General features: G+C 45.4%; 3 protein-coding genes and 1 pseudogene across 5 annotated transcripts; all 4 read left to right on the forward strand.

Annotated features, from left to right (window-relative positions):
- The first annotated feature begins 4,303 nt into the window (after positions 1-4,303).
- Positions 4,304-4,455, forward strand: LOC123171613 (uncharacterized; annotated as a pseudogene).
- A 999-nt stretch (positions 4,456-5,454) lies between these two features.
- LOC123163870 (probable non-specific lipid-transfer protein 2) lies at positions 5,455-6,105 on the forward strand. The gene has a single exon (XM_044581271.1). It carries the CDS (start codon positions 5,522-5,524, stop codon positions 5,801-5,803), a length of 282 nt encoding a protein of 93 aa, XP_044437206.1. The 5' UTR covers positions 5,455-5,521; the 3' UTR covers positions 5,804-6,105.
- Positions 6,106-45,893: 39,788 nt separating this feature from the next.
- Positions 45,894-48,323, forward strand: LOC123166955 (uncharacterized). Of its 2 annotated transcripts, XR_006483736.1 has the most exons (4): positions 45,894-46,075; positions 46,161-46,391; positions 46,751-47,285; positions 47,658-48,323. XR_006483736.1 is itself a non-coding variant. In XM_044584779.1 (3 exons), exons 1-3 carry the CDS (start codon positions 45,996-45,998, stop codon positions 46,935-46,937), a joined length of 498 nt encoding a protein of 165 aa, XP_044440714.1. In that variant the 5' UTR covers positions 45,894-45,995; the 3' UTR covers positions 46,938-48,323. The 2 variants fall into 2 exon arrangements, 1 of the variants encoding a protein (XP_044440714.1); XM_044584779.1 differs by having other exon boundaries at positions 46,751-48,323.
- A 688-nt stretch (positions 48,324-49,011) lies between these two features.
- On the forward strand, positions 49,012-51,688 carry LOC123166954 (protein NRT1/ PTR FAMILY 8.3). Of its 2 annotated transcripts, none has more exons than XM_044584778.1 (5): positions 49,012-49,282; positions 49,428-49,527; positions 49,636-49,813; positions 50,094-50,656; positions 50,749-51,688. In XM_044584778.1, the coding sequence occupies exons 2-5, from the start codon at positions 49,502-49,504 to the stop codon at positions 51,572-51,574; spliced, it is 1,593 nt and encodes a 530-aa protein (XP_044440713.1). In that variant the 5' UTR covers positions 49,012-49,282; positions 49,428-49,501; the 3' UTR covers positions 51,575-51,688. The 2 variants fall into 2 exon arrangements, with proteins under 2 accessions (XP_044440713.1, XP_044440711.1); XM_044584776.1 differs by having other exon boundaries at positions 49,018-49,282; positions 49,636-49,853.
- The last annotated feature ends 20,401 nt before the right edge of the window (positions 51,689-72,089 follow it).

The following is a 72,089-nucleotide window of genomic DNA, read 5'->3' on the forward strand; positions in this document are numbered from 1 at the left end:
CGTCGACCAAGCACGGAGATAAGAGAGGACACTTCTCTCTATTAATTAGCAAGCTAACACAATATATGAAACACCTAAATTAACCCCCCAAAACCCCTAAACCACCCCCTTTCAAAAAAACCTCAGCTCCTGCCAGCTGCTGACGCGTGGACGCCTATTGGTCGGCCTCCTGCCTGGGCTCGCCGCACCGGCCACGTGGAGGCCCATCTGTCCCGGTTCGTGTAAGAACCGGGACTAAAGGCCAAGGGCTTTAGTAACGACCCTTTAGTTCCGGTTCAGCAACCGAGACAGATGGGCCTTACGAACCGGTACAAATGGCCCTTTTTCTACTAGAAGATGGCTGCATGCATCATTATGATGCAGAGGCCGGGGGTAAGCCTCCATTTCCAAAAAAATCTAAATGCTTTTGGGTCCGAGTCGCTGAGTCGTAAAACAAAGTGGAACAAGGTTGATATAAAGACTTTTGCAGCGATCACACCGCCGCTTCATTTTTGCATGCGCTTGCTATCAGTTTCTTCATCTTCAGAAGGTCTTCCATTGGCTTGGTTATGATTTACATGACATAAGTACTAAGTTGCATTGATGCATACTGTATGTTCTCAATGAATTTGTAACATGAGACATGGTATCGTGTCACCGTCACTCAAACCGACTAGGTTTCCAAGTCAAACTTACCGGTTAAAGAAACAATTAACTTTTCCATCAAGACATCAAAAAATAAAACACCAAAAGGAAATTGTGCTCCTGCAAGGCAACATATCAGATTTCGGCGGACTATTCACGCGCATGTCACACGTACGCGCCACCCGCCTGAGCCCATCCCGGCCAAGCGACGCAAGCACGCGCGCATGTGGTCTTCACTCTCTCTTCTCAACACACCACTTAGAGTGGTGGAGGGAACCCAATATAAAGAGGTCAAACTCTTTCTCAACTAGTTGTATGAGACTAAACTTTAGCACCACCACTTGCCATTTTATTGATGGGCTCATTTGAGATTTTAGATTTTGTTAATGGGCCAGGACCATTATTTCTAACAAAGCTATTGGGTGAGTTTTTTCGAGCGAGTTTTTACCGAAATGTAGAACTTTTGGATATTTTGCTTAATAATATGGCCGCATGCACCATTTTGATACAGAGGCCGGGGGTGATCCTCCTTGTCAGAAAAAAGAACACCTTGGTAAGCAAGGACATTTGACGCATTTCCTGAATTGCCTCCTATAACATAGAGTTTCAGACAATTAACCAATATGCATGTCAAAAAAAACCTTCAATTGTTGACTGTGGTGTAGTGAATGGCCCTGTTGAGTTTATCTCCATAATACTCTCTTGTAAGAGAAGACTTCAGAAAATAGCATCGGGATATGCACAAGCCTGAAGTCGTGTCTGCACTGCCGGAATCAGCAGGTATGCCGACGGCCTTGGACCGTCGGCATAGGCCACAACCCCATCGGCATAGGCCTATGCTGACGGTAGCCGTAGGCATACCCCCGTCGGCATAGAATGCGTCAGCGTACTCTTGTCAGCCGCCGGCATAGTTTCACCGTCGGCAAATAAAAGGAGGAGACGGCAGCTGACGGCGCCGTCACGAAGTCTAGCCAACAAGGAGCTGCCATGTGGCAGGACTATGTCGACGGCTTTGCCGTAGGCATAGTCCTGCCACGTGGCAGCTCCTGATAGCTCCTGGTCGAGGACTATGCCTATGGCAATGTCATAGGGATAGATGCAAAACTATGTCGACCGCTTTGCCGTGGCATAGTCCTTGGTCAGGAGCTACCAGGAGCTGCCATGTGGCATGTACGAGCTAGTAGCACATCTATGCCGACGGCTATCCAAGTATATTCATAAATAAATAATACGAGTGATATTGCAAAAATCGAATACAGAAATTATATTCATAATAAATAAACATTACAATTATTTGGTCTGATAAGAAACAATAGACTTTTATTAATATAAATGTCAATTACAAGCATTTACGAATTACACTTGAGGAAAAAAATAAAAGAAGGAAAAGTCCTAAACTAAACCTATACTAAACTATCTAGTTCTTCATCTTCTGCTTCTTTCTTCCAGTTCATCAGCCTGCAAAACAAGAAACAACAAACAGGAAAAACTTGATTAAGGTTATAAAATGTAGCATTCCCCTAAGGGAAATGCCTTTGTTATAGGAGCTAGCACTTAGGAGTTTGGAAACATTAGTCAAATCCCAATCAGATTAAGTTGATCAAAGAAACAGTAGAAGAGATCCAACACTGCGTAAATGGAGCCAATGGAACAGTAACCAGCAAGGCCAAAAGCAACAAGTTCAATTGGCAGTAAGGAATAATCCAAGATAGAAGTAGAGCCAGCAAAGTATGGATCAAAGCCAAACTCAAAGATCAACTCAAATTAGCACTAACTCCATGATTAGGCGATCCCTCAATTAAGCTTTGGGTTATCATTACATGCAACAATCAGGACTAGACCATATAACTAAACAACCAGTAGATGATGTACTAAACCATATAAGAAATACAAATACATGGTATTTAGATAAAGACTAGTATATACCAAACACGGATACCAGCTTGAAAGAGAAACTATAATTTTATACCACTACAGGAGCAAATCATGAACTACACAGAGTAGTTGCAGTAAAGAGATGAATCAGTATATGTTGATCAATAAGAGAGTTACAACTATATACAAATGAAGGACTATATCCTTTATAAGATAATAAAGAAACAGTAGCACTTATACATATGAACAAATAGAACCAGTAGCCAACTAATAAAGAAACTAGCATGTGCTATATGACAGGAACAATAACATCTATAAGACCAAGATAAATGCAATGATAGACCAACAGTAGGGTCATGCAATCATTCGATCCCATCATTGCACTAGTTGAGCGACAAATCAAATATAACAGTAGTTCCATTGGTTCAACCAACAAGTTAACAAAAGTTCACTTCCCACTACTAATTTTGCAACTCGTGATATAATAAAGAAAACAGAGCTCGACATCACAACAATAAAAGTGGTATAGACTAGGAGCCTGGAACCATGCACATCAAATCGCGGAGCAGAAAAATAGCAGTGCTACCTGGAGCAATAAGAAACTCAATGTAATGGGGCAACATTTGGAAGGAGACAAGCAAGTACTACAACAAATAGCTAGGCTGAAGTGAAGATTAACCAAAATCATATGAAGTATTTGTTGAGCATGATTATACACGGGAAGGGGAAGGGGTTCATGGCAGGGACCTTTAGGTCATGGTGTGGCTTGCATATCTCCTCCTCATGTGCATTGGTTTGCATCCAATCCTTGCAGTCCAATCTATGTGTAGGTCTAGGGAAACCAAAGGAGGTACATGCCCCACCACCGGAGGCGAATGTAGCTCGGCGACATGCCAGATCTAGCCATTAAAATCCACGAAAAATCATACGATGCCGGAAATCCTCGGGACCTGGCACGGTGTCGTCGTATGGCCCTTGTATGGTGTGGTAAAAATTTGAGCGCATTTTGGCAGAAGCCTGACCGGAGGCTCCCTGTAAACTACACCATCTCCGAGGTAGTATGTGGCTATCGAGAGAGAACTTGTCTGGTTTGTGAAGGAAGTGTGTTGTCCGTTGCTCCGTTGACCTCGAAACTTCTCGTGCTCTCAAAGGGAGGCATTGCATGACACGTGCCAAGACATGGCATTTTTCTGGGCGCCTGCAATATTTGAGACATTTATTGCATCCTTAGGGTTTCAATGCAGGAAGTTGCAGATCTGCATGACGACCACCTAAAATGATGTCCAGAAGTGGTTTGTTAAATCATATATGATGTCTTTGCAGTATGTATAGGCTAGTGCAACCAAAGGAGGGGCGCCCCCCCCCCCCCCACCAACGGAGGGCGAATGTACCTCGGTGGCATGCCGGGTCTAGCCGTTAAAATCCATGGAAAATAATACAATACGATGACAGAAATCATCGGGACCTGGCACGGTGTCGTCAGATGGCCCTTGTAGGTTGTGATAAAAGTTTGAACACTTTTCGCAGGAGCCTGACCGGAGGCCGCTTGTAAATCGCAACATCTCCGACGTAGTATCTAGCTATCGAGAGAGAACATGTCCGGTCTTGTGAAGGAAGTGCGCTGCCCGTTGCTCCGTTGGCTATTTCAACCCTCCATCACACTTGTATACACATATTAAGACACAATGCAAGTTTTGGTGGCATTAGTACCGCCGAAGGCCCCCGGCCGGCCTAACCCTAGCCCTGTTGACCCTCAGATCTAGGCCTTTGACTTTCACCGGCCTAACCCTAGCCCCGTTGAAACTTACTTACCTGGACGGGGTCAATGGGTGATCAATAAGGCTCATGGCCTAGATCAATGGCTCACATTGCACATGGTTATCTACCCTCTCCCATTGATGGGAGAGTGAATGTCATAATTTGTGATAGAAGGTTAGGCGTCCGCACGGCTCCTACCAAGTTTAAATTTAAATTTTGCCTTCATTTTTGTGTTACACGACTGTTGTGAACCAATAGCGCAAACATTCTTTCGTTTTTGAGTTCACTTTTTTCTTTTCCTATTGCATACTTTTTTTGCGGGAAATCTTTCGATCTATTCATCTTCAATCATGGCAGTACAACGAATACCAAAAATAATAAAAATTACATCCAGATCCGTCGACCACCTAGCGACGACTACAAGCACTGAAGCGAGCCGAAGGCGCGCTGCCGTCATCGCCCCTCCATCGTCAGAGTCGGGCACAACTTGTTGTAGTAGACAGTCGGGAAGTCGTCGTGCTAAGGCCCCATAGGACCAGCGCACCAGAACAGCAATCGCCGCAGATGAAGAATAACACAATCCGAAGACACACGAATGTAGATGAACACCAACGAGATCCGATCAAATCCATCAAAGATAGATCCGCCGGAGACACACCAACACACCACTGGAACGGGGGCTAGGCGAGGAGACCTTTATTCCATCTTCAGAAAGCCGCCGCCGTTTCGTCTTCCTGAACAGAACACAAACCCTAACAAAATTGAAAAAAACGACTAAAAACGAAGCCCTCCCGCCGGCCCTTGGCAGGATCCGCCACGCCTCCATGGTCCTAGGGCCATCGGAGACGAGGCGGACCTGAGCCGGCGAGAAGCAAAAACCCTAGCTGCTTTTTTTAGGAGGAGGAAGGGGCGGCGGCTGTAGGGAGTCCTCCTATTGCATACTTTCATGCTTTGAGTTTAAAAATCATACCTTCATGCATAGCCAAAGATCCCAATACAAGTGCACATGCATGGCATTCGCTGCTAGTCGTAATACCATGAATCAAACATGGCAGCATCGTTGCCCATGCTTCGCCCCTATCCGCGTCCATCCCGATCGATCTTCTTCCCATGCGTTCTCTTACCATGCATGCACGACACAGCCTATAAATGCGAGTCGAACCCTCACACAAACGTACCAGCGAGCCACCAGCCAACTCACCATCTCGCTCGCCGATCTCTGCTCCAACACTTCGATCGCCAACACCGAGCAAAGCAAGTCACCATGGGCAACAACAAGGCCGCGGTCTGCGTGCTGGCGCTCGTCCTGTGCGGCCTGCTCGCCACGGACACGGCGGCGGCGGGGTGCGACGCGAGCGCGCTGAGCCCGTGCATGGGCGCCATCATGCTGGGCGGGGCGGTGACGCCGGGGTGCTGCGCGCGGCTGCGCGCCCAGCGGGCGTGCCTGTGCCAGTACGCGCGCGACCCATCGTACCGCGGCTACGTCAACAGCCCGAGGGCGCAGAGCGTCGTCGCCGCGTGCGGCCTCCCCAGGCCCAAGTGCTGATCGCTGTCGTCGCCGCACGCGCTATATATATCGACTCCGCACTGTGCCATCGTGCATGATGCCGGGCACCGGTGAACGGCGGTCTACGTAATGTAATGTGTGCTTAATTATACGGTCGACGACGCCATCGAGCTGGCACGTACGTGCGTGTACGGTTGAGTTGTGGACGTCTGTCCAAATAAACGTGGTTTGCTCGAAGCTGCGCAAGCATATATACGTGCTTGCGTTGTGGCAGCTGGTTCTGTACGTTCTCATGTTTTACTACCGCCTATGAATAAAGTTTTTCCCCGGCATTAATTCCATCCTTCGTTTTGGTCTGCTTTTATTTTCTTGACTCACCTTTATTTTTGGACAATTTTCTCTTTTCTTTTACAGTAATTTTAGACAAATGGTATAGATACAGTAAGGATGGACTAAACATAGATATAGTAGGGATGGAGTATATGATTACAACATAATGATTCCTGTCGGCTAACTGTTGGCCGACTGGAACTACTTGGTTACAGTAGGCCGTTTATTTCGATTTGGCATTCTGTAAGTTAATAGGTGCATGCCCCATTTTCTCAGGTGTAGAGAATGATTTGGTGCATCGATAATTGATTGATCGTGCATTAGGCACATATATATAGGTACAAGGGGTGCGACCGGTATCTTGTCTTCTAAAATACACGTACATACAGAGGGAGACAGATACTACAGGTACTGCATACAGAACCCGGACCTACGTACATGTACACATGTTCAACATCAGGCCTAAATTTTCCGCTTCTGAGCACTAAGATGGGTAAGCATTGTAGTCTATTCTCGTCAAGATACGTCCAAATCCTGATATCTCGGAAGTAAGAAACTTAGGCCGAAGAAAATGAGGCATGCACCTATCAGCTTACAGGAAGTCAATTAGAACTAATCAGCCTACTGTAAGTCAATTAGTTCTAGTCGGCCTACTGTAAGCCAATTAGTTCTTGGGCAGGAGCCCAATTAGCCTGCTGTTAGCTGACAGAGTACTAATCAGCCTACTTGATCAAGTCGGCCACCGGATGGCCGACTATATATTATTTTTGGAAAACAATAATTCAGTGTAATATTTCTGAAAATTAATTAAAAAATCGTATTATTTGTTTCTAGCACGTGTAGCATAACTTATTCTTTTAGAAATGTACTTTCTGTCCCAAAATTAGTTTCTCAACTTTGTACCAACTTTTTTCTAGAAAAACGTAAAACTATTTTTTCTTGTAACACAGTACAATCGAAGTCATTTACATACACGAACATACACTCACCCCTATGAATGCACGCACACACATCCTATCCCTGTAAGCACCTCCGAGAAACTGAGCTGGCAAAGCATCTTGAGATTTTACAAAGTCATCACAGGCGCCTCGCAGTTCACGAGAATGTCTCCTTTCACTGAACGAACATCGTCGGAAGCCTGGAATAAATTCAAAAATAATGCAAGCACCACTGTCATCATAACCATCCAACCACAAATTGGTTCGCAAGTCAAAACCAACTAATCAGGGCAAGAATGAGAGGCCTAGTTGCCATTTCCTCGGCCCAATTAACCATAGGTTGCCCAGGTATGCCCACCGGAGCAGTCGCCCAAAAATGTTGGCTTGATCGTAACGCATGGGTTGGATGACGAAGAAAAGGCCAAGCATGCTTAGAGTAGTGGGACGACTGGCAGATCCACGCCATCGGCCGGACGATCGGACGGCTGGGTCGTAAACCACGTTGTGGTAGTTCCTAAGCCGATCCGTCTTACTGTTTTTCCCGCATGCAAATTAGTGCAGCTGCACTAATTAGCTGTCGCGAGCAAACGAGCTAGGCAACAAGCAAAAATATGTCATGAAAAGGGGAAATTTGTGAACTTTTCAGATTCTTGAACTTTTCTTGAAACTGTGAACTTTTTAAATCCTTAAACTCTTTTCAAATTCATGATTTTTTTTCAAATCCACAGACATTCTTTCATTTTGCAAACGTTTCTCAAATTCGCAAACTTTTTGATTATGTGATGTTTTCCCTAGGAGAAGTTAACCGTGCCCAGCCAATCAGGAGTGATGGTGCCATTTCATAATCCACTGCAAAGTTCCCTCCAACAAATCGGGAGTGACTACAACCAGGCGACCGAATGGTACCAACGATCAGCGTGAGGAGTGTCTTAGCTAGGCTGCGTTCCTTTAGAGTCAGCGCGGGCATCGGTTTGACTCCCTACGCTAAAGGTGACGAAACAGGAGCTCTGTGCCTAACCCGATCCATGATAAGGACAACTCCTCGATTAGCTAGCCCAAGATACATGTCTTCAATGATTTTATGTTCTCTACTTCTATTTATCTGTGAAATTCATAGGGTTGAGGCCCATTTCAAGACTTCCTACTCAGCGCTGGCACAAAAGTTCATGAATTTGAAGAAGTTCATAAATTTGAAAAAGATACATGAATTCAAAAAAAATCCTGAATTTGAAAAAACAATCGTACAAACAAAAAATATCTATGAACACAAAAATATTCGTAAATTCAAAACAAATCATGAATTTGAAAAGGTTTTGCAAATTTGAAGAAATTTCACAAATTTGAAAATATGTTCTTGAATAAAAAAACACAAATTTGAAACAAAAAATGAAAAAGAAAAACAAGTAAAAAAGGAATAAAATAAAAACAATGAAAAAGTAAATAAACTGCGTAGAAAACCAGGTTACCTGACCAAAAGAAAGAAACCAAGAAAGGAAAAAAAGCCTAACCGGAAGCTTCACAAACTAGAAAAGAGGGGTTGGAGCTAGATGGGCCGGCCCATTTACATTCATTTGTTGGAGTTCGCTCTCTCTAGTGGGCGCTGGTATGAAAATAAATGTCAAATAGTAGAAAATAACACCAGTTTCACTTGGGACCTCCTAAGTTAGCGCCTTAGGCGCCAACTAGGGAAACCAGCGCTCACGTGCCTCTGCGAGCCTGGGCCGGCACAACAAAAATCAATCGCTCACACGCTCTGCTTCGCGCTCTCGCTCGCTCGGTCAGCTGCATTCGCTACCTTTACTCCGGTATAGACAATTGACTGCTAATACTTGCTCAAAAAACAAAGTTGACTGCTAATCAATTGACCAATAATTGCAAACCTTTGACCAGTTGACTGTTGATCATAACTTTAAAAAAAGCTGATGGACTTGAAAATAATTTGCGGGGTTAATAAAAGGTTCATAAAATAGAAAAAACTTTCATGAATTAGCAAAAACATCTTTGTGTTTCCGGTGATTTATCCGATCACCGTTAAGTTATAAAGCTTTGCTTTATCTCAAAAAATAAAAAACTTGACCCAGTTCATTGTGCTTTGGACTGTGTGTTTATGTCACCTGAATGGGAGGGCTCCTTACCTGCAAAAAAAAATGGGAGGGCACCTTCCCTCGCTGCTCTCTTCCTACATTCATATCAGAATGCTGCTATACGGACGACACTCGGCGCATGATTTTTGGACGAGGCTATCGATCGAATCATGCATGGGTATAGCACAGCCACTGAATCATGTGTAGTGTGAGAGCATCTCTAGGGGCATGTTTGATTGCCGTCGGCTACAGTACCTCTTCACTCAGCCTGGCTCTTGGAAAACAACATCATATGCGACATCTGCAAATTGTTTGGTTGCATGCATATGAACTGCCTGCATTAGGGGATCATCTTTCTTTTTTGCGAAAAACTTCTGATCTATTCATCTTCAATCATAGCAGTACAACGAACACCAGAAATAATAAAAATTACATCTAGGGGCAAAGACCATCTAGCGACGACTACAAGCACTGAAGCGAGCCGAAGGCGCGGCGCTATCATCGCCCCTCCCTCGTCGGAGTCGGACACAACTTGTTGTAGTAGACAGTCGGGAAGTCGTCATGCTAAGGCCCCATAGGACCAGCGCACCAGAACAGCAACCGCCGCCGATGAAGGATAACGTAGATCGAAAGGATCCAATCCGAAGACACACGAACATAGACAAAAAACAACCAGATCCGAGCAAATCCACCGAGGATAGATTCATCGGAGACACACCTCCACACGCCCACCAACGATGCTAGACGCACCACTGGAACGGGGGCTAGGTGGGGAGACCTTTACTCCATCTTCAGGGAGCCGCCGCCGTCTCGTCTTCCTGAGCAGGACACAAACCCTAACAAATTTGAAAGGAACGACTAACAACGGAGCCCTCTCGCCGGCCCTTGCCAGGATCCACCTCACCTCCATGGCCCTAGGGCCACCAGAGACGAGGCAGACCTGCGGTGGAGCCGGCGAGAGGCACAAACCCTAGCTTTTTTGGTGGAGAAGGAGGAGGCGGCTGCATTAGGGGATCATCTTTGGCATGTTGTTTGGTTGCCTGCATTGTCTTGGCGCATACAACTACACGCTATTTGGTTGCCCCGCATGGGGTATGATTAAGAACTAGCACTTGCACTTAGCAGACATGGTTAAGAGCTAGCAGAGGAATGGGGAGAAGAAATGTAGTGTGCGCCGGACAATGGCGACTGCGGTTGACAGTGACCGTGGCGCCGTGTCCGACATGACGAGCACGAAGTCATGGGCGAGCGACCCGTCGGCGAACTAGTTGGAGTGATTGCGTAAAGGCAGTGGACGGAGGAGGAGAAATGCAGTGCTCACGCCATGGCATCGTCAGTGTAGTAGGACGAGAGAGAGGAGCTGAGATGATCGACGCCGGAAATGGCTCCTGTGTAGTAGGACGAGAAAGAGGAGGCCGGGAGGAGGCCAAGATGATCAACCCCGTCGGTGGCAGAGAACAGAGGAGAAGAACCCCGTCAGTGTGCGCGCCATGGTGGCTTAACTACAGTAGGATTTGGAGAAAAGGTCGAGATGAACGATGGCGACAATGATGCTACCACAAAGACACGAGAGAGGAGATCGAGAGAAACCACGCCGGCTAAAGGAATAATTAAGTGGTGTCTTAAATCACAGCACACATATCCATATATACAGCCATGAGAAATATGTAGATCTTCTCGTCTACGATCGTCGAAACAGGAAACTTGCAACACGAATGTTGTGCAGAACTGCGAGATTAGGCTGCTGGTCAAAGGAAATTTCGAACAATCGATCGTGCGCGATGAATCTGACAAAATTCGTCCAAAACAGCTCCAAACGGTAACAAGAAATTAAGCATGTACGGTCGACGAAACTACAAACCGATCGCCTGAATGGAACCGTAGCATCGATGTGCATCTTTTTCGTGTAGAGCTTACCTCGAATCGAAGCACAGTTGTGTAGATCAGAAGAACAATTAAGAGAGGAGATTAGAGAGAAGCTTACTGGAGGTTGAAGAAGACCTCATGCAATCACCTCGCATCCCTCCCGTCTCCACTTGTGCAAGGGCCCGCTCGCTTGCGCTCGCCTTGGCCTGGCTCGCGAGAAACTGCTGATTCGAGCGTTTCCAGCAAGCCAGGCTCTAGGCTGCTTTAAGAAGCGTGCGATGCAGGCTCAACAGTAAAACCAGGCAACCAAACAGGCCTCTCCCTTCCCGCGCGGGTCTGGTTGGGCTGGATGCGGGCAACCAAACACGCCCTAGAAGACCCCGCATCCCGCCGACCCGCAAAACGCGTTTGCAGTTCGCGGAAAGACGGGTTTGCGGGCCGGCGCGGACGGCCGCAGAGGCAGACCCCGCAAAACGGACCCATATAAAAGGATATTCACGGAATATACTCTTTTAGGGTCGGCTTTGCAGGGTCGGCTCTTGCGCCACTGCCGCCGGTCCACAAATATCAATACCACACCACAAAGAAACAACAATCATCCACACTACAAAATATCAATACCAACACAATACAACAATCATCCACATTACAAATAATTATTCAGATCACCGAAACAAATTAAATAATGCAATACAAAACTATTCCTGAATACGAATAACACATGAAATAAATAAAAATGAATAGAAAAATGAGTTTGTTACTGTCGAGCCCTTTGCCAATGGTGCTCAGTAAGATCCACTTGAAGCTGAAAGTGGGTGTTTGCATTTTTCAATCTCCTTGTATGTCTGAAAAAGCTCTAATATAATCAGTGCTACCTAGCATGCCAGGCCAACCTCTCCTCTCATTAGATGCCATCAATTTCTTTGTGCCATCCTCGTTGGGTGCCTGAAGATATTCAGGACCAAAGACACGGATGATCACTTTGGCAAATCTACGCACTAACTCAATTGTGGTATCTTCACCAATGCGAGGTACTCATCGGCATAGTCAGCCGGAACGCTATATGCAATCACCCACATAGCTGCCGAGATTTTTTGATATGCACTAAATCCCTTTAAGCCCGTAGCATTTCTTCCTTGAGTAAAATACCGACAATTTGCCTCACAAGCTTGAACAATTTTCACAAAGAGGGATCGGCGCATTCGGTACCTTCTCCGGAAGAGGTGCGGTGGATATGTTGGATTCTCCGCGAAGTAGTCTTGCATCAACATCTCCTTCCCGAGATGGCGATTCCGAGGAATGCAAAGACGCCCGACGGTCGATCCTCGCCGCCTCTTTCGGTTCTCGTCTTCGTGCTCCTTGACGGCAAGAGCCATCACCAACGTCTGCTGCCGAAAGTTTGCAAGCAGCGTCTCAACATCCGAGTCGTCCGCATCGTCGAGCAAAAACTTCTCGCACGGGTTCAATTTCATCTACATGAACAAAAATCGCACGCCGCGTCAACCAACTATGCGTAGCGGTCGGCACAAAGCACAATCAAGCACTAACCGGCGGCTCGTGGGGCGGGTGATCCCGGGCGGCGACGAGGGGCAGCTCGAGGGCGGTCGATCCCCGGTGACGATAGCGACGAGGGGCGGCTCTTCTCGCCGGATCCGGGGGGAGGGTTGGGCGGTGCAGCGTATCGATGGTGCAGGGTGGGAGACGCACCCGCGACGCGATTCCGTTCGCATATTTGGCCGGAATTGCCAACGGCGGAGGGGCGGAACCAATGATGGGCGGCGGCGGAAAGAGGTAGGGAAAGGGCGCGGGCTGAAATGTCCCTCCCGCCAACCGCTTCACTGCGATACGGGGCACCGTAGGGGCGGGGCGGAAACCTGCGTATTCGCGGGTTGGGGCCGGGATTTTATCGCGCCCCTCAAAATTTTTTACGGATCGGCCGCGTTTGCGGGGTCTGTGCGGGCGGGATTTTCCGTGCCAACCTGTATTTTGACGGTTATTTTACAGGTCGGGCCTTTTTTCGGGGTCTACTAAAGTTGCTCTGAGAATAGAGCGTCGGGCGCCGAGTAGTTCCGTTTTGATCGTATCCCACGCATGCGCATTCCTAAACTAGGCCCCCTTTCCACGTTGAAGCTAATTGCAGTCCGATCCCGAGACCAGCTGCATAAAGAAATGCCTCGAGTTGAATGTCGATCTACGTTATGAGCAGGCAAGACGTGTTTGTTATACACGGATCCATGCATGGAGCTGTTATACATGGAGACATGGAGCTGCCTGCTTTAGAACAAAACATGGTCATTAACACTAGACCCCAGAAGAAACGAATAAAAATGTTCCCTCCCGTGTCGTGCTTCACCAGGCACGTTATAATACTCGTCTCAAATTAGAAAAGACTCGAAAGAGTGAAGAAGCGCACCCCGAGTCAAGCCGTCAGAAAAACCATCGCAAATTATCACAGATCATTAGTGCTAATCATTGGTACCGTCACCCCAAAAAAGAAGAAACCCATTTGCAGAGAGGGATAATTGATATTGATGTTTATTTATCATCCTTGTGAGCGCATATATAAAGAGTACACGACTTTCCTGAAATACAAGACGGAAGAATATATTCTACGCTATCCTATATTTTCTAAACATACTCAACGCCCAGGGACGGAGCCAGGAATTTGGTATAGGGGGGGCAAGTTCCTAACTTGAGCTATTACATACTAATGAGCTTCGACCCAGCCAAAAAATATTAAGACCGTGTAGAAGGCCAAAACTGAAACCATATTTTCATTGATGTAAACACTAGAAGAAGTCTACCAAATTGTTCACCTTCGACAAGAAAACTTCATTTTGTATTAAATGTATACAGCAAAATTTGGTATGTTGTACTTGTTGGAAATATGAGCAATTTACCGAATGATTTTATTAACAAAAATACTAGATAAAGCATGACCAGAATAGTAGTGATAAAACAAGCCATGCGATTTGACAAAGAGAAGGTAAATAACATCTTCATATATGAACTGTAACTAAACATATCTAGAGCAGACAGTATAGCAAGTTGCATATATGAAATAGAATCTAACATATCTAGGGCAAATACTAGAACAAGAAACTGTAGCAGGACCTGTAATAGAAAAGACAAGAACACGTACGGGACAGCAGCAGCAGAAGCGCTGGACTTGGGGTCGGTGTCCTCGCCTGCCATGTCGTCGAGGAGGTCGTGGACGTCGGGGAAGTAGTCGCCGTCGGGGAATTAGTCGTCGGCGACCGGATCGTCCGTGATGAAGCAGCCAGTAGTCGCGCTGAGCGCTCCCCAAAAATCTTATCACCCTTCTCCCATACAGGACTCAAAAGGTGCGGTTTCGGAGGTCTACTGTCCCGACGTGCGGTGCACGCCGCAAGCCGGGATGAGGAAGACAGCAGCAGCTCAGAGATGGAACCGATGGCGAGGGAAGGAGTAGTTCTGGTGCGTCTCTTGTAACACCCCCATAATTTTGACCTTAATTTATTAATTAAAATTTTGCCAGGAAATCAAGATTTTTATTTTTTGGTTTTATCTATTAATTTCAGATAACTCTGTCCCTCTGAATTTTGGAGTTTTTCTTTCTAGATGGAAACCTTTCAAAAATGTTGTTGGACTTGTATATCTTCCCAAGACCATTTCCTTTTATCAGTGGAATTATTTCTACAATTATTTTTCCTGAGCTTTATTTCTTTAAAAATGATTTTTCATAAGTTTCAGAGCTCTATTTGCACTACAATCCTTTCAGAAAATTCTTGAAAATTTCAACCAAAATTTGGGGATGTCATGTGATGTTTCCACATCACTTTTATGCAAAAATATCTTTTGGTCATTGGAGATTTTGAGCTCTACACCAAATTTTCAAATCTGGTCCAGTTGGTAATTTTGCACTACAACCTATTTAAATATTTCTTTAAAAATTCTTTCAAGTGTTTGGAGATGTCAGTAGATGCATATAATTCAACCTTATGCAAAAACCCATGAGTGTTCTTTGAAAAATTTGAGCAAATCATCCTCTTTTGCTCTCTGGTCCAGTTTGGCTTTTTCTACTGCAACCCTAATTTATTTTGCTCTAGTACCCATGAGCTTTCTCCTGCTTATAAACCACCCTACAGTGGAACCACTGGAGTGTTTTTGGTCCATGCAATGATGCCCTTTACTTTCTGTCCAGATTTGGTTTTCTCAAAAACTTGCACTAACAAGTTTCTGGTTTTGCCCAAATAACCTTGCGACCCTCTTTGTCTTCCAAAGAGACTATGATCTGGAGTTTTTGGCAACCCCAAGAGTTGCCTAGATGCCCTTGGCATTCTGTCAAGCACCTTATGTGCATGGTCAGTTTTGACATGGTTTTTAGTTTGCACATTGGACCTGCTTGCTTTGCCTAACCAGCATGTCTCATGGCTCTACCTTAGTCTATAGCCCCACCCTGCTAAACCTCATGTGAATTGGAGCCCCCTGGCATGCCTTGGCATTTGGCTGAACACGTAGCATGCGTGCTCTGAGCGCGCCCAGAGCGCACGTTTTGCACGCGCGCGCAGCCGAGCCGCCGCGTCGCGCCCCTGGCCTTTGCTCGCCCACAGGGCCGCGCCCTGGCCTCGCCCGCTCACCAGAACCCTCCAGGCTGCCCCTGGAGCCCCACAACGCCGCCGTCAGGTCGGCCATGGCAGCTAGCGGCCGGCCACAACAGGCTCCTGCCATGGACGGCGTCGCCCGAGCCACCCTCGCTCGCCAGCTCGCCCTGGAGCAGTGCCCGCTCGTCAGCTAGCCTCTGCCGCCATCCCCAGCCTCGACACGTCGCGCTGCAAGCTACAGAACGGCGGTTCGCCGTTCCTATCCACTGCCGCCGACGATCTTATCCACGGCCGCCGCGGAACCGACCTTGCCCGCCTATAAGAGGAGCCCCGAGCTCGTCCAGTCACTCAGGCAAGCTCAAGCCATCCACCTAGCGCTCCCATAGCCTGCAATCGACCAAGGAAGGCCGTCTTCCCCCTCTCCGGTCAGCTCGGCCGCCGCCACGTTCCAGTCCCGCTCGTCGCAACCAGAGCCTCCCCCGTCCGTCTGGAGCCACCGTTCAACTCCCCTGAACCTTGCGGAGCCACCCCACCTCTCAAACACGATCAGGAACCACCGTAGCTCTAGTCCCCAAAACCTCCCGAAGCCACCTCCGCCGCGGAGCTCGCCGCCGGCGACTCCCTCCACCCCCGCCAACCTAGCGACCACCGGGAGGACCGCCCTGGACTGGCGGATCCATCCCTGCCCCCGGGGCCCCGTAGGGAGCCGCCGTTCGCCGGCGTCGATCGCCGGAGCCCGCCACCGCTCGGCCAGAGGAGAAGGAGGCGCGGGCGACTAGTCAAACCTGACCAGTGGGCCCAAGGGACCCACTGTCAGTGACCCACGAGTCGACCCACGCTGGCTTAAGTGGAAACGTATTCCACTGAATACGCCTTCGCTAGGGGAAAGCGTAAGCCCCCGAACCGTTTCCTTTTTCCGATTTTTATTAAAAAAGAACTTTGACTGGTTATAACTTTTTAAATATAAGTCCAAATGACTTGTTTCTTTTTTTGTTGTTTCTCAAATTATGTCTAGTTTATTTTCGTATTTATGTGAAAAAAATTCCAGACACCTTTTTTGTACTGTTTTAAAATTATGTGTTAATTTAAATTTCCTCAAAATAGGATTTTGGAGAGAGAAGAAAACTTTCAAAAAGTTTTTAGGATGCACCCTGCCTCTCCACAACCCTGGCATAATATTTTTGTGTGTTGTTTGATACGGTTATAACACCACCTTGACATGGAGCATTTGTTATTTTTTTGTGACGATACGGTTATACGCATGAGTGCATAATGAAGATTCTTTGCTGTTAGAAATGGATATGCTTGTGATAGTAATCAGCTTCGTATGCCTTTCATGCCTACCGGAAGGAAGTCGGGAGAAGTCTCTGTCTTGGGTAGACACGAGCTTGTCTCTAGTTCCTCGTCAGGACGGTTGTGTCCGATATGGCATGATGAGGTATGATGAGTGGTGATTCTGCCTGTTTGGTTGAATATATTTGTTATGCTAATCATGCAGGAAATACTTAAACCTCCTGAGTCGGTCGTAGATCGAGTCTTGTTCCAGTAACCCCCATACTTGTTTCGTACTACCACTTGTCCCTGCCATATGTAGGGTACAGTTCAGTAAGTTGTCAACCCCTTTCTAGCACACACCGTACAGAGAGGCCATGGTGGAAGATACCGGCTGCGTCCGGTAGGCATGCCACCTGGTCCGGGGGCATGGGTGTTTCCGGTTGGAGCCGAGGGGGTAGCTCCCCTAGTTTGCGCGCGTTATAAATTTTGTGATCCCATGCTAAGTCGAGGTTGTAGCCTCCCCACTTAGAGTTTTGCTTAATGAATGTCGTGGGTGATTCCAGACACCGGTAAGTTAGGCTGGTGTGTGCGGTCAGGTGTGTTTTCAATTAAAAGACCGTAGGCGGAATTAGTCCCGATGGACTAAAGAAATCCGCTACTCATGGGTAAAGAGTACACCCTCTGCAGAGATTAAACATCTATTCGAATAGCCGTGTCCGTGGTTAAGGACTACAGTCTGGGATGGGTCAAGTGTCGGTCTTAGTGTCGGTCTTCGGAGGAAAAACTGCTAAACCAGAACATTGATTATGGCCTGTGACATATGATGATGATGATGATTGTGGACTAACCATTTACGTTGTTTGAATTATTGAGTATCCCTGGGACGGTTCTACCTCCTGGATATTCACTGTGATTATTCTTATATAAGCCCTTTATGTGGTGTCTCTCAGACGCCCGACTGTGGCATGCTTGTTATTTAAATTATTTATAAGCCCTTTATGTGGTGTCGCTCAGACGCCCGACTGTGGCATGCTTGTTATTTAAATTATTTATAAGCCCTTTATGTGGTGTCGCTCAGACGCCCGACTATGCCATGCTTGTTATTTAAATTATTTATAAGCCCTTTATGTGGTGTCGCTCAGACGCCCGACTGTGGCATGCTTGTTATTTAAATTATTTATAAGCCCTTTATGTGGCGTCGCTCAGACGCCCGACTGTGGCATGCTTGTTATTTAAATTATTTATAAGCCCTTTATGTGGTGTCGCTCAGACGCCCGACTGAAGCATGATTTATATTATTATCCTTTCGAGGCGTCGCTTCAGACACCCGATCGGTGCATTCTGTTTCTACTCCCGTATTGCATATTCAGGTGTTATATGAACAACCTGCATGTGTGCATCATGGATTTTGTTTATTTCGTGACTGACGTTATGATCATAGAATATTTCGGAGCATGATTATCCCTTGTTATATTATACCCGTATTCATAATGTTTGCGAGTACATTCAAAAGTACTCACTGGCTTGTCCCTGGCTATTGTCTTGGCCAGATTTCTTGCATGGAGAGGAGCGTTGCAATGACAGCCCCGGAACCTACGCAATGATGATAGTAGCCTCGCGAAGATAGGATTTATCCTGGTCATCTGTTCTTGTGGGAAATGGAGTCCCATAGACGCAGATGAACAACAAACCGCTTCCGCCATCAACCACTAGAAAACCAGTTGTTGTACTCATAGGCCACAATGGTCCTGTACTACATATTATGTACTTTGCTTGGAATTTCTGTATCAAGTTGGTGCCTCATCAGCTAACAGTAATCCTGGAGCTGGTGAGCACAAGGGCCATTTTCTGGAAAATTAATATCCCGAAAACCGGTCCTGACATCTCTCTGGGAGGAGCGACCTCCCTTTTATAGGCGCAAGAGAAGGAGGCGAGAGGGCAGCGACGGGAGACGAAACGAAGAGACGGAGATGAAGCGAACAGCCAGCAGCCGAAGGGCTGCACCGTTCGCATTCGAACTCCACTTTCGCAAAAATCTTTTCAGCTTCCGTGTGACCTTTCGTATACCCGTAGTGCGTGCCAAAAATTTAGACATCAGCTCGGCTCATTCCCGCGGAGCGGAGCGGCGCGTCGTGACGAGGCGTGGCGTGGCGAGGCAGGCGGCGGAGGAGGAGCGCGCGTGGATGTCCCTCTTGTTCTCATGCTCATACAAAGTGGGGAAAGAACCTCCCTTATAAAGAGGTCCAACTCCCTCTAAACTAGCAATGTGGGACTAAACTTTAGTTCCACCTCTTGCCTTGCACGAATGGGCTGCGTGGGCCTCTAGGATTTATTAAGAATTTCTGAAACTGCTATTGGGCTAGGCCCAAAATAGACAAAATTCCAACAATCCCCCACCAGATCCCAGAGGCACACAAAAATTGCCTTTGGTTCCAAAACACTGTTTTATATACCGGTACTGCAGTGAAGACTGTTAAGTTGAACTTCCACCTAGAATTCTATGCTACACTAGTAAGCAACTTGAACACTGGACCGGGCCTTGAACTGCAAGTTTTTTGCGAATCTAGCTTCACATAAAGCCTTGACCGATACGTGGCTACCGTGGGTCTTCCCCGCGGGTGGAGCTTATGCGTCATACTCCGTGACCTTTCATGAGTTTACTAGAGAGAACCCTACTCTCACAGATTGCGACGTTTGACAATCAGACTCATATAGGTGTGTTCTTCAAAAGATGTTCTGCAGGATAACATCTCTGCTTAAATGAGCCACTTAGAACACATTAAGATATACATCAACCTGCCATGCAGATTAGGAGAGTATTGCATCAAATTGAGTGGTATTGTGAATAGTAAGGATATTCTCCTCTCAGTTGACTAACAGCTTGTCTTCCACATCTAATTCACGGGATCTCGGATCACAAAGAATAGGTGACCACTGTGAACAACTCATATTGTGGGTCTCATACCCATCTCCCTCGATGCATTATCTATCACATTACGTGATAGACCCTTAGTAAAAGGATCTGCCAGATTTTTAGACGTTTGGATATAATCCAATACAATAACTCCGGAGTTTTTCATTTTCCTGAAAGACTTTAACCTTCTCTGAACGTGTCTTAATGACTTCATGTTATCCTTTGAGCTGCTCACTTTCGTGATCACAGTTTGATTGTCGCAGTTCATAAGGATACCTGGTACAGGTTTCTCAACACCGGCAAGTCATTCAGGAGCCGACGAAGCCAATCTGCTTCGACCGTAGATGTATCTAGTGCTGTGAGTTCTGCTTCCATTGTTGACCTCGTTAAGATGGTCTGCTTGCAAGACTTCCAAGAAACAGCGCCACCTCCATGAGTGAATATATATCCGCTCGTGGCCTTTATCTCATCAGCATCTGAGATCCACTTTGAGTCACTATACCCTTCAAGCACCTTTGGGTGCCCAGTGTAGTGAATTCCATAATTTGTAGTGCCTTTCAAATAACGCAAAACTCTCTCTAGAGCTTTCCAATGCACATCTCCTAGTTTTGAGACAAACCGACTCAGTTTGCTAACAGAAAAAGAGATGTCAGGTCTTGTAGCACTTGCTAAGTACATAAGCGAGCCAATAATCTAAGAATATTTCAATTGATCTCTAGCAATTCTTCGATTCTTTCGAAGTAACACACTTGCATCATAAGGTGTTGGAGAGGGCTTGCAGTCACTATAGCCAAAGCGACTCAAGATCTTTTCCACATAGTGAGATTGAAGCAATGTAATCCCACCATCATCGTCTCTCAACAACTTGATGTTCAGAATGACATCAGCCACTCCTAAATCCTTCATCTCAAAACAGCGAGATAGGAAATTCTTGACCTCCTTAATAACATTCAGATTTGTTCCGAAAATCAGTATGCCATCAACATACAAGCAAAGGATAACTCCCTCGCCCCCACCATGGCGATAGTACACACATTTGTCAGCTTCGTTCACAACAAAGCCTGCAACTATTAAAGTTCTTTCAAACTTCTCATGCCACTGTTTGGGTGCTTGGTTGAGTCCATACAAAGACTTCAGCAACTTGCACACTTTTCCTTTCCTGACCATCTAGTACAAACCCATCTGGTTGTTCCATATAAATTTCCTTGTCCAACTCTCCATTTAGGAAAGCAGTCTTAACATCCATTTGATGAACGAGAAGACCATGCGAGGCAGCTAGTAAAAGTAGAACTCGAATAGTGGTCAGTCGAGCCACGGGTGAGTAAGTATCAAAGAAGTCTTCACCTTCCTTTTGGGTATAGCCCTTAGCCACGAGCCGAGCCTTATACTTTTCAATAGTACCATCAGGCCTAAGCTTCTTCTTGAATATCCATTTGCATCCTATAGGTTTGCACCCATAAGGACGATCGATTATCTCCTAAGTTTCATTCGCCAAGATGGAATCCATCTCGCTACGAACTGCTTCCTTCCAATAGTCAGCATCTTCAGACGCATAGGCCTCTGAAATAGAACTGGGAGTCTCATCTATGAGATACACAAGAAAATCATCACCAAAGGACTTTGCAGTCCTCTGTCTCTTGCTCCTAGTAGGAACTTGATTGTTTTCCTCCACAGGACTTTCAAAGTGTTCCATCGAAATGGTAGGTTCGGTAATTGTAACTGGTTCCTGATTCGATGAACTAGGCATCTCCTGATTATATGAGGTAGCCATATCCTTCATGTGAAAGATATCTTCAAAGAAACTCGCATCATTCGACTCCATGATCATACCGACATGCATGTCAGGTACCTCAGATTTTACAACCAAGAATCTATAGCCAATGCTCTGAAAAGCATATCCCAGGAAAACACAATCCACAGTCTTTGGTCCAAGCTTCCGCTTCTTTGGAATTGGAACATTGACTTTCGCCAAACAACCCCATGTTCGTAGATAAGAGAGTTTTAACCTTTTCTTCTCCCATTCCTCGAATGGAGTTATCTCTTTGTTGTTTGTGGGAACTCGGTTTAGGACATGACATGCCGTCAATATCGCCTCCCCCCACCATGCCTTGGAGAGACCCGATGTGTCTAACATGGCGTTAACCGAATCAGTTAGAGTACGATTCTTTCTTTCGGCCACCCCATTTGACTGAGGTGAATAGGGATGCGTCCTCTCATGGATTATACCATGTTCCGCACAAAAAGCATCAAATTCATTGGAAAAATACTCTCCACCACGGTCGGACCTAAGCCTCTTGATTTTTCGATCAAGTTGGTTTTCCACTTCAGCTTTATAGATCTTGAAAAAGTTCAAAGCCTCATCCTTAGATTTCAGAAGATACACACGGCAGTATCTAGTGCAGTCATCAATTAAGATCATGAAATATATCTTTCCACCTTTTGTCAAAACACCATTCATTTCACATAGATCTGAATGTATGAGCTCTAGTGGTGCAAGATTTCTCGTTTACGAAGTCGTGTCAGACTTACGAGGTTGCTTAGCTTGCACACACACTTGACACTTAGATCCCTTGACAGTGGTGAAACTAGGGATTAAGTTCAACTTCGCTAGTCGCGACATGCAACCAAAGTTAACATGACAAAGACGTGAATGCCACACATTTGATTCACTATTGTTGCAAATATGATTAACAACTTTATTGCAAACGTCTGATAAGGATAAACGAAACAGGCCTCCTGACTCATAACCTTTACCAACAAAGGTTCCATACTTGGATATTACAAATTTATTCGACTCAAAGACAAGCTTGTAGCCATCTCTACATAGAAGAGATCCGCTAACAAGATTTTTATTGACGGAGGGGACATAATGCACGTTCTTCAGCCGCACGATCTTCCCCGAAGTAAACTTCAGATCGACCGTGCCAACACCACGAACAGAAGCACTTGAACCGTTGCCCATCAGCACGGTTGAAGTCCCTGCGGTCTGATAAGACGAAAACATGGAAATATCACCAAATATATGCACATTAGCACCCGTGTCAATCAACCAATCAGGAGAATGACATACTGAAAGAATAGTGGGAAATATACCATACCCAGCATCCTTCATGTCAGTGTATCCAATGACAACATTAGCGGTCTTGCCGCCTTTCCTAGGATGACACTTGTCATAGCGATTAGGGCAACTAGGAGCCCAATGATCAGGATCCCCACACACATGACAAGCACCTTTCTTCCTGTCATTCTTCTTCTTGAAGTTCGTGTGTTGCACAGTGATACGTCTCCAACGTATCTATAATTTTTGATTGCTCCATGCTATATTATCTACTGTTTTGGACATTATTGGGCTTTATTATTCACTTTTATATTATTTTTGGGACTAACCTATTAACCGGAGGCCCAGCCCAGAATTGTTGTTTTTTGCCTATTTCAGAGTTTCGCAAAAAAGGAATATCAAACGGAGTCCAAACGGAATGAAACCTTCGGGAACGTGATTTTTAGGAAGATTATGATCCAGGAGACTTGGACCCTACGTCAAGAAATAAAGGAGGAGGCCACGAGGTAGGGGGCGCGCCACCCCCCCAGGGTGCGCCCTCCACCCTCGTGGGCCCCCTCTTGCTCCACCGACGTACTCCTTCCTCCTATATATACCTACGTACCCCCAAACGATCAGATACGGAGCCAAAAACCTAATTCCACCGCCGCAACCTTCTGTACCCATGAGATCCCATCTTGGGGCCTGTTCCGGAGCTCCGCCGGAGGGGGCATCCATCACGGAGGGCTTCTACATCATCACCATAGCCTCTCCGATGAAGTGTGAGTAGTTTACCTCAGACCTTCGGGTCCATAGTTAGTAGCTAGATGGCTTCTTCTCTCTTTTTGGATCTCAATACAATGTTCTCCCCCTCTCTCGTGGAGATCTATTCGATGTAATCTTCTTTTTGCGGTGTGTTTGTTGAGACCGATGAATTGTGGGTTCATGATCAAGATTATCTATGAAAATATTTGAATCTTCTCTGAATTCTTTTGTGTATGATTGGTTATCTTTGCAAGTCTCTTCGAATTATCAGTTTGGTTTGGCCTACTAGATTGATCTTTCTTGCAATGGGAGAAGTGCTTAGCTTTGGGTTCAATCTTGCGGTGTCCTTTCCCAGTGACAGTAGGGGCAGCAAGGCACGTATTGTATTGTTGCCATCGAGGATAACAAGATGGGTTTTTTATCATATTGCATGAATTTATCCCTCTACATCATGTCATCTTGCTTAAGGCGTTACTCTGTTTTCATGAACTTAATACTCTAGATGCATGCTGGATAGCGGTCGATGAGTGGAGTAATAGTAGTAGATGCAGGCAGGAGTCGGTCTACTTGTCTCGGACGTGATGCCTATATACATGATCATACCTAGATATTCTCATAACTATGCTCAATTCTGTCAATTGCTCAACAGTAATTCGTTCACCCACCGTAAAATACTTATGCTCTTGAGAGAAGCCACTAGTGAAACCTATGGCCCCCGGGTCTATCTTCATCATATTAATCTTCCAACACTTAGTTATTTCCTTTGCTTTTTACTTTGCTTTTATTTTACTTTGCATCTTTATCACAAAAATACCAAAAATATTATCCTATCATATCTATCAGATCTCACTCTCGTAAGTGACCGTGAAGGGATTGACAACCCCTTATCGCGTTGGTTGCGAGGAGTTATTTGTTTTGTGTAGGTACGAGGGACTCGCGCGTAGCCTCCTACTGGATTGATACCTTGGTTCTCAAAAACTGAGGGAAATACTTACGCTACTTTGCTGCATCACCCTTTCCTCTTCAAGGGAAAACCACCGCAGTGCTCAAGAGGTAGCAAGAAGGATTTCTGGCGCCGTTGCCGGGGAGTCTACGCAAAAGTCAACATACCAAGTACCCATCACAATTCCTTATCTCCCGCATTACATTATTTGCCATTTGCCTCTCGTTTTCCTCTCCCCCACTTCACCCTTGCCGTTTTATTCGCCCTCTCTTTTCCGTTCGCCTCTTTTTCGTTTGCTTGTCGTTATGGCTAGTCCTCTATCTTCTCCGTTGTCTCCCGAGAATGAAGTTCTAAATTTTAAACAAAGGGAGGGAGAATCTAAAAGACGCTTGGTATAGAATTTGCAATGCTCAAAATAGATCTACCAGGAAGCAACCTGCTTCCGTTCTTCTCCGCAATTTTTATGTAGGTGCTAATCCTTGGTATAGATATATCCTTGATACCATTACCGGAGGGAATTTCTTGGGTAGCCATACTTTTGACTCTTATAATGCTATGATAGATTTGTTTGGCTCACCACCTCTTTTGGTTAATGGAACTATGTTAACTTTGGAGCATGTAATGCAAAGACTTGAAATTATTGAAAATAAGGTTGCTACTGTAGAGTTAATCGAAAATTTGGATAAAAAGATCCACAACCAAATTACCCAATATGGATCTAAGGTAGGAGTCACTTTGAAAAATATTAAGGAGAAGGAACCCATAGTTAATGAGAGAATAAATCAAGATTCCACTAGAATCGATAAACTTGAGGGTATCATTACCAACTTGGGAACCGCTTTTTCTTCCGTAAAGAATACTCCAAGTCCTCCTACTAAAATTTCCAAGCTTATGTATGTTCCTAAAAATAAGGGTGAATCCTCTAATAAGGAAACTGCGGATCTCAAATCTATAAGTATTCATCCCAATCTTTTTGCCATCATTAAGGAACCATTTGCTACGAATGAATTTTTCGATCTTGTGCCTAAAAGTTTGATAATTACTAAAAGAAAGAAATTCCTAAGGATGATAGATGTCCATTGAAGAATTGCCTACCAAAGATGGCAATACCTAGATCTATCCTTGCTTTTATGCCTAGCTAGGGGCGTTAAACGATAGCGCTTGTTGGGAGGCAACCCAATTTTATTTTTAGTTTTTTGCTTTTGCTTCTGTTTAGGAATAAATATTTGATCTAGCCTCTGGTTAGATGTGTTTTTATGTTTTAATTAGTGTTTGTGCCAAGTTAAACCTATAGGATCTTCTTGGATGATAGTTATTTGATCTTGCTGTAATTTCCAGAAACTTTCTGTTCACGAAAACAATTGTTAAAAATCACCAGAACGTGATAAAATAGTGATTCCAATTTCTACTGATCAACAAACAAATTGTCTAGGTCTTCCTATTTTGGCTGATTTTTGGAGTTCCAGAAGTTTGCGTTAGTTACAGATTACTACAGACTGTTCTGTTTTTAACAGATTCTGTTTTTCGTGTGTTGTTTGCTTATTTTGATGAATCTATGGCTAGTAAAATAGTTTATAAACCATAGAGAAGTTGGAATACAGTAGGTTTAACACCAATATAAATAAAGAATGAGTTCATTACAGTACCTTGAAGTGGTCTTTTGTTTTCTTTCGCTAACGGAGCTCACGAGATTTCTGTTGAGTTTTGTGTTGTGAAGTTTTCAAGTTTTGGGTGAAAGATTTTGATGGATTATGGAACAAGGAGTGGCAAGAACCTAAGCTTGGGGATGCCCATGGCACCCCCAAGATAATCTAAGGACACCATAAAGCCAAAGCTTGGGGATGCCCCGGAAGGCATCCCCTCTTTCGTCTACTTCCATCGGTAACTTTACTTGGAGCTATATTTTTATTCACCACATGATATGTGTTTTGCTTGGAGCGTCTTGTATGATTTGAGTCTTTGCTTTTTAGTTTACCACAATCATCCTTGCTGTACACACCTTTTGAGAGAGCCATACATGATTTGGAATTTGTTAGAATACTCTATGTGCTTCGCTTATATCTTTTGAGTTATATAGTTTTGCTCTAGTACTTCACTTATATCTTTTAGAGCACGGTGGTGGATTTGTTTTATAGAAACTATTGATCTCTCATGCTTCACTTAGATTATTTTGAGAGTCTTAAATAGCATGGTAATTTGCTTAAATAATCCTAATATGCTTGGTATTCAAGATTGTAAAAACTTTCTTATGAGTGTGTTGAATACTATGAGAAGTTTGATGCTTGATAATTGTTTTGAGATATAAAGATGGTGATATTAGAGTCATGCTAGTTGAGTAGTTGTGAATTTGAGAAATACTTGTGTTAAAGTTTGTGATTCCCGTAGCATGCACGTATGGTGAACCGTTATGTGATGAAGTCGGAGCACGATTTATTTATTGATTGTCTTCCTTATGAGTGGCGGTCGGGGACGAGCGATGGTCTTTTCCTACCAATCTATCCCCCTAGGAGCATGCACGTAATACTTTGCTTTGATAACTTGTAGATTTTTGCAATAAGTATATGAGTTCTTTATGACTAATGTTGAGTCCATGGATTATACGCACTTTCTTCCTTCCACCATTGCTAGCCTCTCTAATACCGCGCACTTTTCGCCGGTATCATACACCCACCATATACCTTCCTCAAAACAGCCACCATACCTACCTATCATGGCATTTCCATAGCCATTCCGAGATATATTGCCATGCAACTTTCCACCGTTCCGTTTATTATGACACGCTCCATCATTGTCATATTGCTTTGCATGATCATGTAGTTGACATCGTATTTGTGGCAAAGCCACCATTCATAATTCTTTCATACATGTCACTCTTGATTCATTGCATATCCCGGTACACCGCCGGAGGCATTCATATAGAGTCATATTTTGTTCTAAGTATCGAGTTGTAATTGTTGAGTTGTAAGAAAATAAAGTGTGATGATCTTCATTTTTAGAGCATTGTCCCAAGTGAGGAAAAGGATGATGGAGACTATGATTCCCCCACAAGTCGGGATGAGACTCCGGACGAAAAAAAAAAAGAGAAAAGAGGCCATAAAAAAGGAGAAAAGGCCCAAATAAAAAATGAGAGAAAAAGAGAGAAGGGACAATGTTACTATCCTTTTACCACACTTGTGCTTCAAAGTAGCACCATGATCTTCATGATAGAGAGTCTCTCATTTTGTCACTTTCATATACTAGTGGGAATTTTTCATTATAGAACTTGGCTTGTATATTCCAATGATGGGCTTCCTCAAAATGCCCTAGGTCTTCGTGAGCAAGCGAGTTGGATGCACACCCACTTAGTTTCTTTTGTTGAGCTTTCATATACTTATAGCTCTAGTGCATCCGTTGCATGGCAATCCCTACTCACTCACATCGATATCTATTGATGGGCATCTCCATAGCCCGTTGATACGCCTAGTTGATGTGAGACTATCTTCTCCCTTTTTGTCTTCTCCACAACCACCATTCTATTCCACATATAGTGCTATATCCATGGCTCACGCTCATGTATTGCGTGAAGATTGAAAAAGTTTGAGAATGTAAAAAGTGTGAAACAATTGCTTGGCTTGTCATCGGGGTTGTGCATGATTTAAATACTTTGTGTGGTGAAGATAGAGCATAGCCAGACTATATGATTTTGTAGGGATAACTTTCTTTGGCCATGTTATTTTGAGAAGACATGATTGCTTTGTTAGTATGCTTGAAGTATTGTTATTTTTATGTCAATATTAAACTTTTGTCTTGAATCTTTCGGATCTTAATATTCATACCACAATTAAGAAGAATTACACTGAAATTATGCCAAGTAGCACTCCGCATCAAAAATTCTGTTTTTATTATTTACCTACTCGAGGACGAGCAGGAATTAAGCTTGGGGATGCCTGATACGTCTCCAACGTATCTATAATTTTTTATTGCTCCATGCTATATTATCTACTGTTTTGGATATTATTGGGCTTTATTTTTCACTTTTATATTATTTTTGGGACTAACCTATTAACCGGAGGCCCAACCCAGAATTGCTGTTTTTTTGCCTATTTCAGAGTTTCACAGAAAAGGAATATCAAACGGAGTCCAAACGGAATGAAACCTTCAGGAACGTGATTTTTAGGAAGATTATGATCCAGGAGACTTGGACCCTACGTCAAGAAACATAGGAGGAGACCATGAGGTAGGGGGTGCGCCCACCCCCCCAGGGCGCGCCCTCCACCCTCGTGGGCCCCTGGTTCTCCACCGACGTACTCCTTCCTCCTATATATACCTACGTACCCCCAAACGATCAGATACGGAGCCAAAAACCTAATTCCACCGCCGCAACCTTCTGTACCCACGAGATTCCATCTTGGGGCCTGTTCCGGAGCTCCGCCGGACGGGCATCCATCATGGAGGGTTTCTACATCATCACCATAGCCTCTCCGATGAAGTGTGAGTAGTTTACCTCAGACCTTCGGGTCCATAGTTAGTAGCTAGATGGCTTCTTCTCTCTTTTTGGATCTCAATACAATGTTCTCCCCCTCTCTCGTGGAGATCTATTCGATGTAATCTTCTTTTTGCAGTGTGTTTGTTGAGACCAATGAATTGTCGGTTTATGATCAAGATTATCTATGAACAATATTTGAATCTTCTCTGAATTCTTTTATGTATGATTGGTTATCTTTGCAAGTCTCTTCGAATTATCAGTTTGGTTTGGCCTACTAGATTGATCTTTCTTGCAATGGGATAAGTGCTTAGCTTTGGGTTCAATCTTGCGGTGTCCTTTCCTAGTGACAGTAGGGGCAGCAAGGCACGTATTGTATTGTTGCCATCAAGGATAACAAGATGGGTTTTTTATCATATTGCATGAATTTATCCCTCTACATCATGTCATCTTGCTTAAGGCGTTACTCTATTTTCATGAACTTAATACTCTAGATGCATGCTGGATAGCGGTCGATGAGTGGAGTAATAGTAGTAGATGCAGGCTGGAGTCGGTCTACTTGTCTCGGACGTGATGCCTATATACATGATCATACCTAGATATTCTCATAACTATGCTCAATTCTGTCAATTGCTCGACAGTAATTCGTTCACCCACCGTAAAATACTTATGCTCTTGAGAGAAGCCACTAGTGAAACCTATGGCCCCCGGGTCTATCTTCATCATATTAATCTTCCAACACTTAGTTATTTCCTTTGCTTTTTTACTTTTCTTTTATTTTACTTTGCATCTTTATCACAAAAATACCAAAAATATTATCCTATCATATCTATCAGATCTCACTCTCGTAAGTGACCGTGAAGGGATTGACAACCCCTTATCGCGTTGGTTGCGAGGAGTTATTTGTTTTGTGTAGGTACGAGGGACTCGCGCGTAGCCTCCTACTGGATTGATACCTTGGTTCTCAAAAACTGAGGGAAATACTTACGCTACTTTGCTGCATCACCCTTTCCTCTTCAAGGGAAAACCAACGCAGTGCTCAAGAGGTAGCACACAGCCTTGTTCTTCCCATCAAACTTTGCTTTACCATCAAACTTGCCCTTGTTCTTGAACTTGTGGGGCTAGAAGTTCTTCTTCTGTACCAGATTGGCACTAGATCCTCGCTCAATACCTCGAGCACGTGTGTCCTTTGCTCTCGCCTTTTCTTCCACATCAAGAGTACCAATGAGATCCGGGACAGAAAACTCCTGTCTCTTATGCTTCAGTAAGGTAGCAAAGTTCCTCCATGAAGGAGGAAGCTTAGTGATAATACCTCCGGCAACAAACTTGTCCGGTAGCATACAATTGAAGTGCTCAAGTTCTCTAGCAAATGACTGTATCTCATGAGCTTGCTCAACCACGGAGCGATCTTCAGTCATCCTATAATCATAGAATTGCTCCATGATGTACAGCTTACTGCCAGCATCCGAGAGCCTAAACTTGGCCTCGAGTGCGTCCCACATATCTTTTCCATTATCAATTGACGCATAAGCATCAACTATGTTCTCACCAAGAACACTCAAGAGAGCAGCCTTAAACAGAGTATCCAGTTTCTGAAAAGCTTGTGCCTGTTGAGCATCAAGCTCTCCTTCAGGTTTGCCAAGAGTGGCGTCATAGCAACTCATGGTTTGAAACCATAAGACTGCTCTCACGCGCCACCTCTTATAGTGGATACCCTCAAACATAGGAGGTTTCATGGAAGCAGCAAAACCACTCGTGGTAAATTGCCTATAATAAGGTTTTTGGATTGTTGGAAATATGAGCAATTTACCGAATGATTTTATTAACAGAAATACTAGATAAAGCATGACCAGAATAGTAGTGATAAAACAAGCCATGCGATTTCACAAAGAGAAGGTAAACAACATCTTCATATATGAACTGTAACCAAACATATCTAGAGCAGACAGTATAGCAAGTTGCATATATGAAATAGAGTCTAACATATCTAGGGCAAATACTAAAACAAGAAACTGTAGCAGGACCTCTAATAGAAAGGAGAAGAACACGTACGGGACAGCAGCAGCAGAAGCGCTGGACTTGGGGTTGGTGTCCTCGCCTGCCATGTCGTAGAGGAGGTCATGGACGTCGGGGAAGAAGTCATCGTCGGGGAAGTAGTCGTCGGCGACCGGATCGTCCGTGATGAAGCAGCCAGTAGTCGCGCTGAGCGCTCCCCAAAAACCATATCACCCTTCTCCCGTACAGGACTCAAATGGTGCGGTTTCGGAGGCCTACTGTCCCGACGTGCGGTACACGCCGCAAGCCGGGATGAGGAAGACAACAGCAGCTCAGAGATGGAACCGATGGCGAGGGAAGGAGTAGTTCTGGTGCATCTCTCTGGGAGGAGCGACCTCCCTTTTATAGGTGCAAGAGAAGGAGGCGAAACAAAGAGACGGAGATGAAGCGAACAGCCAGCAGTCGAAGGGCTGCACCGTTCGCATTCGAACTCCACTTTCGCAAAAAACTTTTCAGCTTCCGTGTGACCTTTCGTATACCCGTAGTGCGTGGAAAAAATTTAGACATCGGCTCGGCTCATTCCCGCAACCCGCGGAGCGGAGCGGCGCGGCGCGGCGTGGCGGGCGGCGGAGGAGGAGCGCGCGTGGATGACCCTCTTGTTCTCATGCTCATACAAAGTGGGGAAAGAACCTCCCTTATAAAGAGGTCCAACTCCCTCTAAACTAGCAATGTGGGACTAAACTTTAGTTCCACCTCTTGCCTTGCACGAATGGGCTTCGTGGGCCTCTAGGATTTATTAAGAATTTCTGAAACTGCTATTGGGCTTGGCCCAAAATAGACAAAATTCCAGCAATCCCCCACCAGATCCCAGAGGCACAAAAAAATTGCCTTTGGTTCCAAAACACTGTTTTATATACCGGTACTGCAGTGGAGACTGTTAAGTTGAACTTCCACCTAGAATTCTATGCTACACTAGTAAGCAACTTGAACACTGGACCGGGCCTTGAACTGCAAGTTTTTTGCGAATCTAGCTTCACATAAAGCCTTGACCGATACGTGGCTACCGTGGGTCTTCCCCGCGGGTGGAGCTTATGCGTCATACTCCGTGACCTTTCATGAGTTTACTAGAGAGAACCCTACTCTCACAGATTGCGACGTTTGACAATCAGACTCATATAGGTGTGTTCTTCAAAAGATGTTCTGCAGGATAACATCTCTGCTTAAATGAGCCACTTAGAACACATTAAGATATACATCAACCTGCCATGCAGATTAGGAGAGTATTGCATCAAATTGAGTGGTATTGTGAATAGTAAGGATATTCTCCTCTCAGTTGACTAACAGCTTGTCTTCCACATCTAATTCACGGGATCTCGGATCACAAAGAATAGGTGACCACTGTGAACAACTCATATTGTGGGTCTCATACCCATCTCCCTCGATGCATTATCTATCACATTACGTGATAGACCCTTAGTAAAAGGATCTGCCAGATTTTTAGACGTTTGGATATAATCCAATACAATAACTCCGGAGTTTTTCATTTTCCTGAAAGACTTTAACCTTCTCTGAACGTGTCTTAATGACTTCATGTTATCCTTTGAGCTGCTCACTTTCGTGATCACAGTTTGATTGTCGCAGTTCATAAGGATACCTGGTACAGGTTTCTCAACACCGGCAAGTCATTCAAGAGCCGACGAAGCCAATCTGCTTCGACCGTAGATGTATCTAGTGCTGTGAGTTCTGCTTCCATTGTTGACCTCGTTAAGATGGTCTGCTTGCAAGACTTCCAAGAAACAGCGCCACCTCCATGAGTGAATACATATCCGCTCGTGGCCTTTATCTCATCAGCATCTGAGATCCACTTTGAGTCACTATACCCTTCAAGCACCTTTGGGTGCCCAGTGTAGTGAATTCCATAATTTGTAGTGCCTTTCAAATAACGCAAAACTCTCTCTAGAGCTTTCCAATGCACATCTCCTAGTTTTGAGACAAACCGACTCAGTTTGCTAACAGAAAAAGAGATGTCAGGTCTTGTAGCACTTGCTAAGTACATAAGCGAGCCAATAATCTAAGAATATTTCAATTGATCTCTAGCAATTCTTCGATTCTTTCGAAGTAACACACTTGCATCATAAGGTGTTGGAGAGGGCTTGCAGTCACTATAGCCAAAGCGACTCAAGATCTTTTCCACATAGTGAGATTGAAGCAATGTAATCCCACCATCATCGTCTCTCAACAACTTGATGTTCAGAATGACATCAGCCACTCCTAAATCCTTCATCTCAAAACAGCGAGATAGGAAATTCTTGACCTCCTTAATAACATTCAGATTTGTTCCGAAAATCAGTATGCCATCAACATACAAGCAAAGGATAACTCCCTCGCCCCCACCATGGCGATAGTACACACATTTGTCAGCTTCGTTCACAACAAAGCCTGCAACTATTAAAGTTCTTTCAAACTTCTCATGCCACTGTTTGGGTGCTTGGTTGAGTCCATACAAAGACTTCAGCAACTTGCACACTTTTCCTTTCCTGACCATCTAGTACAAACCCATCTGGTTGTTCCATATAAATTTCCTTGTCCAACTCTCCATTTAGGAAAGCAGTCTTAACATCCATTTGATGAACGAGAAGACCATGCGAGGCAGCTAGTAAAAGTAGAACTCGAATAGTGGTCAGTCGAGCCACGGGTGAGTAAGTATCAAAGAAGTCTTCACCTTCCTTTTGGGTATAGCCCTTAGCCACGAGCCGAGCCTTATACTTTTCAATAGTACCATCAGGCCTAAGCTTCTTCTTGAATATCCATTTGCATCCTATAGGTTTGCACCCATAAGGACGATCGATTATCTCCTAAGTTTCATTCGCCAAGATGGAATCCATCTCGCTACGAACTGCTTCCTTCCAATAGTCAGCATCTTCAGACGCATAGGCCTCTGAAATAGAACTGGGAGTCTCATCTATGAGATACACAAGAAAATCATCACCAAAGGACTTTGCAGTCCTCTGTCTCTTGCTCCTAGTAGGAACTTGATTGTTTTCCTCCACAGGACTTTCAAAGTGTTCCATCGAAATGGTAGGTTCGGTAATTGTAACTGGTTCCTGATTCGATGAACTAGGCATCTCCTGATTATATGAGGTAGCCATATCCTTCATGGGAAAGATATCTTCAAAGAAAGTCGCATCATTTGACTCCATGATCATACCGACATGCATGCCAGGTACCTCAGATTTTACAACCAAGAATCTATAGCCAATGCTCTGAAAAGCATATCCCAGGAAAACACAATCCACAGTCTTTGGTCCAAGCTTCCGCTTCTTTGGAATTGGAACATTGACTTTCGCCAAACAACCCCATGTTCGTAGATAAGAGAGTTTTAACCTTTTCTTCTCCCATTCCTCGAATGGAGTTATCTCTTTGTTCTTTGTGGGAACTCGGTTTAGTACATGACATGCCGTCAATATCGCCTCCCCCCACCATGCCTTGGAGAGACCCGATGTGTCTAACATGGCGTTAACCAAATGAGTTAGAGTACGTTTCTTTCTTTCGGCCACCCCATTTGACTGAGGTGAATAGGGAGGCATCCTCTCATGGATTATACCATGTTCCACACAAAAAGCATCAAATTCATTGGAAAAATATTCTCCACCACGGTCGGACCTAAGCCTCTTGATTTTTCGATCAAGTTGGTTTTCCACTTCAGCTTTATAGATCTTGAAAAAGTTCAAAGCCTCATCCTTAGATTTCAGAAGATCCACACGGCAGTATCTAGTGGAGTCATCAATTAACATCATGAAATATTTCTTTCCACCTTTTGTCAAAACACCATTCATTTCACCTAGATCTGAATGTATGAGCTCTAGTGGTGCAAGATTTCTCGTTTCCGAAGTCGTGTGAGACTTACGAGGTTGCTTAGCTTGCACACACACTTGACACTTAGATCCCTTGACAGTGGTGAAACTAGGGATTAAGTTCAACTTCGCTAGTCGCGACATGCAACCAAAGTTAACATGACAAAGACGTGAATGCCACACATTTGATTCACTATTGTTGCAAATATGATTAACAACTTTATTGCAAACGTCTGATAAGGATAAACGAAACAGGCCTCCTGACTCATAACCTTTACCAACAAAGGTTCCATACTTGGATATTACAAATTTATTCGACTCAAAGACAAGCTTGTAGCCATCTCTACACAGAAGAGATCCGCTAACAAGATTTTTATTAACGGAGGGGACATAATGCACGTTCTTCAGCCGCACGATCTTCCCCGAAGTAAACTTCAGATCGACCGTGCCAACACCACGAACAGAAGCACTTGAACCGTTGCCCATCAGCACGGTTGAAGTCCCTGCGGTCTGATAAGACGAAAACATGGAAATATCACCGCATACATGCACATTAGCACCCGTGTCAATCAACCAATCAGGAGAATGACATACTGAAAGAATAGTGGGAAATATACCATACCCATCATCCTTCATGTCATTGTCTCCAATGACAACATTAGCGGTCTTGCCGCCTTTCCCAGGATGACGCTTGTTATAGCAATTAGGGCAACTAGGAGCCCAATGATCAGGATCCCCACACACATGACAAGCACCTTTCTTCCTGTCATTCTTCTTCTTGAAGTTCGTGTGTTGCACAGTGATACGTCTCCAACGTATCTATAATTTTTGATTGCTCCATGCTATATTATCTACTGTTTTGGACATTATTGGGCTTTATTATTCACTTTTATATTATTTTTGGGACTAACCTATTAACCGGAGGCCCAGCCCAGAATTGTTGTTTTTTGCCTATTTCAGAGTTTCGCAAAAAAGGAATATCAAACGGAGTCCAAACGGAATGAAACCTTCGGAACGTGATTTTTAGGAAGATTATGATCCAGGAGACTTGGACCCTATGTCAAGAAACAAAGGAGGAGGACACGAGGTAGGGGAGCGCGCCCACCCCCCCAGGGCGCGCCCCCCACCCTCGTGGGCCCCCTGTTGCTCCACCGACGTACTCCTTCCTCCAATATATACCTACGTACCCCCAAATGATCAGATACGGAGCCAAAAACCTAATTCCACCGTCACAACCTTCTGTACCCACGAGATCCCATCTTGGGGCCTGTTCCGGAGCTCCGCCGGAGGGGGCATCCATCACGGAGGGTTTCTACATCATCACCATAGCCTCTCCGATGAAGTGTGAGTAGTTTACCTCAGACCTTTGGGTCCATAGTTAGTAGCTAGATGGCTTCTTCTCTCTTTTTGGATCTCAATACAATGTTCTCCCCCTCTCTTGTGGAGATATATTCGATGTAATCTTCTTTTTGCGGTGTGTTTGTTGAGACCGATGAATTGTGGGTTTATGATCAAGATTATCTATGAAAAATATTTTAATCTTCTCTGAATTCTTTTATGTATGATTGGTTATCTTTATCACAAAAATACCAAAAATATTATCCTATCATATCTATCAGATCTCACTCTCGTAAGTGACCGTGAAGGGATTGACAACCCCTTATCGCGTTAGTTACGAGGAGTTATTTGTTTTTTGTAGGTACGAGGGACTCGCGCGTAGCCTCCTACTGGATTGATACCTTGGTTCTCAAAAACTGAGGGAAATACTTACGCTACTTTGCTGCATCACCCTTTCCTCTTCAAGGGAAAACCAATGCAGTGCTCAAGAGGTAGCAAGAAGGATTTCTGGCGCCGTTGCCGGGGAGTCTACGCAAAAGTCAACATACCAAGTACCCATCACAATCCCTTATCTCCTGCATTACATTATTTGCCATTTGCCTCTCGTTTTCCTCTCCCCAACTTCACCCTTGTCGTTTTATTCGCCCTCTCTTTTCCGTTCGCCTCTTTTTCGTTTGCTTGACGTTATGGCTAGTCCTCTATCTTCTGCGTTGTCTCCCGAGAATGAAGTTCTAAATTTTAAACAAAGGGAGGGAGAAAATCTAAAAGACGCTTGGTATAGAATTTGCAATGCTCAAAATAGATCTACCAGGAAGCAACCTACTTCCGTTCTTCTCCGCAATTTTTATGTAGGTGCTAATCCTTGGTATAGATATATCCTTGATACCATTACCGGAGGGAATTTCTTGGGTAGCCATACTTTTGACTCTTATAATGCTATGATAGATTTGTTTGGCTCACCACCTCTTTTGGTTAATGGAACTATGTTAACTTTGGAGCATGTAATGCAAAGACTTGAAATTATTGAAAATAAGGTTGCTACTGTAGAGTTAATCGAAAATTTGGATAAAAAGATCCACAACCAAATTACCCAATATGGATCTAAGGTAGGAGTCACTTTGAAAAATATTAAGGAGAAGGAACCCATAGTTAATGAGAGAATAAATCAAGATTCCACTAGAATCGATAAACTTGAGGGTATCATTACCAACTTGGGAACCGCTTTTTCTTCCTAAAAAATACTCCAAGTCCTCCTACTAAAATTGCCAAGCTTATGTATGTTCCTAAAAATAAGGGTGAATCCTCTAATAAGGAAACTGCGGATCTCAAATCTATAAGTATTCATCCCAATCTTTTTGCCATCATTAAGGAACCATTTGCTACGAATGAATTTTTTGATCTTGTGCCTAAAAGTTTGATAATTACTAAAAAGAAAGAAATTCCTAAGGATGATAGATGTCTCATTGAAGAATTTCCTACCAAAGATGGCAATACCTAGATCTATCATTGCTTTTATGCCTAGCTAGGGGCGTTAAACGATAGCGCTTGTTGGGAGGCAACCCAATTTTATTTTTAGTTTTTTTGCTTTTGCTTTTGTTTAGGAATAAATATTTGGTCTAGCCTCTCGTTAGATGTGTTTTTATGTTTTAATTAGTGTTTGTGCCAAGTTAAACCTATTGGATCTTCTTGGATGGTAGTTATTTGATCTTGCTGTAATTTCCAGAAACTTTCTGTTCACAAAAAAAATTGTTAAAAATCACCAGAACGTGATAAAATAGTGATTCCAATTGCTGCTGATCAAAACAAATTTTCTAGATCTTCCTATTTTTGCTGATTTTTTGGAGTTCCAGAAGTTTGCGTTAGTTACAGATTACTACAGACTGTTCTGTTTTTCACAGATTCTGTTTTTCGTGTGTTGTTTGCTTATTTTGATGAATCTATGGCTAGTAAAATAGTTAATAAAACATAGAGAAGTTGGAATACAGTAGGTTTAACACCAATATAAATAAAGAATGAGTTCATTACAGTACCTTGAAGTGGTCTTTTGTTTTCTTTCGCTAACGGAGCTCACGAGATTTCTGTTGAGTTTTGTGTTGTGAAGTTTTCAAGTTTTGGGTGAAAGATTTTGATGGATTATGGAACAAGGAGTGGCAAGAACCTAAGCTTGGGGATGCCCATGGCACCCCCAAGATAATCTAAGGATACCATAAAGCCAAAGCTTGGGGATGCCTTGGGCATCCCCTCTTTCGTCTACTTCCATCGGAAACTTTACTTGCAGCTATATTTTTATTCACCACATGATATGTGTTTTGCTTGCAGCGTCTTGTATGATTTGAGTCTTTGCTTTTTAGTTTACCACAATCATCCTTGCTGTACACACCTTTTGAGAGAGCCATACATGATTTGGAATTTGTTAGAATACTCTATGTGCTTCGCTTATATCTTTTGAGTTATATAGTTTTGCTCTAGTACTTCACTTATATCTTTTAGAGCACGGTGGTGGATTTGTTTTATAGAAACTATTGATCTCTCATGCCTCACTTAGATTATTTTGAGAGTCTTAAATAGCCTGGTAATTTTCTTAAATAATCCTAATATGCTTGGTATTCAAGATTAATAAAAACTTTCTTATGAGTGTGTTGAATACTATGAAAAGTTTGATGCTTGATAATTGTTTTGAGATATAAAGATGATGATATTAGAGTCATGCTAGTTGAGTAGTTGTGAATTTGAGAAATACTTGTGTTAAAGTTTGTGATTCCCGTAGCATTCACGTATGGTGAACCGTTATGTGATGAAGTCGGAGCACGATTTATTTATTGATTGTCTTCCTTATGAGTGGCAGTCGGGAACGAGCGATGGTATTTTCCTACCAATCTATCCCCCTAGGAGCATGCCCGTAATACTTTGCTTTGATAACTTGTAGATTTTTGCAATAAGTATATGAGTTCTTTATGACTAATGTTGAGTCCATGGATTATACGCACTTTCTTCCTTCCACCATTGCTAGCCTCTCTAATACCGCGCACTTTTCGCCGGTATCATACACCCACCATATACCTTCCTCAAAACAGACACCATACCTACCTATCATGGTATTTCCATAGCCATTCCAATATATATTGCCATGCAACTTTCCACCGTTCCGTTTATTATGACACACTCCATCATTGTCATATTGCTTTGCATGATCATGTAGTTGACATCGTATTTGTGGCAAAGCCACCGTTCATAATTCTTTCATACATGTCACACTTGATTCGTTGCATATCCCGGTACACTGCCGGAGGCATTCATATAGAGTCATATTTTGTTCTAAGTATCGAGTTGTAATTGTTGAGTTATAAGAAAATAAAGGTGTGATGATCTTCATTTTTTAGAGCATTGTCCCAAGTGAGGTAAAGGATGATGGAGACTATGATTCCCCCACAAGTCGGGATGAGACTCCGGACGAAAAATAAAAAAAGAGAAAAGAGGCCATAAAAAGGGAGAAAAGGCCCAAATAAAAAAATGAGAGAAAAAGAGAGAAGGGACAATGTTACTATCCTTTTACCACACTTGTGCTTCAAAGTAGCACCATGATCTTCATGATAGAGAGTCTCTCATTTTGTCAATTTCATATACTAGTGGGAATTTTTCATTATAGAACTTGGCTTGTATATTCCAATGATGGGCTTCCTCAAAATGCCCTAGGTCTTCGTGAGCAAGCGAGTTGGATGCACACCCACTTAGTTTCTTTTGTTGAGCTTTCATATACGTATAGCTCTAGTGCATCCGTTGCATGGCAATCCCTACTCACTCACATCGATATCTATTGATGGGCATCTCCATAGCCCGTTGATACACCTAGTTGATGTGAGACAATCTTCTCCCTTTTTGTCTTCTCCACAACCACCTTTCTATTCCACATATAGTGCTATATCCATGGCTCACGCTCATGTATTGCGTGAAGATTGAAAAAGTTTGAAAATGTCAAAAGTATGAAACAATTGCTTGGCTTGTCATCGGGGTTGTGCATGATTTAAATACTTTGTGTGGTGAAGATAGAGCATAGCCAGACTATATGATTTTGTAGGGATAACTTTCTTTGGCCATGTTATTTTGAGAAGACATGATTGCTTTGTTAGTATGCTTGAACTATTATTATTTTTATGTCAATATTAAACTTTTGTCTTGAATCTTTCGGACCTGAATATTCATACCACAATTAAGAAGAATTACATTGAAATTATGCCAAGTAGCACTCCGCATCTAAAATTCTGTTTTTATCATTTACCTACTCGAGGACGAGCAGGAATTAAGCTTGGGGATGCCTGATACGTCTCCAACGTATCTATAATTTTTGATTGCTCCATGCTATATTATCTACTGTTTTGGACATTATTGGGCTTTATTATTCACTTTTATATTATTTTTGGGACTAACCTATTAACCGGAGGCCCAGCCCAGAATTGCTGTTTTTTTGCCTATTTCAGAGTTTCGCAGAAAAGGAATATCAAACGGAGTCCAAACGGAATGAAACCTTTGGAATGTGATTTTTAGGAAGATTATGATCCAGGAAACTTGGACCCTACGTCAAGAAACATAGGAGGAGACCAGGAGGTAGGGGGCGCGCCCTCCACCCTTGTGGGCCCCCTGTTGCTCCACCGACGTACTCCTTCCTCCTATATATACCTACGTACCCCCAAACGATCAGATACGGAGCCAAAAACCTAATTCCACCGCCGCAACCTTCTGTACCCATGAGATCCCATCTTGGGGACTGTTCCGGAGCTCCGCCGAAGGGGGCATCCATCACGGAGGGTTTCTACATCATCACCATAGCCTCTCCGATGAAGTGTGAGTAGTTCACCTCAGACCTTCGGGTCCATAGTTAGTAGCTAGATGGCTTCTTCTCTCTTTTTGGATCACAATACAATGTTCTCCCCCTCTCTCGTGGAGATCTATTCGATGTAATCTTCTTTTTGCGGTGTGTTTGTTAAGACCGATGAATTGTGGGTTTATCATCAAGATTATCTATGAACAATATTTGAATCTTCTCTGAATTCTTTTATGTATGATTGGTTATCTTTGCAAGTCTCTTCGAATTATCAGTTTGGTTTGGCCTACTAGATTGATCTTTCTTGCAATGGGAGAAGTGCTTAGCTTTGGGTTCAATCTTGCGGTGTCCTTTCCCAGTGACAGTAGGGGCAGCAAGGCACGGATTGTATTGTTGCCATCGAGGATAACAAGATGGGGTTTTTATCATATTGCATGAATTTATCCCTCTACATCATGTCATCTTGCTTAAGGCGTTACTCTGTTTTCATGAACTTAATACTCTAGATGCATGCTAGATAGCGGTCGATGAGTGGAGTAATAGTAGTAGATGGAGGCTGGAGTCGGAACACTTGTCTCGGACGTGATGCCTATATACATGATCATACCTAGATATTCTCATAACTATGCTCGATTCTGTCAATTACTCAACAGTAATTCGTTCACCCACGTAAAATACTTATGCTCTTGAGAGAAGCCACTAGTGAAACCTATGGCCCCGGGGTCTATCTTCATCATATTAATCTTCCAACACTTAGTTATTTCCTTTGCTTTTTTACTTTTCTTTTATTTTACTTTGCATCTTTATCACAAAAATACCAAAAATATTATCCTATCATATCTATCAGATCTCACTCTCGTAAGTGACCGTGAAGGGATTGAAAACCCCTTATCGCGTTGGTTGCGAGGAGTTATTTGTTTTGTGTAGGTACGAGGGACTCGCGCGTAGCCTCCTACTGGATTGATACCTTGGTTCTCAAAAACTGAGGGAAATACTTACGCTACTTTGCTGCATCACCCTTTCCTCTTTAAGGGAAAACCAACGCGGTGCTCAAGAGGTAGCACACAACCTTGTTCTTCCCATCAAGCTTTGCTTTACCATCAAACTTGCCCTTGTTCTTGAACTTGTGCGGCTGGAAGTTCTTCTTCTGTACCAGATTGGCACTAGATCGTCCCTCAATACCTCGAGCACGTGTGTCCTTTGCTCTCGCCTTTTCTTCCACATCAAGAGTACCAATGAGATCCGGGACAGAAAACTCCTGTCTCTTATGCTTCAGTAAGGTAGCAAAGTTCCTCCATGAAGGAGGAAGCTTAGTGATAATACCTACGGCAACAAACTTGTCCGGTAGCATACAATTGAAGTGCTCAAGTTCTCTAGCAAATGACTGTATCTCATGAGCTTGCTCAACCACGGAGCGTTCTTCAGTCATCCTGTAATCATAGAATTGCTCCATGATGTACAGCTGACTGCCAGCATCCGAGAGCCCAAACTTGGCCTCGAGTGCGTCCCACATATCTTTTCCATTATCAATTGACGCATAAGCATCAACTATGTTCTCAACAAGAACACTCAAGAGAGCAGCCTTAAACGGAGTATCCATTTTCTGAAAAGCTTGTGCCTGTTGAGCATCAAGCTCTCCTTCAGGTTTGCCAAGGGTGGCGTCATAGCAACTCATGGTTTGAAACCATAAGACTGCTCTCACGCGCCACCTCTTATAGTGGATACCCTCAAACATAGGAGGTTTCATGGAAGCAGCAAAACCACTCGTGGTAAATTGCCTATAATAAGGTTTTTGGATTGTTGGAAATATGAGCAATTTACCGAATGATTTTATTAACAGAAATACTAGATAAAGCATGACCGGAATAGTAGTGATAAAACAAGCCATGTGATTTGACAAAGAGAAGGTAAACATCATCTTCATATATGAACTGTAACAAACATATCTAGAGCAGACAGTATAGCAAGTTGCATATATGAAATAGAGTCTAACATATCTAGGGCAAATACTAGAACAAGAAACTGTAGCAGGACCTCTAATAGAAAGGAGAAGAACACGTACGGGACAGCAGCAGCAGAAGCGCTGGACTTGGGGTTGGTGTCCTCGCCTGCCATGTCGTCGAGGAGGTCATGGACGTCGGGGAAGAAGTCATCGTCGGGGAAGTAGTCGTCGGCGACCGGATCGTCCGTGATGAAGCAGCCAGTAGTCGCGCTGAGCGCTCCCCAAAAACCTTATCACCCTTCTCCCGTACAGGACTCAAATGGTGCGGTTTCGGAGGCCTACTGTCCCGACGTGCGGTACACGCCGCAAGCCGGGATGAGGAAGACAGCAGCAGCTCAGAGATGGAACCGATGGCGAGGGAAGGAGTAGTTCTGGTGCGTCTCTCTGGGAGGAGCGACCTCCCTTTTATAGGCACAAGAGAAGGAGGCGAGAGGGCAGCGACGGGAGGCGAAACAAAGAGACGGAGATGAAGCGAACAGCCAGCAGCCGAAGGGCTGCACCGTTCGCATTCGAACTCCACTTTCGCAAAAAACTTTTCAGCTTCCGTGTGACCTTTCGTATACCCGTAGTGCGTGGAAAAAATTTAGACATCGGCTCGGCTCATTCCCGCAACCCGCGTGGCGTGGCGTGGCGTGGCGGGCGGCGGAGGAGGAGCGTGCGTGGATGTCCCTCTTGTTCTCATGCTCATACAAGTGGGGAAAGAACCTCCCTTCTAAAGAGGTCCAACTCCCTCTAAACTAGCAATGTGGAACTAAACTTTAGTTCCACCTCTTGCCTTGCATGAATGGGTTGCGTGGGCCTCTAGGATTTATTAAGAATTTCTGAAACTGCTATTGGGCTAGGCCCAAAATAGACAAAATTCCAGCAGTACTACAAAGAATTGATTCCAATCTGATTTTCATGTCCATCAGTCAACGATCATTCATGTTAGACAATAAATTAAAAGATTTGAAGTTAATGAGAGGGGTCGTACCATGGAGGCAGAGGAAGTCATGCATCTTTAGGTCCATGGTGGCTCCTTGTGATAGTGCTTCCCTTAATCCACTTTATGCTGGCTAAAACAATGATCAGGCTGATAATCACCTTCAGCAGGACTAGGGTTGTTCTCCTGGCTAGTTTGCAGATCGTTTGTGTATGCATCATGTTCACATGGCTGACAGCTTGAACCAATTGGCATAAAGAAATTATGAATTTATTCATCTCTCTTCATCTTCATGTCTACACAAACACAATTAGAGAATAAATTTTTTTCTAATTAGTTTACCTTGTATGTAGTTCTACGATTACATTACAAGACACAAACTCATCTAATCCTAAAAAATAAACTAACCCTTATTCCTCTCTTGATCGCTGTCGGCCGGCCGGAAAGTGCCCGTGGATCTGCGCGACGGCGCTTGCCTGTGTCCTTCCCTTCTCGACGGTAGATGATCTACTAGGCGGCGGCAACAGCGGCGGCGGCGGCAGTGGCAGCGAGTAGGTATTTCCGATTGCACGAAGCCAGGAACTTGCAGATAGGACACAAGCGACCATATGAAACTATCATGTACGTGCGACGTGCGTGAGCCTGTGGGTCCTTCTGTTTCACGGTGGGCTCCTTTGACCTGCTACCTGCTGCAATCACTACATGGGCTTTGACCTGCTGCCTTGTGGTATACATGGGCTACGGGAGGCACGGGGGGGGGGGGGGGGGGGGCGAGAAAGGGGCAACGTGATCGTTGGGGGGGGGGGGGTCGCCCCCCTCGTCCCCCTTGGAATCGTTCCTCCCCCGCAGTCAGAACGGTAACAACGCAGACAGTGAGATCAGTGGCGGAGCTTCACCCAAATTGCTGGGCGGGCCAGCAGGGCCAAGCTGAAGAAAATTACTACTGGAATGTTATTCCATGGCGGCTAATAGTAGGTATACATCACAGAAATTTGCATGTGATGGGCGGGCCAGGGCACGGGTTGGCCCAGCCATAGCTCCGCCACTGGATGAGACTGGAGAAGAATCCGAAGGTTGTAAGCCGGCGGATATTTCCCCTTCCCACACAGTCGTAAAGGTCGAGCATCGCGACAATTGTGGCTGAAGTAGAAACCGACGAGTGTGTACGACCTCTCGTTGCACGCGGCTGTCCGGTTCAGGAGCATTTGCTCGGGCCCTTTGCCAGCCGAGCACGAGAAGTTTACGTGCCAACAAAAGCACGAAATGCACAACAACAAAGCGGAAAGCAACGACGCGTACCTTCGTCGATAGCAGCAATGTCGGATGTAAGGGGCGAAGACTTGTCGACGGCGAGCAGCGGCGCTTGATTCGGTGGCGATGATGCGCCACCAACCAACTGGATACCACCGCGCTCCAGAAGATGGAAGCGGAGAGAAAGGGGGATGAAGAGAAGTGGGACTGGTGGAAGGAACGATGAAGCCCACGACACACCCTAGCTAGCTTCAAGATTCGTGCGCGCAAAACTACGGTGATTAGAGCGTTCGCTGACATGTGTCAAATATCTTACGGCAAAAATGCACGGCGAGTCAAAGCTCTCACAAAAACAATCCAAAACCATCTCGGATCATCATCAGTAGGAATTATTGGCGTCCTCCCAAAAAGGGATAAACCATTAAGCATCGACAGAGCCAGCACGGAGAGTGGCACGGAGAGTGGCGTTACTGAAAGCGGTGGCATCTGAACATGTTATCCTGGCCGTAGGTACATGTATAGGGATCTGGTCCAGTGGAACCATTCGACATAATACGGGAGTAAGAATTTCGATTCGTCTGACGCTATACACAGGTGAACAGTGATGTACGGCAGCCCACGGGCTACGGTGACGAGCCGAGCCGTGGCTCGCCTCCGCCACCAAAAGCCGGGCGTGGGATCAGAATCGTATGTTCGCCGTCACGTGCAAACACATCGCCGTCAAGGATCAGTGAATGTTGACCGACCGGTGGATGAAGTGTGGGGCACCCAAACTATCTTGGCCCCGCACTAGTAAGTTAAGCCTTTCTCCCCTCCCCCCAACCTCCCTACCTCGACGGCGGAAGGTGAAACCATGGCGGCGGCGAATGGTACGGCGGAATTTGCAGGCCTACGCCACAACGGGATCAAATTTCTGCTAGATCCAGTAGACAGGTAATGTCTGAACTGTATAAATCTGTTGATTCAATCCAGACACGCCCAAGCACAAATACATTTTGCCTAGTATTCGATTTCTTAGATTGCCGCTGAGAGAGGTCACAGCCGGCGATGGGCACCCAGATCCATTAGTTTTGATGGCTGTTGGGCCGACGGCACCGGCAAGAGCCGACTCGTCGTGCGCGGTTACGGTGGGAGAACTCGGCGGCACTGCTGGGCAGAGCAATTCCGCCCAGAAAAGGAAGCAGTCTCCAACTCAGTCCGTCGAGTCCACCGGGATGGTCAACCTAGATGCACCAGACTGGACCAGAAGGTATACATAACAATGAGTGTTTTTTCCTCTGAATTCATGGTTTTGATTTTATTATTGCCTAAGTTTGTGTCCAGTGGGCATGAGTACTGCTGTCAACAAGCTGATCCTATGATTCTTGTAATAAACCATGCATGCAATTAGCATATACTATAATGCTTTCCGGTCAGACCATGCCAACCATGCGCGGAATTAGAATACTTAGTCTTCTATGGGCATAGCATGTCATCCATATGTAAATCAAAACAAAAAAAACACGGCATCACTGTCGTATGAAAAATGATTTCATCATCTCAGAGACTGTTATTTTGAATTAAAAAAAAGGTCAGTGACTGCTCCTTGATTTGTTGAATTTACCACAGATTCCAGTACAGAGAGTTCAGTGCAGATGTTGAGCAGCCAGATCCATTGGTTTCGATGGTTGTTGGGCCATCGGCATTGACATGCGCCGAGTCATCGTGCACGATTGTGCTTGGACAACTCGGCGGCACTGCTGAACAGAGCAATTCTGCCGGCAAGAGGAAGGAGTCTTTCATTTCATATACATGACACAGAGAAAAAAATCATTTTGCAGGGGAAACCTGAACAGCAGAATAGCCGGTCTTGTCGGTGTGAGTGTCCTGCAATTATCAAATTGCTTAGATCTGCGGACAATGGATGGTACATTGCTGAGCACCGCTCCAGCCACAACCATGCATGTCTCTAACCTGTGGTGAAAAAGTTCATTTGCCATCGCACAAGCACCTAGATGTGTACACGAAGGATTTGGTGAAGCAGCTAAGGGTGAACAATGTGAACCTAAACAAGGTGGCACACGCGGCAAGAGGAAGGAGTCTCCGACACAGCCCGTGGAATCCACCGGGAAATGAACCCAGAGGCTCCTAGCTGGACTAGGAGGTGAGATTGACTCTGCAATTTACTTGCCTATGTCATTTTACGTGATGTCTGAATTTGTGCTCACTAGGGTCAATTGGTAGCCCCTTAGAACCCCGTGTCTCGGCAAAAAATTAATTATGTCACTTATAGCTAATTCCTAGTGAGGTTTTAAATGCTAAACCGTGTGACACAGGTATCTTGGTCTATTTCGTTGGTAAAAAATTATTAGACAAAATCATGGAATTGGGTGCCCTGTTTGTCTCACAAAGCATGGTCTGTTCTGTGGTGGGTTGTGTCACTGATCAGTAAAATGGGGTTTTACCATGATAAACAAAAGGTGTTGCTATAAATTAAGATATCGTGTGCAAAACTTGGGATATTTTTCTCTTGCAGGTTGAGAGTTGGCTGTGCACCTGCTGACAGAAAACCATGCCCTGGGGGAGTTACTCCATTGGAAGAAACAATCAGGAACGCTGATAAATCATCAGACAGTGTGGTCACGCCAGAAATTGGAATGAGTTTTGACTCTCAGGAAAGTGTATGATTTCTGCAACCTTTAATTATTTGTGGGAGCTCAAATTTGGTAACTGGGATGCACTTGCTGGACTGTCTACTCCGGTGCCGGGCGATCATGCTTCAGCGGGAAGAAGGCACTGTATGAATGACTGAGTAAAAGGACAAAGTTCTAAAGCATTTGAAAATTGCCAGGACATGGGAAGACTACCTGCCCTGATAGGTATGCCAAAACAGCCTCGCAAACCTGCAACCTGCAAGAATTGTGGCATCGCCGTACACCGTCGCACTTCGTGCACCAGGCTGCTGGGTGCTGCTGCTTCTTAATTACTTTGAGAAACATGTATGACAACTCTGAATTTTAAGTTTCGAGGATTTTCTAGTGTGCGATTTCTGCATGGACCCCCACGCTTGTTCCTCCCAGAGTGTAAACTAGCTGTATTTGTAACTATGCTGAAATGTGTGGATTTATAATATTTGGTTTATGTACCTTTTAAGTCGTTTGAGATAAATGTGATTTTTTTTCCAATTTGCACCTACTGATGTCCGGATGACAAATAATATTTCAAGTTGTCACTGAGCATGCATGACTGAAAACTGTCCGGGATGCTGTCCCTGTGCGTCACGGAAATTGGCTTGGATGCTGCCCCTGAGCGTGACTAAAACTCGTTTGTGGGTGCTAGTTTGTTGTTGGCAGTCTACATCTACAGTCAGCTACTCCACGACACGTGCCTGCGTTTTGTCTACCACTGGATCGCTCGTGTGCACCAAATGTATCCGAAATGGTAAGCTGCTGGCAAGCAAGCCTGTGAGGCTGAGGCAGGGTGGACGATCAAGCCAGGACGGCTCAGGTATGCCCAGAAAAATGGCTGATCCATCCGACCTCCTCCTCTACCGGTGCCGCAGTTGCTGGGTCGCATAATAAATGAGGCCGGCCCATCTTGAAATACATCTACAATACGCAACATTCTACCGACCAGAATATGGGTAAACACGAGGATCCCAAGAACAGCTGGCGGATGAGATAACGGGCTCAGCTCTGCTCATGATCAGAAACGAATTTTCCCAGAGCACGCCCATACTTGAGTGCTAAATCTAGTGGATGCGGTGCCCCATCGCTACGAAAAGACCGGTAGGGACAGTCACGAGATAATATTCTTCTATCTATCTTTTCATTTGCGATTTGCGGCCTGATGCTTTTGGTTGGCGGTTGCCCCGTCCACATTTCACATGTCCCGTTCCTGTCGCTCTCAGTCTCAGCAAAGGGCTCAATCACTGTCCGCCTCGGCTAACGCAGCCTTGCAACCTCGCATCTGCAGCCACTCTAATTGCCAGGATGCGTCCGTCAGGACGGCTACTCCTACAAGATTACCCTAATCTCCACCCACTGCACTGCCGCCAAGTGAAGCATTGGACGAGGGAGAGGCGTACGCTCCCAAGCTCCTCTCTCCATGGCCTCCTCCGGCGGGCACACGGTGCCCCTGCTCGCCCGACTTCCAGCCGAGGTCTCGTCGTCTCCCTCGCCTCTGCCGCCCCCGTGAAAATTCCTTTTCTCTCTGCTGGTTCAATTGGTTTCTCTGCATATGATTTTAACCAATGGCATGGATGATGATGGCTCGCTATTAATTCTGGTGGGGATTGCCGTCGCAGGCGGCGGAGGCGTACACCACCGACGGGACCCTTGACTTCGACGGGAACCCGGCGCTCAAGAATCGCACGGGCGGATGGCGCGCGTGCCGCGCAGTTCTCGGTAATTTATTTCTTCTTCATCTGTTCTTGGGAGTACTACTCGACCGGCTGATTAATTTAGTTTTACTCGACCGGCTGCACCTTGGAACGACGGTTTTCCTTCATGCAGGAACCGAGTTCTGCTACTGCCTAGCGTTCTACGGCATCTCCTACAACCTCGTCACGTACCTCACCGGCGTCCTGGGCCAGAGCAACGTCGCCGCGGCGAGGAACGTGTCCACCTGGCAGGCCACCTGCTTCCTCATGCCCCTCGGCGGCGCCGTCGTCGCCGACTCCTACTGCGGAAGGTACCGCACCATGGTCGTCTCCTGCTTCATCGGCGTCGCAGTACGTTACCAAATCCTCCTCCCGGCCACTCTGCAGTGCACTGCAATCAATAATCACTCTGCGCACAGTCTGCACCTCTATGTCATGTCCCAATGGAGCAATCAAGAATAGCACTTCAATTAATTACGATACTCTGCAGTCTACAACTCTACATCATGCCTGGAGCACTTCAATTAATTGAGAAAATTCAGACAGCATTATGGAAGATCGTTAGAATTTGGTGTCTCTGTTTTTGGGCAGGGCATGCTCACGACAGCATTCTCGGCGTACCTCCCGCTGCTCGTCGAGAACGGCGTGTCGTTCAGAGGCCTCACCTCGTCCAACATGGTGTCGGTTCAGGAGTTCGTCTTGTTTCTCGGCCTCTACATGATTGCCGTCGGGCTGGGCGGACTCCGGCCGTGCCTGATGTCCTTCGGCGCCGACCAGTTCGACGACGGCGATCCATCGGAGCGCGTGACGAAGGGTTCCTTCTTCAACTGGTACGTGTTCAACATGAGCTGCGCGTCGCTGATATCCAGCACCGCAATCGTGTGGGTGCAGGATCATTACGGCTGGGCGCTGGGCCTGACCGTCCCGGCTGTCGTCCTGGCCGTCGGGCTTTCTTGCCTGGTCGCGGCGTCACGAACGTACAGGTTTCAACGAACTCGCGGCAGCCCGCTCACCAGAGTGTGCCAGGTCGTGGTTGCTGCCGTGAGAAAGTGCGGCGTCGAGCTGCCGGCCGACAGCTCTCTGCTCTACGACATGCCGGAAGACGACCTCGCAATGAAGGGTGTTGAGAGGATCGCACACACCACTGATCTCCGGTCAGTTACTACAATTCTCCTCGTAGCTGCTTGCAGCTAGCTTGGTTCAATTCACCACTCACTCAAGATGGATCTGTTGCTTCCTTGATCAGATTCTTCGATAAGGCCGCCATTGTCGTGGCTTCGGACAAGGATGTGGAGGCGGCAGCCGTGCCGGTGCCGCGCAGCCCGTGGAGGCTCTGCGTCGTGACGCAGGTCGAGGAGCTCAAGATTCTCGTGCGGATGCTGCCGCTCTGGGCGACCGTCGTCTTCTTCTATGCCGTGTCGGTGCAGATCTCGTCGACATTCGTCGAGCAAGGCAGGGCGATGAACGCTACCGTCGGCTCCGTGCACGTCCCGCCCGCGTCCATGTCCACCTTCGATATACTCACCATCATCCTCCTGGTCCCTCTCTACGACCGGGTCTTCGTTCCGGCGGCGAGAAGGCTCACCGGGAGGGAGAAGGGTATCTCGGAGCTGCAGAGGATCGGCGCCGGCCTCACCATGCCCGTGCTCGCCATGGCCGCCGCGGCGCTTCTCGAGACGGTGCGCCTCCGCGCGGCGAAGGCGGCGGGCCTGGCGCCATGCTCGACGAGCGTGCTGTGGCAGGCGCCGCAGTACGTGCTTGTGGGCGTGGGCGAGGTGCTCACCACCATCGGGCAGCTCGACTTCTTCTACGGCCAGGCGCCGGCCGCGATGAAGACCGTGTGCACGGCGCTCGCGCTTCTCGCAGTAGCGGCCGGCGGCTACCTGAGCTCAGTCCTACTGACAGCCGTGCAGTGGGCGACGACGACTGGCGGCGCGCCGGGGTGGATCCCCGACGACCTGAACGAGGGTCATCTGGATCGCTTCTTCTGGATGATGTCCGGGCTTGGTTGCCTGAATCTGATAGCGTTCGCGAGCTGCGCCATGAGGTACAAATCCAGGAAGGGTTGCTGATTTTTGAGTTGCTTTTCCGTGGGTAGATTTTTTTTTTCCAGCCCAAGATAAAGCACGATTCATGAGCAATAGAGAAATGCCTGCAAAAAGATCTGCCATTGCAATAGTGAACCATTTCGGGCGTGTTTGGCAGCCGTTCAGGTGCAGCCTGGCTAATCGGAGGCTGGGTGAGAAAATACAAGGTAAAAACTAACGTCTGTAAATTATTTGGTTGCCCGCATTCAGGCGAGCATTCCTGCCAGCCCCGTGGCGAACTGGTTGCTAGCGTCACGGCCACAGAGAAAGTCCATGTGGAGGAGCGTTAAGGCAGAGGATGGGGGAGGAGAAATGCAGTGCGTGTCGGATCATGGAAACTGTGGGTGACGGTGGTTGTGGCGCCGCGTCCAACACGACGTGCACGGAGTCGTGCGCGAGCGACCCCATTGGCGACGTGGCGAACTAGTTGCTAGCCTCGTCGTCGCAGAGAAATTCCGCACATAGACAGTGGACACAGGAGGAGAAATGCAGTGCTTGCGCCATGGCACGGTCAGTGCAGTAGGACGAGAGAGAGGAGGCCAAGATGAACGACGCCGGAGAAGACTCCAGTGTAGTAGGATGCGGGCAAGGAGGTCAAGAAGAACGGCGCCAGCGTCGAAATGAATGAACAAGAGGGCTCTGAGACACAGGACAGGGGAGAAGAAATAGAGTGTGCGCGTAATTGCGGCGTCTGTGCAGTAGGATCGGCGAAACAGAAAACTTGCAACACGAATATCGCGAGGAACTGCGAGATTAGGCTATTGACCAAACAAAATTTCAAACGGTCGATTGTGCACGACGAATCTAACCAAGTTCGTCCAAAATAGCTTCAAATGTGAATACAAAATTGAGCATTTATGGCTGACGAAACTACGAACGGATCGCCTGAATAGAACCATAATATCAATGTGCATCTTTTTCGTGTACGAGATCTTATCTTTAATCGAAGCACCATTGTGTTGATCAGAGGGGAGAAGGAAGAAAGGATATTAGGAAAAGGTTAGTGGAGATAGAAGAAGCATGTACAAAACTCGCATCCCTCCACACTCCTCTCGTGCAAGGGGACCACTCATGTGCGCTCGTTGTGCATCGCTCGGGTCTGGCTCTGAAGAAACTGTCGATTCGAGCGTAGCTTGCGACCTGACTCGAAGGTGCTTTCAACTTCATGGGATACATGCCCAATAATCTCTACTTCTAATGAACGAGTTGGTTGAATAGTATCCTGGTTTATTTTCGTCTCACCTCCCACCACCCCTCCCATGCTAAAACCGAATCGCGTCTGATACTCCTTCCATTTTTTCGTAATGTATTTATGTGAAAAAATCAGTTTATTTTCGTCTCACCTCCCACCACCCCTTCCATGCTAAAACCGAATCGCGTCTGATACTTCTTCCATTTATTCGTAATGTATTTATGTGAAAAATCGATTATGATTAATCTCTAATCATTCTCTGAAAAATCAAATCTAAATTAATCAACTATACCATAAGTTCCTCAATCACATTAATTAATATTTCCATACTTGTCAAAAAATACAATAATTAACGTTACCATACCTTGCCCAAAAAACCAAGTACATGCCCTCCCAGGGCTCACCGCCGCCGCGACTGCCCTCCTCCCCTCGACCCGCCTGCCACGCGACGTCATGGCGCCTCTGCATCCTCGACGAGCTCCTCCTCCTCATGCCCCAGTCCTGCATGCAACTCCAAGGACCACACCGGTCTCGTCGTCGCCGTACTCCGATGCGCCTCGTTCTAATCAACATCGGGGCCTCCGCTGCGTCCAGTCTCGTGGCGGCGCACTGTCGTCGAGGCCATGGCCGGTACCGCGACCACATCAGCCTTCGTCTTACTCCAGGTCATCGTCCTCGTCGACTTCACCTTCACCATGGTGCTGGCGTCCTCCTCATAGGATTCCTGCATCGGAGCTGGCAAGCAGCAAGCTACCAGGCGAGCATGGGGAACTACCTGATAGCAGCAGCGGCCGTTGAGAGCCACGTGAAGCAACAGCTAAGGCGGGATAGCCACATCCTCCTCCAGATCCCATCTCTTTTTTCCTCACCTGACGCCCAAGCGCCACCATCCGCGTTGGACCTCCGTCGTCCGCTAGCATCCTCGTGGTATTGAAGATCCTCCGCATGATGTACTCTCCATCTCTCACCTCTTTTGGGTGGCGATGGCTGTAGATCGAGGGCAACGGGGGCGGGACCTAGGCCAGCACCGGCGGCGACCCAGGTATTTTTCATGTAGATTCAAAGTAAAATTAGCTGTCTTGATCAGATTTTTTTAGAAAACTAATTAGGCACACTTTCTACTCGAAGCGGTTGGAGCACGGGCATTGCAAGTAATTAGCCCGTCCATGGCTGCCATTAGCGAGGTCTGGCAGAAGGCCAAGTACTCCTATTGTAATTTGTAATTGGTGCACACAAGATGACGATAATGGCCACCAACGACACAAGCACATCAGGTGGCCAGCAGCCTGACTCGTGGGTGTTGGCGGCTAATCTATCAGATCTGTGAATATATTGCATTTTGATAAATACTGCCATACACATCTATGGTTGTGTGCTTGCCTCCTTCAATCAAATGGAAACCAAAGTTTGCATTGTGGCGGCCGACATATGAAATCCTAAGATAACCATAGTTGTGGAAGTCCTATTTTTTTTATCCGGCGATGCTGTATAGAAAAGCTACAGGAGCAAAATCCTCAGCTTCTCACGTAATTTTATAATCTAACAATTCCAACTTGTTGCATGCATCAGGTAATCTGCCACTGAAGCCTCTATGCATCTTTGTTTGCCATTTTATTTGTTCCATTGGAGTTATGCCGCTATCCATGCATACATGTAGCTATCTTCATGTAGTAAATTGCTTCCTCTATGATCTGATGAAACATTGGGATCATACTAAAAAACCTTGGGCTCACCTCCCACGTTGTGTGTTACGTCTGTTCAATTACGTCTTAAAATAAACTCTGGATAGGGTTGGGGTTGGTCTATTGAGTTACGTTTGAGCAAAATAATTTCTCTACTTTAGAAAATAAAAAATTGCATTTCATTAGAGATGGTTGAGCGGTTCTTTTTTTCCATTGAGCTGTGCGATTTTTTTGTTAGGATAGAAGGGTAAATACATTGATTTCTTTAAGAGATAATAAGTACATTACAATGTGGAAATAGTTTAACAGACATCAGATCTACCTTCTTGGCTTGGGGGGGTGTCACGGGCGACGCACTCCTCCTCCCCCTTGATGGCGGTGGCGAATCAGCCCAAAACACGGGCGGAGAGTATTAAGGCAGAAAGCGGGCCGGTTGGCAGGGCGACTCCTTCTTGGCGGTCTGTGTGGAAGTACGGTGTGAAGAAGAGAGGGTGCCATGTCGAAGGTGAGGTGGACATCATCCGGTTTTAAAGGAGAGGGCTCTAGCGAGAAATGTCCTGGTATGGCGTGAAACCGAGAGGGAAGGGGAGGGTTCAACACGAGAAAGGAAGGATGCATCATGGGGTGGGGGTTTTGTGTTGGGCCCGCCAGTTGAAGATAACATGGCGGATAGTCTGGACAATCACATATCTCTCTCACATGGTCTGGCTTTCGGGGTGCCCAGACTGTCTAGACCGTTGACTTTTTTTGAATTTTCAAGGGGGGAGTTTTCCCCACCAGAATTTTATCACTAATGGGGCCAAACGCCTAGATGAGCAACATGTACAATATAGGAAGCCATGGGGGAGGGGGTAGAGAGAGGTGGGGGACGCAAGATTAGACCTAAACTAGGAAGGCGGAGAGCATGCAAACCAGACCAACCATGCATCAGACGATTGAATTCTGAGGAGCCTGCTGGGCATCCATTTGATGTTTCGAACACGCTCGAACGTACGAGGGAGAAATAAGCTTCGACCTTGGAGACAACCTTAGTTATTTGTCTGATAATTTATACGCATTGTAGCCCGTAGTGACGCACGGGCGTTCTACTAGTGTACATAGGTAACCAAACAACTCAGTTTCTTCCTGCACGGACCTGGTTGGTCCAAATCCGGGCAACCAAACGCGTCCTTCAAGAACGGCTTTACTAAATCTCAGTCACATGTTTCATCGTTGGATTACAGTTCCTTTATGATTCAGGTAATCGCACGTGAGGGCACGAGCATGTTTTTGTTTCTCGCCTGTTTGTGGGTGAAAGCACTACAAAAAAAATACACTTCCGTGATGATACGTGTTTGCCACAGTAGGTCACGTTTTCTGTCATGCATGTACATCCATGACAAATTTATGACAGAATCAAGATAGTCATACTTGTGCTGTCGTAGAAGTGTTCCATGACATTACCAAAATTATCATCACGGAAGTGTCCACTTCCATGACGATAAATCGCGCGTCACAGAAGTGCTTTCATCAAGGATGACCGACACGTGGCATCCACCGTAACGGAACGCCGTTAAGCTATCGGGTCCAGTTTTGGATCCGATAACCTGTTAACAGCCCCGACCAATGGGGATTTTCCACGTGTAAAATCATCATTGGCTGGAGGAAACACGTGTCGGCTCACCGTTGGGACAGATGTCATCCACTCATTGGACAGGAGGCGCCTATGATAGGTCGACACGTGGCACGGCCCAACAGTGGCCCATTTCGGTGAAAAGGCCGGCCCGTTTGACTTGGTCAAAAGGTGGCGGGCCGGCCCACGGCAAGCCTGTTAACAGCCTATTCGCATATAGCCCATTTACAGCCCGCTAACCCAGGGCCCATTTACGGCCTATCCGAATTAGGCCCAGTAGCGTCATCTGGGCCGTCCAATATAATTCCAGCCCGTTAACTTCCTGCCCATGTATGGCCCATGACGTCTTTTGGCCCATATGAGGACCTTAGTAAACCTCGGCCCATTAACGACCCGTGGTAAAACTGGCCCGTAATGAACAATGTATCATTTTATACCCATTAACGGCCCATTATTCCGTTGGGCCATTTCCAGCCCATGTTATCATTCGGCCTTCTCAGGGCACATTTATTCTTGGGCTCATTTCCAGCATTCGTTTACTTTCGGCCCGTTAGTGTCATTTTCTGCTTGTGGGCCAAATACAGCCCGTGGTTACAGTCGACCCGTTTGTGGCCCGTTAATACGTTGGGCCGTTTTCATAGCGTCATCAAATACGGCCTATTAACGACGGTCTGTTATGGTCGGCCCATGAATGGACGATTTCAACTCTAGCCCATTTACGGCCATAATGTGGTCTATTATTGGCCCATGTTTGGCCAACCGATCATACGGCCCGTAGAAGGCCCATTGATGATACAGCCCGTAGAAGGCCCATTGTATCTACGCCCCGTAGAAGGCCCATTGTTTCTACGGCCCTTAGAAGGCCCATTGTTTCTACGGCCCTTAGAAGGCCCATTGTTTCTATGGCTCGAAGGAGGCCCATGTTAACTACAGTAAATATGTAGCCCATTGTTAATGTGGCCTAGTTTTAAAAAAATAGGTTATTCCGGCCACTAGCAAACCGCGGAAAAAGAACTGCTCTGAAATAAACAAACAAGACAACGGAAATAAATAAGCAAGCAACTTACGCTAGGCTATCACGGCTATTACACATATTACATCCACTAGGCATCAAAGTTCGCCACAAGTGCAAATATAAGGAACAAAACAGCATATAAACGCCGTAGCAAAACAAGTCCAGAACTGAAACCACTTCAGAAGAGCTCAAGAAACAATATCCTGGGTACCCATAATGCTGGCAAGATGCTTAGCAAGCTTATTAACTTTTTCTTGTTTGGCGCTTAAATCCTCCAGCACTTGTTGTTGCACCAGAAAGTATGCATCTGAATTCTGCAGGGACTTCCTCAGTCCTTCGGCTTCCTGTCGCATAACATCGGATCGATGTCTTTCAACTTGAAGTTGAGACTCAAGAAGCCGAACTGATTCAGGCAGCGAGTTTGAAGAGCTGGTGCCAGCAGTAGTAGCCAGTAACTCGAACACTACATCAAGACAGGACTTTGGGGTTGTCTCAGTGTCTTCAATATAGTTTTTATCAGCTTTCTTGGAGAACAACAGGGATGTCTCACTATCTTGAACCTGATCTGCATTACTTCCTTTACCATTGCATAACGGGGTACTCTTCTCCAATATTTTATCCGCGTTCTAAAGGAGAAACAAACAAACACATCACAGGTTTACAATGTAGTATATGAAACTCATTTTGGTAAACCAGATCAGTAGTAAGGTGGACAGGATAACATCATGAAACAAACATATATCTATGTAGTATGGTCACTGTATGGTCTATATCATTCTAGTTTATGTTGCCAAATCAAGATAGATACAGTTCGAATCATATCTATTTAAGACAAAGCAGCATAGACAGAATATAAGTGTGGGAAACTACACAACAATAACAACACTTGTAATGTGCATGGCATGAGAACATAACTGTTTATTCAATTGAAACTGAAATCAACATAGAGCAAGTTACAACAGCAAACACGTTAAAGAAACAGGTTTAAAACATACTGTTGCACCATTGGAGTTTCAATTGCATCCTTCAAATTTGAAATTAGTTGGTATGAGTAAATACAGTGATGCAAGAGCAAAGTAGTATGAACCATAGCTACGGAACCTGACCTGAGAACAATTCTTCTTCTGCTTTAAGCGTTGACTTGGGGTTCGGAGTGGTGGTCCTCGTGCTTTGGGCACTGCAGTTGCCTTACTAACTGCTCGTGTTTGGGTGCTCTGTGGTGGAGACGGTGCTGTGTCAACGTGAACTGGGTTACTATCTGTTGGGGTTGGGGTTAGAAGGGGTGTAGCTGGTTCTCTGTCCAACTGGGTAGGGGTACAATCTGCGTGAGTCTGGGTTATGTGTGGTGGGGCTGGTTCTTGGGCAAGTACAACCGTGGTTCTATCTCCGTCGACGGGTAGCACGATCTTTTCTGAAGACGTGTTTTTACTCCCATAGATACTGCCATCACCCCCTCCAATTGAAATGGCTGATAAACAAGAAAAGTAATTGAATGTACAGACATTGTAAGATAGACAGGTGCAATGGATAGTAGGGAAGAAAACAGGGCATGAGATAATTCACATTTATGTTGTCTAACCAAACAGAATAGCATGACATAATTTCAAATATATGATGGCTAATTAAACAGGATAGCATGACACAATTTCACATGTATGATGGCTAACTAAACAGGATAGAATGACATATTTCAAAATATGATGACTATGTAAACAGGATGACATGATATAACTATACGATGTGTCTATTAAAGTGGTTGGCATGCCATAAATCACAAACATGCCGTCGATGGAAACATGATGGCATGATATAATTCACGGATAGAATGACATAATTCAAAATATGATGACTATGTGAACAGGATGAGATGATATAACTATATTATGTCTTTAGAAAATGGGTTGGCATGCCATAATTCAGATACATTCTGTCTATGTAAACATCATGGCATGATATAATTCAAATATATGATTTATATACTAAGGAAGTGAGCAGAGGGCAATCGCATATATGATGTGTCAACTAAGGAGATGGCATTCAATATCGTGTATATGATGTAAAAACTAAGCATTGCAATACAACATATGCATGATATGAATAATATAACCCTGCCAAGTTTGAGCATACACCTCAGGGGGATAATAGGACTGGTCATCTGCCTCTGAATCCTCCTCTGAAGAGCTATCTGTAACCAGCAACATATCTGCTTCACCAGGTAGCATTGTCTGCTCTAAAGACCTTGTTTTCACTCCAGATTTCTCCATCACCAATTCAAATGGCTGATGCACAAGAAGAGCAGTTGAATATACAAACATTGTCGACAAAAGCAATGAGAAATACAAAAAAGGACGGCATGATATAATTCACATATATGACGCTTGGCTAAACAACATGGCATTGCATAATTCACATATATAATGCCTTGCAATAAGATAGCATTGCATAATTCACATATATAATGTCTTGCAAAAAGATGGCATTGCCTAATTCACATACATGGTAATTAGACACTAAACAGGTGGCATTCACACAAATCATGTCTAAACTAAGCAAATGACATAGCAATGAAAGATACCATACACACGATATGAGCAACATAACCCTGCCAAGTTAGAGCATGCACCTCGGGGAGGGAATAGGACTGGTCATCTGTCTCTGAATCCTCCTCTGAGGAGCTATCTGTAACCAGCGAGATATGCGCTTCGTCAGATAGCATAGTCTGCTCTGAAGACCTTGTTTTCACTCCAGAATTTTCCATCACCGTGTCAAATGGCTGATGCACACGAAGAGTAGTTGAATGTACTAACATTATTGACAAATGTAATACGTAACGGAAAAAAGGATGGCCTGATATAATTCACATATAAGATGACTGGCTAAGAAGGGTGGCATTGCAAAATTCACATATATGATGCCTGGCTAAACAAGATGGCATTGCATCATTCAAATAAACGATGAATAAACTAAACAGATGGCATTCACACAAAGCATGTCTAAACTAAGCAGTTGACATATTGGATGTATAAAGTAAGAAATGCAAGGAACCATATGCATGATATAACCAACATTAGCATGCCAAGTTAGAGCAAAGACCTCATGGGGTAAATAGGAGTGGTCTTTTGCTTCTGAATCCCCCTCAGAATAGTTATCTTCCTCTTGATTACGATCCGAAATGGGTGGAGGGGGGATGCCTTTGCGCCCACCATGGAGCGACGTCTGCATGAAATTTTATTGCCACGCAAGGCTCGTCTCTTTTGCTCTACATGTTCAGTTCCATTGTGTACAATAACTGACATGCATAGGAATAAGGGACATTTACATCTGTGCCCCTAACTCGAACCCACTACTCAGTTTTGCCCCTAGTTTTCGGGTATGCTCAGTTTTGCCCCTCTGCCGTCAGTGCCACTTATAGAAATGCCCCTCCGCTCCGTTTCCGTCCAGTCAAGGCTGTTTGACCGCTAACTTGCCGTCAGTTTGACATATTTTCCCCTCTTTCTTACATGTGGGTCCTCTCTTACCTCTTCGCTTCACTCTCTCTCTGTGCTCTTTCTCTCGCTCGACCCTAACCCTAGCTCTCTCTTCCCCAAATCGCCCCCTCACCTGAACCCTAGCGGCTTCGATCCCCACCATGGAAAACTCCAGATCAATGGCGGGCACGGTGGAGATTCGGTGGACCTGACTCTTTACGTGAGCTGTGCTGCGATTCGGAGCCAACCGCTGCGGATGGAGGTCGACGGTGGTTGCGGCGCCGGCGGCGGCCATGAAGGGAGCACAAATCCGAAGGGGTAAGTGCAGTACTTTCAGATCTGAAGCCTGCTATACGTATTGTTGTTCGATTTGATTCCTAGTGTTCATCTGCGTTCGTAGTGCTCATTTGGTTCGATTTTTTTTCCTGTTTTTCATTGTCATTCGTAGGGTGGACTATATATGTTTGGATTGTAGAATGGAAACAACTCTTCTAGTTCCTGCTGGTACAAAAGCAGGGAACACAGGATTTTCATTTCCTTTGGTAGTGGAGAGCACACTGAAGTTTGTGCAGTTCAGATCTCAAATCTGTGCTAAATACCCGTGGGGAATACATGATGCAGTTGAATTCAGGTAATGGGATATTGATAGTTCAGTTTGGGTCCCAGTCCAATGTGATGCTGAGTTAGAAAAAATGTTTAGGATTCATGCTCATTTCCCAGTCAAATTGGAAATCAATGTCATACAAAGAAAAAGAGGATTGACAGAGAGCAGTGGCAGAAAATCACAATCTACTAGTTCTAGAGGTAGGAGCAGAATATCCAGGGGGAGAAAAACAAATGTTAGCAGTCAGAAGAGAGCTTCAGATGCAGGAGAGAGCTCTATGCAGGTACCAGGAACACCATCAGAGCAAGTGCCTATTTATGCAGGTCCTACTCAGAGCAGAGATTCTGTTGATCCAAATATTGAGGAGGGACTTCCTGATGACTGGCCTACAGATGATGAGGATGAAAGGCTTTTCCCTCAGTTTGTTACAAAACAGAAGGCCAAGAAGACAGATGATGATGGGGATGAAGATTATATGCCACCACCAGAAGGAATGTTTGATGAGCCAGGTGAAGATGAGTTGGAGGAGGACCAGGACATGGGATATAGTGAGGATTCTGATGATGGAAGGCCAGATGTGCAGTACAGCAGAGATGATCATTCTTTAAAAGAAGGAACTATATTTTCCAGTGCTTTAGACTGTAGGAATGCACTAGCTACATTTTCAATTAAAACTCAGAGTGAGTATGTAGTAGACAAGAGTGATCCTACCAGGTTGACTGTTCATTGTGCTTATAAGAGGTGTAGATGGAGGATGCATGCCTCCTTAATGAGAAATAGCTCATTGTTTCAGGTACAAACAGTAGGTGCATATGTAGTTACATTGCAAATATTTTTCAGTTATTTGTTGCAGCAAGTATGTCTAACATGTAATTGAACATTCAATATTGCAGGTCAAAGTGAACCAGTCTGCACATACTTGTCCAAGTGTAAGCAGAAGGCAAAGACTGAAGTCAGCTAAGTGCAGATGGGTTGCTGATGCAGTGAAGCATTGGGTTTTAGAGGATTCAGAGGTTGGAGTTACAGAGTTGAAAAAGAACCCGAAGAAAAAATATGGCATGCAAGTCCCATACATGAGAGTGTTCTATGGAAAGCAGATGGCACTTGACAACATTTATGGTAAGTGGACTGACTCATTTCAATTGTTGTACACTTACAAGGTAGAAGTTGAGAAAGCATCTCCTGGAAGTGTAGTTAACATTGACAAGCACACTATAGAGTACAAAATAGCTGAAAAAACTAGACAAAAAGAGTGCTTTAGAAGAGTGTTTGTTTCTTTCAAAGCATGCTGGCAGGGTTTTTTAGATGGATGTAGGCCCTATCTTGCAGTAGATGGCACATCACTGAATGGCAGATATAAAGGCCAACTTGTGAGTGCATGTGCAGTGGATGCTTGCAATTGGATCTTCCCAGTAGCAGTTGGAGTTGTTGAGTCTAAAAATACAGATAGTTGGACATGGTTTTTCCAGAATTTAAAAGAACTAATAGGACATCCACCAGGTCTTGTCATACACACAGATGCATGCAAAGGACTAGAGACTGCTGTTGAAGATGTATTCACAGGAGTTGAGCACAGGGAATGCATGAGGCATTTGGCAGCTAATTTCTCCAAAAAATTTAGAGGAAAGTTTTTTGATGATAATTTGTGGCCTTGTTCATTGACATATAGCATGAAAAAACACAATTATCATCTTAGACAGCTATACAGCAAACCTGGTGTGAAGAGTACCTAGAAGAGCATCATAGCAAACTATGGGCCAGGGCCTTGTTCAATGAAATATGCAAAGTTGATTATGTCAATAACAATTTAGCTGAGTCATTCAATTCCAAAATTAAGAAGTGGAAGGGGATACACATTGTGGACTTGCTTGACAAAATTAGGCAGTTCATAATGGAAAAGTTTGACTTGAGACAGCAGATTGCAGCTGGGACATACAATGGGCACATCATAATCCCAAAAATCATGATTATGCTTCATGCAAAATCAAAAGACCTTGATATGTCCATAGTAAAAAGAAGCACATTTGAGGGAGAGATTACTGCAATTGACAAGGAAAAAAGAGAGTGGAGATATCCTGTTAATTTGCAAACACATACTTGTAGTTGTAGAAAGTGTCAAATAACAGGACAACCATGCATACATGCATTGTACTTTATCACTTCAATGAGAGGTCCAGTTAGTGAGATTGATCAGTATGTTCATGAGTATTTCTCTGTGGCAAAATTCAAGGCTACTTATGCTGATAATCTGCCACTTCTAGGGGGCAAGCAACAATGGGATGTTGTAGACCCATGATTTAAACTGAGTGCTCCATTGCAAAATAAGCCACCTGGTAGACCTAGGAAGACAAGAATTAGGGCTAAATCAGAGGGAAAAGGACTCGGAGGAAGAAAGAATAAGTGTTCAAGATGTGGGAAGATTGGGCACAAAGGCAGCCACTGCAAAGAGTCCATTGACCCTGCATTTGGAGAGGAAGAACATTGGGGTGCTGATAATGCCAATGATGAACCTCTGGCTAAAAATGATGAAGCAACTGATGTTGCTACTGATGCAACAACTGCTACAAATGAAACTATGGCAGATGGTGCTACTGATGATGTAAATGCAAATGCAAGTGCTGGAGATGATGCAAATGAAGATGCAAGTGCTGAAGATGCTGCTAATGCAAATGCAACCGTTGGAGATGATGCAAGTGAAAAAATGCAGTTGCTGGAGATGCTGCTAATGCAAATGCAACTTCTGCAGATGCAACAACTGCCAGTAGTGCAGTCAGGTACTTTTTTGGTTTATTTTTGAAGTTATTTCCTAAATTCTTCAATGTTTGCTAACTGGCCTCTCCCATTTATTTGTGACTTTGCAGCCCAAGAAAGAACTACAAAAGACCAGCTGAGAGGGGACAGTCACCACATAAGAAGAAGTTCAAAATTGCAGAAGAGGAGATTATAGGTTCTGTCACTGGAAGCAATAATCCTACCAGTTCTTCTACTCCAAACAAGGCTGTGAGCAAAACTGTGAGCACCAGGAGGAGTTCTAGGCTCTCTTCAAACCCAGCTTGCAATACCAGGAGCAAGAAGAACAAGTAGATGTGGTAGTACTTGTAATGCTGTGAAAATTTGTTGTGGGTGTGAAAACTGTAAGGTCATGTACTAGATTTGAAGTTTGTTGTGGCACAATGCTGTGAACTCTCTTATGTCTCAATGTGATCATGTCCTATGTTTGGTCCAGTTGCTAGTGTGCCCATTTAACTGTCATTTTTGTCACATTACTACTGCACTGTCAAGTTTTGTCACATTACTACATTGCTACAAAATGGAACACAATATACTCAAAATAGCAAACTCATTTCCAGTTAAAACTTGTCACATTACACCAGATGAAACTCATTTCCAATGTGCTTTGGAACAAATACAACTAATTAAGATAGCTCACACAGCAATACATTACATTTCATTACATACCATAATCCAGCTAGTATGGATTCTTAAACCACTCAGAAAAAACTGATGCCAAAATGCTAATGCAAATTACTATGAGAAATCCCCATGTTTGCATAAGTTCATTTCTCTTCTTGATCTTCAACTTGAGTTTCTTGTTCTTCTCTGTTAAGTACATCAACCTCCTCTCCAAATGATGGGACTTTAGCCAGCTTTTCTCCAATCCAGCATGAAGTTCCTCAAATGCACGAGCAACACAATCTGTGGGAGGGGGATCAATCCAAACTACCCAGTCGCATTCATCAGGGAGCTGCAGAATTAATCTTACATTATACAACAAAAAATTGGCAAATAATGACAGCAAAATGAGAGGACAGACAGAGCGGGAATGAGAGTTAATCCTTACATCTAGGGGGCAGCCTAAGAATCTTCTTCCCGTGCTTGCACCTCCCCAGGCGACGCGACGAGCGGGGATGAGACCGTGCCCTGCGCACCGCCGCGTCGTGCTCATCTCCAGCCCAGAGAATGACGGATGGGGGAGGTAGAACTCGGATTGAAACTGAACAATCCCAACACCATCGACCTAAACGCAGGAAATCCCCAATCTGATGAACCCTAATTGGGACAGAAATCCCCCCCGATCGATCCACCGACGAGCCACACTTACCTCGCAAGCCACCGACGAGCTCGACGTGGACATGCCGCCGCCCTCCAAATCGACCCACCGTCGGCCTCTGAATCCTGCTGCGGTCGCTCTCTCCCCTCTCCAAATCGAGCCGTCGAGAGGTTGAAGAAGAATAGAGAGAGAGAGTGAAGCGAAGAGGTAAGAGAGGGCCCACATGTAAGAAAGAGGGGCAAATATGTCAAACTGATGGCAAGTTAGTGGTCAAACAGCCTTGACTGGACGGAAACGGAGCGGAGGGGCATTTCTATAAGTGGCACTGACGGCAGAGGGGCAAAACTGAGCATACCCGAAAACTAGGGGTAAAACTGAGTAGTGGGTTCGAGTTAGGGGCAGAACTGGAATTGGCCCTAGGAATAAAACATAGTGAGATTATGTAAGGAGTGCATGCACAAATCCAGAGTGATGGTAGCAAACTGTGGATAGACCCAAAACCAATGATAGCAGGCAGATAATAGCTTTAGTTAAAAAATACAGATAATGGCTCCTTTAATGTTTGTTTGCACCCAACATGAAACTCATAGTAGACACCCGAGATTAACCAGATAGTAGACAGATAGTACTGATTGCTACCCCAATATGTACCCCACAACCATTTAAAAACTCAAGTTTCAGCATTTGGACCTGAGTCGGAGTCTAATAGGTGAACACGATGATAAAGTAGCATGTCATCATATTAAGCGATGCATAATGTAAGCAGACATGGAAGAGTGCAACCTCTCTTGCGGACCCGTATAGTCCTCAAAGTCATCTGCTCAGTTGATGATGGTAATGCAGTTGTCGTGGCTGCCGGCGGCGGGGAAGAAGATCTAAGGCGGCGAAAGACAGTCTGGAGAGTGGATCCCTGCTGTGGTGAACCCTTCCGTCGTTGGAGCAGCTGAGCTGGGGTGGAACACAGCACCGCAGGAGCAGGACAAACCACACAAGGTTTTCTTTGACACATATCTGTAACAGAAGTAATTGTGTAAGGGCTTGTTTGAATTTGAGGATTCTAACAATGCAGGGATAGGAAATAGATAGGAATAGGATAGGAATGCACGTGCAAAACAGAGAATTTAAAAACACATGGTTTCTGCCAATCTGGGTGTTTGGTTCACAAGAATTGAAAGATCACAGGATGCAAAGAAGCGTGGTGAGATTAAGTCAAACCACAAGAAGTGTACAACCTCTTTGGTGAAGCCATGTCGATCTCAGCGTGATTGGGTTGGCCGGTGAGGATGCTCCGGCTGACTTGGCTGTCGGAGGAGGGGAAGAAGATCTTAGGCGTCTGGAGATGGAGCCCGAGGTACTGCTCCGCTGTGATGGAGGGTTTCGTCGTTGGAGCAGCTCCGATGAGTTGTACGACGCCGAGGCTGAAGTAGGACAAGAGAGACAACGTTAACCTGAGTGGAATTCTAACAACATCTCCAATAGATGACGTAAAATACATAACCACAAAGTGCTAGATGTATACATCAGCCGCTCATCTCTGAACTTAACTGTCGAAACTGAATTTAACTGTCGAAACTGAATTTTGCTGTCGAAACTGAATTTTACTATCGAAACTGAACGCACTAGAGGTGAGGCTACACGTCAGTCGACTGACTTTTTCATCTCTAGTCAGTTGATTTTGCAGCCGTTGGATACGAAATCAAGGGCCTGCAGTTCATCTTCAACCTCCACCCCCCTGAGCCGCCAGCCACCACTGGCCAAACAGCCGCCCCCCGCCACCCGCGGCCGGCGGTGCGCCGCCCCGCCCGCCCCGAAAACACTCCCACCGCCGGTCCGGCGCCGCCTCGGCCATCCCTCTAGCCCCCCCCCCCCCCGTGCCGAGCTTTTTATCCGGCGATCCCCACGCCACCGCCCCACCATCGCCGGCGACCACCGCCCCCACCCTGAACCCTAAGATAGATAGTGGGGTACTTCTCTAGGAGCCCCCCTCCCCCCTCCGGCTGGTTCTTCCTTAACTCCGGCGAGCCCCCCACCCCCTGAAAATCGACTGACCCAAAAGTCGATTCAGTCGACTGAAGTGTAGCTAAATCGGAGCAGCATCGCAAGCAAGAGCAAGAGCGAGAGCAGCAGCGCGAGCAAGAGCAAGAGCAAGAGCAGACCAGGCAGGGGACCGAGAGCAAGAGCAGAGCAGCAGCGCGAGCGAGAGCTAAAGCAGCAGCAGCTCCTACTAATGTGGACGTCGCCGCCGAGGGAGCGACGCCGTGGAGGAAGTGGTCGGCGACGCCGCGGTGGATGGAGCCGCGCCGTGTTGGCTCGGGACCGAGCGCCGGCAGCACCGTGAGATCGAATCAAGAAGAAAATGCGGCGATTAGTGTACAACCTCTTTGGTGGCGCCGATTAGGCCGCAGCTTCATCCGAGGAAACGGTGATGCTGATGCTCTTCCGGTGGTGCAGGTGAAGATTGTGGTGTGGGAATGGAGGTGGCGCGAAAGACGAGGGGAACGTCGGGGCAGCTCCTTGGAGGTGGAGGACGGGGTGGCTGAACCGGCGGGACGACCAGATCGACGACGGATCCTCATCCGGTACGGTGGATGAGGGACGTCGAGGTGTGGCTGTGGACGACGTCGTCGGGGAAGAGGCTCCGGCTGGGTGGCGGACGGAGGAGGGTGTGGGGCTTCGCGGGTTTTCCCGGCCTCGGTGTACGAATGGGTGGGCGGATGGGATGGGAGTGGGGAACCATGGCTTAGGGACGCGCTTGTCCGAAATGTGGGGTAAGTTATGAAAGTACCCCCCACAGATTTGAGGCAGTTCTTTCGGTTCAGGGGTATCACGGGCATTTCGCGTGTCGGGATTTCACAGGAGGTGGGAGTTTTCGCGCGCGTTGTAATTTTGGAATAGCAAGGCGCGGGTTGAGATGGAGGGAGTTGTCGGAGCACAACGAGACAAAGATATATCTTAAATATTGCAGGCTAACAAGGCACGGGTTGAAGAGGCGGGAGCTTCGAAGCACGATAGACAGAGATGCTAGCTTGAAATTTCGGCATAACAAGGCGCGGCTTGAAATTTCGGGAGAACTAGCTTAACGTGTACCCAAAAGAAAAAAGACAATTTAGACTAGTATGATATACTACGTACAATGTGTTTAACACGCACAACACACACAAACACCATTTAGACTAGTAAGGTACACGTGCATTGCACACATGAGATTTGGCAACCAAATTATGAATAAATACCACATTATAGCATGTAAGCTTTGAGTCATATATGCATGATGTAGATGTTCGTTTAATTCTTATAGTTCATTTCATTCAAAATCATCTAGTTTTTATAAGAAAGCTAATCTATTTTAAGATTCATGGAATTGTGCGTTATAAGGCATAAAGTAAAAAATAAATCATGTAGAAAAACATTTGGGCAATTCTGATACGGAAGATTCTAGAACAAAGAAGAAGTGCTTGTGTTTTGAGGTTTGTGCATTATGCTTAAGTTCAACCATAGAGTCTTCTAGATTGTACATGTGGCAAAATCTGGTGGAATCTAGATGATATCCAACGGCCAGTAGTGCTCAAATTTGCCAGCTCTGCACCATCAGATTGGCCTCATCCAACGACCATCTTTCAAAGTTAAAGTTATCCGCACACTATATAAAAAATATAAAATATAATATATATATAGGGGTATAGATATAGATATGTGATGCGAAAGCCACCCATCATCTCCAATTAGAATAGTGTGTCCATGCACGGATGCAATGTGGCCAAACGATGTCTGCCATCGGTATCTCAAATTCAAACCAGTCTCACCTTGTTCAATGTGTATACATTACAACATGCTCATTTCCAAACCACACCGCGCTGATCTCCGTTATATTCATGCATGCATGGATTTCAAACATCATGATCTCTTATTCAAATATTTGAATTCAACTTTACATTGATTATGACCTCACCTAGTCTTTTACACCCACACATTGGTCTTCACTTTATAATTGTACCACTAACTTTCTCTCGTGCATGCATGCACACACACTACCAGTCGGCATTATCCATCGCACACATGCAATCTTTTTCTTCAGGTCGGTCTCCCATGAAGGCACACACACACATCCCCCTCTCCATCATATCGGGCATTCTTTATCTCTCACGTGCATGCGCAACGATCGATGTTCTATGTGTGTGTGTGTATATAGCTAGGTCTTTCATAGTTTTCCACATAAACCGATCAATCTATATATCTAGTGAGGTCTCACCCTCTTTCCCACGTCCACATCGATCAATCTATACCTCTCTATATAGGATTACATATATAGCTAATACACCCACATTAATTATATATCGAACGCCCCCCTCTCATCATCCATGCCTTCCGCTTCATCTCTCAGACGCGCGCACAATGGCGAAGACAGGGGGAAGCAACGGCCCTGCCCCCCCTAACATCACTATATATCGAGGCTAATATGAATGTGATCATTAGACAATTGCTGGTAAAAATGGTTTAAGTTGATGAATTGGCCCTCCTCGTAAAGGATTAGCAATGCTTGCCCCCCTAGCTCATGGGACATTTTTCATGGCTCCGCCACTGCGCGCAACAGCGCACGTTCTCGCCCCCTCTCTCTAAATATCGATCTCGCAGTTGTGCACTCCTTCATAGTCTCCCTCCACTCTGCCCCTCGCACCATCTTCTAGCTCCCCACCGGAGTTTGCCACATGTACAATCTAGCAGACTCCATGGTTGAACTTAAGCATAATGCACAAATCTCAAAACAACAATGGTTCTCCTTTGTTCCAGAATCTTCTGTATCATAACTGCCCAAACTTTTTTTCTAGTTGAATTGCCATTATTTGTTTTTACTTTATGCTTTACAACGCACAATGAATCATAAAATAGATTAAGGGCTTCTTTGATTCAAAGGATTCTCGAAGGAATTTTGGAGGATTCTAATCCTTAGGAATTTTTCCTATCTTGGTTGTTTGATTCGTAGGATTGTAAACCATAGGAATTTTTCCATATGATTCATTTGCACTAGATTTCATAGGAAACATCCCATCCACTCAAACCTCTTTGAAAGAATTCTGCGTTATTTCTATGCACAATCAAACACTCATACCATCCTGTAGGATTCAAGATGACATTCCACTCTAATCCCATGTTCTTCCTATTCCCGCGTTTTGGAAATCCTACGAATCAAAGAGGCCCTAGGTTTTTTTATAAAAACTAATTGATTTTGAATGAGATGAACTATAAGAATTAAACGAAGGTCTACATCAGGCATATATGACTCAGAGCTTACATGCTACAGTGTGGTATTTATTCATAATTTGGTTGCAAAACTGACGCGTGCAATGCATGTGTACCTTACTAGTACTTCGAGTATGTGCAAACACAATGGCACGCTACACAGTGTCTCTCTTACAGTTCATGAAGCCACATGGCACATGTGGAGGCGTTGTCGCGACATCCTTGTGTGGATTGATCACAGTGACGTGCTGCTGGTTCCAGAAGAATGTACTCGTCCTCCCTGAGCCGCACTGGCGGTACATGCACGAAGCGAAGATGTGCACGCACGCACTCCCTCGCACGCACACGCGGGTACACGGGCGGACGCAATTTTGTACTAAGATCCACCCCATGTGATAATTTGACGCGTGTAAAGTCCTTCACTTCATTGATGGTCAATTAATACAGCACATGCAAATTGAGTGGACGTGAGGGCGGAAGAAAGACATTACTACTCCACTGCGCGCATGTGAGTAGTTAAATCATGGGTTGCTAGTAGTACTTCCATTGGTATCCTTCGTATTTTGTGCCAATTTTCGACAGTAACATAATATTTACGCATCTGAGCTGTGTAGTCTACTTGAAATTTATGTTCCACTAAACTCATCGGGGGCCGTTTCGGGCCTCGAAAACAAAAACCATCAATTAATCTTTACCTTGTTCCCATCACATTCGAAAGTACTAGTGCTACAATTAAGTGCAAGCCTGCTCACACCTACCAGTACGTACCAAACCTGAACATGTTCCCACTATGCAGGTTTTAGTACTAGTGCTAGTACTTAGGTTATAAAAAGGGGAACTACCTAACCGAAAATTACTCTACCTTCCTCCTCATAAGTCCTCCTTCTTCGTCCGTCCTTGCCATGGCCGGTGTGCAGAGCTCTAGGTCGAGAACTACTCGTAACAAGGGAGGGGCTACCAAAGCTGCGGAAAAAAAGAGGGCTCGCCGCCACGCAGAGACCTCGAAAGATCTCTCACGGGCAGGCGATGGCTCCCAGGAGCGCCCTAGACGCGGAGGCGAACATGCCGAGCTGGCGGCACTGGAGTCGTTATCCCTCGACGGCATGCCCGATTAGCTCAATAAGCACCTCAATAAGCAGAAGGAGTTCATCCACGACTTGGTGGAGCTGCTGAAGGAGAGCCTCGACGACATGCCCGCTGAGCTCAATGAGCAGGGGGAGTTGACCGCCGACTTGGTGATGCTGCTAAAGAAGAGCATTGCCTCGGAGAAGAAGGCGACCGGCGAAATCCTGCAACTTCAGGAGGACAAGGTGAAGCTCTGCCACGAGCTCAACCTGCTGAAGGAGGAGAACGCCGGCTGGAAGAAGCTGCATGAGAATAGTAGTTCCTCGATGAAGATGTTGCAGGCCCTCATCATGGAACAGAACGAGGAGTTGGCGAAGCTCCGCATCGAGCACCCGGCTGCCGTGAAGGTACGTAATGCGGCCGTGGAACAGATGATGAAGGCTCACGTCGAGAAATCCCGCGTCATGGACACAATGATGACGATGGCGAAGGAGACGCGCAAGGAGATGGAGGTCGTGGAGGCGATGAAGAAGCAGTTACGACTCCGCAGCCAGCAACCCTTCATGTAGTGAGA

The sequence above is a fragment of the Triticum aestivum genome, chromosome 7D (genome assembly GCF_018294505.1).
Source record: "Triticum aestivum cultivar Chinese Spring chromosome 7D, IWGSC CS RefSeq v2.1, whole genome shotgun sequence".
Classification (NCBI taxonomy): domain Eukaryota; kingdom Viridiplantae; phylum Streptophyta; class Magnoliopsida; order Poales; family Poaceae; genus Triticum; species Triticum aestivum.

Excerpts from the sequence above, each read along its gene's own strand:
- LOC123163870 (XM_044581271.1), top strand. The coding sequence starts at position 5,522 with ATGGGCAACAACAAGGCCGCGGTCTGCGTGCTGGCGCTCGTCCTGTGC.
- LOC123166955 (XM_044584779.1), top strand. The coding sequence starts at position 45,996 with ATGGCGGCGGCGAATGGTACGGCGGAATTTGCAGGCCTACGCCACAAC. Across the intron at positions 46,076-46,160 it reads CTGCTAGATCCAGTAGACAG|ATTGCCGCTGAGAGAGGTCA; the intron begins GTAATGTCTGAA and ends TCGATTTCTTAG. Across the intron at positions 46,392-46,750 it reads GCACCAGACTGGACCAGAAG|ATTCCAGTACAGAGAGTTCA; the intron begins GTATACATAACA and ends AATTTACCACAG.
- LOC123166954 (XM_044584776.1), top strand. The coding sequence starts at position 49,229 with ATGGCCTCCTCCGGCGGGCACACGGTGCCCCTGCTCGCCCGACTTCCA. Across the intron at positions 49,528-49,635 it reads CGCGTGCCGCGCAGTTCTCG|GAACCGAGTTCTGCTACTGC; the intron begins GTAATTTATTTC and ends TCCTTCATGCAG. Across the intron at positions 50,657-50,748 it reads GCACACACCACTGATCTCCG|ATTCTTCGATAAGGCCGCCA; the intron begins GTCAGTTACTAC and ends TTCCTTGATCAG.